Raw genomic sequence first — 72,089 nt, 5'->3', positions numbered from 1 at the left:
CAATATTATCAAATTATTATTGACTAGCAAAATTAAACTATATAAATAAAGCTAGAGAATGAATAAAATAGTAATTTCACACTCTTCTACTGTAATTAGAAACGATGGCACACATAAATCACCATGAGATAGAGCATGCCAATCATAGCAATAAAAAATAACATCGACAATAAACTTAAATAATGATATTAAAATTACTACTGAAAATATAATTTTAAATGAAAATAACATCACGATCCCTTGTGGAAAAAAATAATTTGCTTCTTGATGCATAACTAGAGCTGATTATAACAAAATGATCGACGAGTTGTCACTAAATTATTATTATATGAGTCGTAAAATTATTTATACAGTGACAATTTGATACATTATACATATAATTAATTATTGGCTACGATGATTTTAAAATAAGATTTATCATTATAATAAAAGAATAAAATTATTATCATGACAAAATACAAATCCTTATTGTATAACATATTGATGCAGATATAACCCTTTAAATAAGGAAGGGATCCCATGATGAAAAAACCCCATTCGAGGATAGTTGAAATCACAGGGCTTGAGGAAAGCTATACGAAGTAAACCTTTAGGGGAGAAACCTGCGAGGAAGGTGTAAAAACCTATTACATTGAGCGGACCTTGAACGGTAGAGCTCGAAGGTCATAAAATATACCACATAGACCTTGAAGGGAGAATCATAAAACCTACGAGGAAGAAAGGAGACCATTTGAGTTGAGGGGACCTTGACCTGAAGGCCTACGGGTAGAGTGCGAAGGCAGTTAAGTAAGGTATACCATGAAGGACAAATCATAAAGCCTACAATGAGATCCCAAAACTAACAGTATGAGAAGAGTCCCCAAGATAGATAAGGAAGCCCTTACTTTGCAACTAGGCCTGATAAAAAAAAAAAAAAAAAATTGTATTAAGGATGGCAGGAGGACCTTTCTCAAGATTTTTCATACAATACATATCCCTCGCATGTCCTACAAATAACCCCAAATATGTAAGTTAAAGGAGGACAACAAATATAAGAAAAGAAGAGATATAGCAAACGTGCTTTTTATATTATTCTTCCTTGAGTTATATAAATTATACATCATCAAATTGGCACCGTTTGTTGGAACTCAAACGGAGATTGGTGAAAAGGCGTATTGTATCAGGATCTCAAGATGGAAAAAATGAAGAGCACCTAGGAATTCTCCATGAGTAAAAAGAGAAGAAGATAATCATCAACCGAAGGCGAGCTCTTCCAGAACCCCAACTAATCCATAATATGTCTGGATGGAGTATAAAAATGGGTTGTTAGAGGAAGCAGCAGAAAGCGGGGCACGAGCAACCTATCACTGGATAGAGGAGATAAATTAGGAAGGGACATGCACCACGATCTCCTAAAGACTCCAACTTTCCTCACTACAAAGAGGATTCCATAACAAGTAGCAGAGCCCCATCTCGTAGAAAGGAGGAAGTGCCCCTGATGGACCCACGGATAAAGGCTCTGGAAAGGGAAGTCAAGAGTTTGGGAAAATAGGTCAACCCAAAAGTATTAAGGATGAAAAAAGACAGTCTATTATTGGAAAAAAATCTTAGAATTTTAGCCGAGTCTTTGCCTTCGAATGCTCGGATCCCTCAACTTGCTTGTTATGGGGGTGGGGGAAGGAGACCCCCGAGATCATATAGATCAATTTATGGCAGCTATGAATTTGATAAGTTCAAGTGACACTATGTTATGTCAAATCTTCATAAGCACATAATAGGGCAAGCTCAGACGTGGTTTTTCCAGTCACCCCCGAGATCATACAAGAATTTGTACAGATGGCACGAGAATTGGTACACTCCTTTGCCAAAAATAAATGATAGCCGAAAACCCCAGTCACCTATTTACCATTATTCAGGAAGAAGGGGAGTCATTGAGGGCTTACATGCAAATATTTTCCAATGAGATGCTAGATGTACCGAATGTTATTCCTAAGCTCCTTTCAAGAATCATGGCCCAAGGGTTAAGAAATAGAGGTTTAGCAGAGTTATTGATAGGAGAACCAACCACCAACAGGGATGAATTACTAATAAGTGCAAAAAAATCTGTTCTGATAGAAGAATATAGGAAGGTTAGAAATTTCAATCGCCAAACAAAGGAGAATTTCAAAAAAAGCACAAGGAAAGAATACAAAAAGAATCATGGGGAACGATGGTAAAACTTGAAGCATGCATCCCCCCTCAGCGCCACACGAACACAAGCTGTAATGGAAATTGAAAAAAGTGAGTTTAAGAGGTGGCCCGTCAAGATGAGTGGTAAAAACGATCGTCTAAGATCTTCATTACTACAACTTCCATTGTGACTGAGGACACACAATGGAAGAGTGTTTTCATCTAAAAGAGAGTTCGAAAGGCTGGTTATTGAAAAAGTTGGTTGAAGTTTGGAAGGAAAAGCCCAAAAGACGAAGGAAAAAGGAGAGGATTCCCATCCCATGAAGCTAAACCAACCACAAATTACCAAAGGGGGAAACATTAGCCCCAAATGAAGGTTGTGAGATCATAGACGGAGGGAGTTATGGTGGTACCTCGAAATCAGGGTGTAAGAGGCACATATGAGAAGCATAGAGCCAAATCTGTTCGAAAACAATTATGGAGGGAGGAGGTGGAGAATGCGAGGTTCCCCAGATCACATTCTCTCAAGGACATATTAGGAGTTAAATCCCCATATGAGGATGTTTTTGTAATATCAACTAACATTTCGAACATCAAAGTTAGACAAATCTTGAAAGACAATAAAAACACAGTGGACATATTGTTCTTAAGTATCTTGGCGGAAATGGGAATTGGACATGAGTGGGTGCAACCATAAACAACGGTGCTTATGGGGTTAGAGGGAAGTATCAACCAAACTATAGGAGAATCTTTGGTGATATCTTTAGGAGAAGAGCCACAAAGGCGAACACACAAGCTAAGTTTCTAATAGTCGACTCTGAATCATCTAGCTACAATGTAATATTAGGGAGACATACTCTGAACTCCGTAAGGGCTGTAGTCTCCACCTCATGCTAAAAAAAATGTTCCCAACCATATTCAAAATAGGAGAAGTTTTCGGAGATCAGGCAAGAGCACCAGAATGACGATGTCATACCAGGAAGCAAATAAGCAAGGCTATCCTATCCGATAAGCGTACAAATAAAAGTGTAACCAAGGAACAAATGAGCCTGAGTAATGAAGTGTAACACATCACAACTGGACCGCAGCAAGAGAATGAAGATCATAGAAGTGGGAATAAATTTGCCATCAACAAAATTGGGAGATTTAACCTAGTTCGAAGAAACAAAGAAAATGTGTTTAAATGGAGCGAGAAAGGATCAGCAAGAATAGATCCTAGTGTGGTGGTGCACAAGTTCAAGGTAAAGAAAAAATGCGGCCTATCAAGCAAAAGAAAATTAGTTTTGGTCTTGAAAAAAAAATAAAATCATTCATGAGAAGGTGCAACAATTATTAGTGGAAAAGCGCATAAGCGAAGTAATGTATCTAGAATGGATTGCTAACATTGTGTTGGTACCAAAGCAGGATGGTCGATGGAAGATGTGTGTGGACTTAACCTAAATAAAGCAATGTCCCAAAGATTCTTATTTGTTACCTCAGATTGACCAATTGGTAGATTCCACTTCCCGATGTGAAGGGCTTAGCATGTTGGATGCATATCAAGGGTAGAACCAAACAAAGCTTACACTGTATGATCAAGAAAAGACTAGCTTCATCACCGAACGAGGGTTGTATTACTATGAGGTAATGCCTTTTTAATTGAAAAATCCAAGGGTTGCATATCAAAGAATTATTCCGCCTCACAGATAGAAAAAATATGGAGATTTATGTAGACGATATGCTCGTAAAAAGCGCCTGCAAGGATCAACGTATGTCTGACCGAGAAGAATGCTTCACCTACTTGGGATCAAGTTAAATCCAAAAATGCGTGTGTTTGGAGTAGAAGGTGAAAAATTCTTGGGGTATCTAGTCACCCAACAGAGTATCGAGGCTAACCGCGATAAATCTCTGCAATACAACAGATGAAGGAACCTAGAACTGTCAAGGAAGTACAACAACTGACGGGTAGGATAGTAGCTTTAAATCGATTCATATTCCATGTGGTAAATAGAGGGTTTTCTTTTTTCAAAGTGCTTAGGAACGTAAGAATGTAGAAAAGCCTTTGAGGAGATGAAGGGTTATCTAATTCAGCCTCCCTTGTTGACCAAATCTCAGGAGAGAGTGAAGTTAAGGACATATTTAGCATTATCCCAAGAAGCTACAAGCACAGGTTTTGCTCACAACAAGATTGGTACTCATCTCCCAATTTACTACACTAGCTACATGCTCCAAGAAGAAAAAGACTGGTACTCGCTCTCCCACAAGACGGCTAGAAAGCTATGTCCTTACTTTTTGGCGCATCACGTTGAGGTTTTCACTAAGTTATCCTTTGACTTTATACAGTCAATGGATATAATTTCACTTGAGATCAAAAGTCTTATGGCATCATATCTTCGATATATACGTCTAGATTTACCATTATACCTTCCTAAAGGCGACTGACTATCACAATATATCACAAGTGCAAGCATTTGCTTTGTCCAACAAGGAATATCCTCCCCAGAAATTATGAAGTCAATTAGCTTCTTCTCCAACTTTATTTAAAACTATAAACTTTGATTCCATATTGAAGCGAGCTATACAAATTTATTTTGAGAATGTCCAAAATACTGCATCACTTAAAATTATACAAAGACTTAACTCGGGCCCCCCGAAACAAGGCCTTATTCGCTTTCCACCTAAGCTGGGTAGGAGAGGCCCAAACCCAATCCCAGGGAACAGTCAAGCTTCATAGGGTCTTTCTGTCAAGGTGCAGGTAGTTCACATCTTCACAGACATGTCTGTTTCACCAAGCCTCTCTCAGAGATGGTGTCCAAATCGTTATTCCTTTCGTGCGGGTCTGCAGACATTCTTTTCTTGGCCCGTAACGATAATATTTTGGTTGTTCCATGTAGATCTCTTCATCTAACTTGTCATTTAAGAATGTTATCTTAACGCCAATTTATTTTTATTTTCTCTAAAAATAATTTCTTAGTCTTAATTGGGCTATATACGTTATTTAATGTATCACACAAGTCATTGACGATGTGATTTCTGCAGAGAAAATCCCCACGTTCCCATGAATTTTTTCAACATTCTATTGGGCATTAGTTTTTCTTTTAGAAATAACAGGGGCTCCCGTTACTTAAGAACTTTACTATGTTCAAACGTAGTGAGGTAGAATGACTCTTTTGATGCCATCTTTAATATTGTTATCATAGCATTTCTTCAGCCTCTACTCTTGAATCGTAATTGGTTATACCACGACAACCATAGAAACCAAAGTGGCAACCTTCGATTCAAAAACTTCTTGAATACAATTGCGAATAATATTCTTAAACTTGTTGTGGAAAATATGGATATGCGGGATTTGTGCATTATAAAATCGAGGCACGAGTTAGAATTTTTCTCTCAAAGTTGTCTCCTAAGACACAACAAATTACAATCTCAAAGGTGCAGCACTATAAACTTTGAGAAAAATGAAATAAAAAAAAATATTTTGAAATTCTCTTACTAAAATTGTACTTGCAAAATGCTTTAATTGCTTAACAATGCTATGAAAATGAATTGAATGAATAAAAAGAAATAAGATGACCTATTTATAGAAATTGAAAAGGTATCATTGAATGGACATGTCCGATACAAAAAGATGCCTTTGAAAGGTTATGACCTTTCATCTAAATAGGCACATCATTTCACCGAAAGTACATACCACTTAACTCAAATGGACATATCATTTAATTCAAATTGTTTTACCCAATGGACACATCATTTGAACCAAATGACAACTATTTGGTTGATTAAATATGGTTGGATGATGATTGGACGTTATCAATCATCATCCATGTGTCATGAGCTCACTTTTATGATTTAATTTGATTCAAATAAATTTATTTTTTAATTTATCATTTACCATTTTCAACATGTACATCCTTCTTGGTCGTTCAATTATTGAGGGATGGATCTGGTAGGACCATTCTCTCTCACTCAAAGGCAGAAAAGATTCCTTTTGGTAGAGTCGATCACTTCACTAAATTGGTGGAAGCAGAATCATTGGCTAAAAGCAATAAGGCTAACATCATATAATTTGTATGAAAATAATAGCATGCCGATTCAAGCTACCTCAAAAAATTACTAAGGATAACGAAACACAAGTGTAACATATGAAATTTTGGGATTGGTGCAAAAAATGAACGATTAAGCAAATCTTCACTTTCATTGGAAACCCTAAAGCTAATGGGCAGATAGAGGTAGTTAAAAGGATATTGTTAAAAATTATGAAGACCAAATAGGGAAAAATTAAAGTTGGATGGGTAGAGGAAATACCAAAATTTTTTTGTGGGCTTATAGTACTACTCCTCAAACGGGCTCAAGAGAAACCCCCTTCTCATTGACATATGGTTTAGAAGCCTTGATCCCCATAGAGGTAATCAAACCTATGTGCAAAATGGTCTAGTAAGAGGAAAAGGAAAATATGGAGGCTAGAGCCTACGAACTGGATTTGGTGGATGAAAAAAGAAATTTCAACAAGAGCTCGAATGGAGAATTAGGTGAAGAACGGTGAAACGTTACAACTTGTCCATCAAAGTATAAATCCTACAGGTAGGGGATTTAGCCTTATGAAAGGCAGATGTATAGAGAGCTATCGACAAGTTGGATCCCGGTTGGGATGGGTCTTATCAAGTCAAAACAATACTTAGGATAGGAACCTACAAGTTGTTAACCTTGAAAGGAAAGGAACTTCGACAAACATAGAGAGTTAACAACCTGAAGAAGTTTTATTGCTAAAATAATTGGAGGCCTCCTTGCTAGAAGAAGATAAGGAAATGTTGCAATTATAAGGTGCATAATATGACATATACTCTTCAAACCTCTTTTAAGAAAATAAATAAAGTCTAGAATATGTTGTTAAATAAAGTCGATTGTAACTTTCTTTTGATAAATAAAATTACAATTGAAACGTGTGAAGTTATAATACATTAAAAAGTACAAAGTCTAAACAGCAAAATCGTAAAACCCCATAAGCCAAAAAAGAGATGGTGAAACACTAAGTAAGCAAAAAGTGAGCTCGTACTAGAGCCTAATCAACCCCCAGAAGACTAGTGTCCCCTGTACAATCAAAACTATCTGTCCTAACATATAAAAACTCTAATCAAAATCCGGGGTAAGATTACCCAAATGCTTGAATTGACCATCGATGTAAAAAGAAGACCCATGTCGTAGTACTTGGTTGGCAAGATCTTGGAAATTTTTGTAAAGTGACACTACAGAAGCTTGACCAGTAACGGTTCCCTGTTCACAACCTTTAGTGTAGGCTTGAGCAGCAGTGGTCTTTAAAACCTCATTCTCTAGAGAAAGCATCACAGCTAAGCCTTCCTTTTCCCCGATTTGCAACCTAAGAGACGCAAATCTCCTCCTGAAGCTTGGATTCAACCTCTTTGGAACGAGCATTTCCTCTTCTAAGTGTTTCTGGAGGGTTGCAAGTTGAAGAACGAGCCTCTTTGAACTTATCACTTATTAACTCGAAATGCTAGGTTTGTTTCTCATATTTCTCCACCATAGTTGTCACTACTACAGGGGTTTGATAAAAAAAAAAAAAAAGAAAAATTATAAGATGCGTGTGTATAATATGCATGGAATGATTTGAACCAAGAGACTAAAAGTCTTACTGTGGCCATATGCGGCAGGAAGAGATGACCCAACTACGACATAGAATGGATCGAAATAGTGTCCACATCAACCGTGTTTACCGCTCTGGTCATATCGATAATACTAGCGTGAAGGTCGAGCTTAGGAGTTATGACAGGGGCAGGGAAAGTTATTAATAAAGATGTATATCAGGGGGGGGAGAACTACTTCAGGTGCCGCATCTTCAACCCAAACTCACTTTTAGGTAGTCTGTACGAGCTCAACTGTGGGAGCCAAAAGCGAAGTAGAGGATGCTGGTGAGGAAGAATGGACTTTGAGAGGAGTTTGGAAAGCAGTGTCTCTTGGTTCTGGAGAAGTTTCAACCTCGATGATTGAAGTCCCATGGGGGCACGAAGTAGAATATGAGAGGAGATGAGGAAGCCTTGGCATTAGAGCACTAGAAGATGGAACATCAAAGGGAGTCGGGAAAGGAGATTTCGTTCCAGTTGAGCTTGAAAAGATGGGGGGAATATCTTCAGGAATGCATTTGTGAACGGCATCCCAATCCATCATGATCTTTGCAAAACAAGGAAAAATCATACGATCAAGTAAATAAGGAAAACACAAATGGAAAAATAGGAAACTTGTGAAATCTAGTGAAATAATCCTTAAGGTCATCGAAAGGATGTGACTCTGGGTGTAAACCAGCTATGAAGAAGAGTTCTATCTCCAACAAAGCTTTGGCCTTAAAGCCATGCTCCAAGTAAAAAACGCATTCTCCTGAGGATATTTTGGGAGTAAAAATCCCTAAGAAAATTTCTGTAGATGTTTCAAAGTAATACAGTTGCGAGCATAAAAGAAATCCAACCACTAAACTACAGGAGTTAGGAAGAAGTTAACGGGGGGGGGTAGGGATTCCTAACATGTTTAAAAGTTGCACCAAAAGATTAGGAATGGGGAACCTCAAACCTGAACTAAACTATGGAGCATAAACAGTGAGACATCTAAGGGTGGATTATTAGCATGCTTAGATGGAAGAAGGGTGATGCACACATATCTCGTAAGCAGAGCAATATCATTAATCATCTTCTATGGGAGATGGAAGAAGCTAGGTTGGAGATAGTCGTAAAGGATTCTCTTGAAATTATGAAGGTAGAGGGATTGGGGGGGTGTCTCTAGAAGAAGAAGCCTTGGTCCATTTAGGTATCATTTTTCTGATTTTTTGGGGAAGCTTTCTAGTACAATGAGGGGGAGATAGAAGCTCAGAAGAGGCAGAGGAGTTCCAGTCACTTGTAGACAATTCAACATCCATGAGACAAAATTAACATGCAAAAGTAAAGAAAATTACCTCTTGAAAAAGTAATGAGTAGGAATAGGTTGAAAGAATGAATGGGGAGATGGTTTTATGAAAACGAAGAATTTTACAATTGAGGCAATGGGGAAGAAGATGAAATGTTTAAGTTTTTATACTTCAAAATGGGAAGAATGGGCGGTTAAATGAAACGACGTGGAGGAGTTCCGAAGGTGAAAAGCTCGGGATCAAAAGAAAGAGTTGCACATGGCAGGGCTATGGTGAAAAGTGGGGTGGTAATCAGTACAGGTAATAATAAGGAGAGATAAAATGCTAGCCTCAGAAGGATCATCTTTTGCCACCAAAAATTGAAAAATGGCTAAACAAATTAAAAAAAAGTTTTTGTCCCATCCAATGATTATAAAAGGACATGACATAAATTGGGTAACTTATGATGCAGATATAATCCTTTGAATAAGGAAGGGATCCCACGATGAAAGAGCCCATTCGAGGATAGTTGAAGTCATAGGGCTCGAGGGTAGCTATACGAAGTAAACCTCTAAGAGAGAAGCCTGCGATGAAGATGTAGAAACCCGTTGTGTTGAGTGGACCTCGAAGGGTATATATAGCCTTACGAGGTAGATCTCGGAGAAAAAGATCATGTAGCTTACGAGGACGAGGCTGAAGCTAACTGCGCCTAATAGGACCTCGTAGAACAGAGCTCGGGGGTAGCTACACGGGGAAGACCTCGAACAAAAAATTATAAAATTTAGGACGAAGACATCAAAGGGAGAATCATAAAACGTATGATGAAGAAGGAAGACCATTTGAGTCGAGGGGACCTTGAAGGATTGACCTAAAGCGTACGAGTAGAGAGCAAATGTAACTAAATGTGTTATATCATGAAAGATGAATCATAAAGACTATGAAGAGAGCCAAAAACTAACCGTACGAGGGGAGTTCCCCATATAAATAGGGAAGCCCTTACTCTACAACTAGGCCTAACAGAATATATTGTATTAAGGATATTCAGGAGGATCCTTCTCAAGATTTTTCATATGATACATATCTCATGCATGCCTCATAAATAACCCCAAAATATAAGTTAAAGGAGGACAACAAGCATCAGAAACGAGGAGAGAGAGAGAGAAAGAGACTTATTTATCAATTTTCCATGTTTACATGTTTACTTCAAATTATTTATGAACGTCGAATTACAACATAAATTTTTAGCATTCAATACAAATATTATATATATTATTACAAAAGAATTGATTATTTCTTATGCTATAAATTTTTACTATTTAAAAATTATAGTAAATCACTACTATCTATCATGTTTTGACAAAGTTTCGATCACATATAATCAACAACTATAAGAAAATAGCTCAGTTGCTACAAAAAAGATTGATGCTAAAATCAACATCACGCTTATTAACGAAAAAATTCTTGCTAAATTCATTGCTAATCTATATTATTTAATGCAAGAAGTTTACTTGCTAATAAATTTAGCAACAAATTATTTAAATATTTCGTTGCCAAAAAAAATTCACGAGCAAGTAAATTTCTTGTATTAAATAACATAAATTAGGAACAAATTTAATATGAGCCTTTCTTGCTAATTAGCTTGACGTTGTTGATTTTTTTTTTTTTTTTTTTTGTAGCTATTGAGTATGAACATTTGTCATGATTTTATTTATGACTAAGATATTCACAATTTTTAGCTTTAAAAAATATTTTTATCTCGCTTACAGAAATAACGACTAATAATAGTTGTGATTGTGTTACTAAGTATCCGTAATAATTTTTTACCTTTAACTATGGTAATTAACCACATTAAAAAATCATGACTTTTAGTGTATATATTCATATATATATATATATAAATTATAAAAAGGTGGGGGGAGGGGGGGTGAATGCTATGTTAATGGGTCACAAAATTCAAAGAGAATATATATATATATATATATATATATATATATAAATTTACCCAAAAATTTATTGCCGGTGGAATGAATTGCGTGCAGCAGATTCAAAGGGACAACTTCTGAACATTGCCCTTTTTATCTTAACATTCACATTTGACCATTGACAGTCAAGCTACCCGGACATCAATCTTAATTAATGGCCCACATGATCCCAATTAAATATATGTATTTATTGATTGTGTACCCAAATTAAGTAAATAATAATTGCTTAAAATAATAATTAATATTAGAGATAATTACAATCTTTTTCATAAAATTTTATGTAATTACATATCAAATAATGTATATCTTTTTAATAAAATGTTGAATCGATCGTCAAAAGAAGAATTAGGCTAAAAATTAGGACATATTTTGAGAAAATCAAACTTCTATTGAAGAGAAGCAAATGAAAGGCTTTCATAAAATTTCTTGCAGAATGGAGAATAAAGTTTCTATTTCATACACGTCAGATCATGAATTAGTAACTGCATTCAATTTTCAAAAAAAATAATGCCAATTGTGTCGAACTTTACATTTTTGGAATGGAATAGAATCAAGATCAAACCTTATGAGATCTTTAGGGATGATCCATAGTACAGTTCCATTGAGGAACTTTTAAGACACCCTTGGAGTAATGCGTTAGGTGACGTAGCTAACCGAGAGTAGCTCTAGAAGCATGTGTAAAAGCTCTTAATGAAGGATGCAACCTTGCTACTGAGGGTAATACAATTAATCCATGAGGCTAGCAAATGGAGTTCTGAACTAATTGCCGCTTGTGAGGTATGGAAAGATATCGGTTTTGAGTTCAAAGCATTGGATACTTTGGATAAGTAAGATAACAAGTAATTAATCTCCGTATTTGCTGACAGTAGCAAAAAAATTGAATGCAAATTGATATTACTCTTGATTGACTTATTACCGACTTATTGCAGGTCAAATAATTTATTTTTTAATTAAACTACCCTTTATAATAGTGAAGATATACCTCCTTACATGCATTAGCGTGTGAAGACGTAATAGGGTAATTTGATCATAAAAAAATTTATCTGACATGTAATAAACCCATAATAAGTCCACCAAATGTAAATATAGATCTTTATCCAATTTTTTTGTTAATATCGACACACTTGGTGAATTTTGACTAACATAGGGACCTATTTGTTAGATGGAAGCAAACCTCTAAGGTGCTAGATGTAATTTTTCAAACCACAGGAAATCTACATATAATTACATCAAACTCCAGGAAAAGAGAGTATAATTTATCCTTAAATATTATTAAATAAATTGATTTAAAGAAAAAATATAAATATTTTTGTGTACCAATTTGCCGTTTATTAGTTCAAACTCCACTTAGCGAGTGTTTGCAATAGTAAAAAAAAAAAAGTGGTAATTATCAATATTTGACTGTAAATAAGTTATAAATAATGGCTTTGATTTACAATTTTTGCTTTTGAATACTTAAAGTAAGTTGATTTAAACTTAAAGTTATGAGTAGCTCTTTACCGACTTGAATCGCGAAAGAGTTAAATTTTTCCCAACAGGTGTAACTCTAAGATTTCAAACCCTTACCTGTCGACAAGTATCCACTTTAAAATCTAGGATAAATTACTACAAGCTAACTCTCCTAAAATTTGACATAATTATGAATACCTCCTTATTGTTTGAAATATTAAAGATATATCCCTGATGTTTGCTAAATTATATATCCTTAGATGGAAGTTTAAAATTCTCAACTTTGCCATTGGTGTATCTTTTTCCTTTTTCTAAAAAAAAAATTGTAAAAAATACAAACAAGGTGGATGGAAAACTTTGAAAAAATTATCCACAAAAGAATTTCAAAATTTTTTCAAAAATAAGTAAAATTACAATTCATAATTCACAATGATATTTTGATCAGTTCACCACAAAAAATATATGAAAATTAAATCTAACAAAGACTAACAGATTGCGTTGATTGTTAGACAAACATTAAAATTATAAGATATATATAAATATTTAAATAACAAAAAAATATTTATAATTATATCAAATCTTATAAAAAAAACTCGTTGCAATTTACCTTAAAATTTAAGTTGCTAGCCTAATTTTGAGTGAGGATTAGGTAAAGTAAAGCTTGAGTTTGAGTAGGTAGGTTTGTTAAAATTGAGGCAAAACCAAACATGTGTGAGACCAAATTCCATGGTCAATGTTTAGAATACATATATATATATATATATATATATATATGAACAGTATGTGGACTAAAGAGGAATGGGCTGAATCTGTTGGCTTAGGACAAAGATTTAGAATCCAGCTGGTAATTCAAACATATCCCCCGACATTCATATAATTTTCAGATATGTCTATCTTTTGTTTGTCTGCGGCTGAAACACGACACTTTTATAATGAGGACAACAATCTAATAATCAGCAAATTAAATTTTTGAATAATTCTATTAATATCGATAAATTTAAATTTTTTGAGTTGCGATATAATTGAGAAATAATGCTCTTTTCTTTTCTTTTTTTTGTCAATAATTTATTTTCCTAAGAAAAGAAATTTTATTCAATTTTATGTTTTTGGATTAAATGACAAGTTTATTGCGTAGAATAAAACCAAGAAATCACCTCCAAAGAAGCCTATGATATGATTTGTGTGCATGATGAGAAGAGCGGCGCCGAAATTCCTGAGATCTAAGAATGTATTCCAACAACATTTATTATTCCTCACTTCCGTCTCTACCCAATATAGCAACTTCCCTGAGATAGGATATAAGTATGAAATAATCGTATTGTTTAAAAAAATATAGATATTTATCTAATTTTAATTTTTTTATTTTTTTATTATGATATGATCAAAATACTTTTACAGACTATAAATTTATTTTTTAAGAAATTTTTATTGATTAATCGAATAATTTTTTTATAATTTTTAAATTTTTTTAAATCACCTCGTTCATTTGTTTTTACAATTATTTATTTTTTTCTAAAAAATTCATTACAACCACGATAAAATTGACAATTTCAAGCTTCTATCCAAAGATTGTATAATTTCATCAAATATTAGGGATGTATTAGTAATTTTTCAAATAATGAGGGAATAATTGTAATTGTGCTAAACCTTTAGGTTATTTGTTGTAATTTACCTCATAATATATATATATATATATATATATATATACTCCAAATTATTTCAAAATTTTAATTCTAATTAATAATATCCCCTTTTTATTATACCTAAATAAAAGGGTAATTACAACAATCTCCCATGAGATTTGGTATAATTATAAATATCTCCTCATTGTTTAAAAAATTACAAATACTCCCTTGATATTAATCCTTGGATGAAATTACGTTTGATGAAATTATGTAACCCTTGGATGGAGGTATGAAATTATCAACTTTGCCCTTACAGTATTTCTTTTTAAAAATTAAAAACTTATAAAAAAATCAAACGAGGTGGATGTAAAAATTTTAAAAATTATAACAAAATTATCCACTCAATCCGTAAAAAAAGATCAGGAAAAACTAAAAAATAAATAAAATTATAATTTTAAATCCACAAGGACACTTTAGTCAGTTCACTATAAAAAATCAATGAAAACCTAACGGATTGAACTAATTGTTAGAAGGCCGTTAAAATTAGAAGGGCATTAGTAAATTTTCAAATAATGAGGGGATATTCATTATTACGATAAATTTTAGAAGAGGCGGTTGTAGTTCACCCTAAATAAAATTACCAATTCTTTAGCTATAAAATCATACTTTATTTAATTCAATTTGTTAATGCTACGCGTTTGTATATATATATATATATATATATATATAATAAACTTTTTTATGTGAATCCTTATGGACAATTTATTATATTTGTGTACATGGCGTTTTTTGTTTCTTTCCATACCTCTCAAATAGTAGCAAATGTGTTGAAATGTGTGCTGGATTTTTCTCTCTTGGGTTGGAACTCGAAACAGCACACATTAATTATGAGCTTTTCACTGCACCCCACCCCCACCCCTACCCCCACCCCCACCACCACACCCTCTATTCCATATCACCATATATTAGATTTGCTTGTCCTTTTTCATCACTACATAAATAACTTTTTTGTTTTTACCTTTTCATAGTATTTGGGAAAATTTACATTTTTGTCCCATATAATAAACTTACTAAAAATTCAATGTGAGTACCATACCACTTTTTCGTTAAAAATTGGATGAAAAAGTAATGCGGTTGTTAGTAAATATAGGTGAAGCTGGATTTTGGTGGGGGGGGGTGCAGTTTTATTAGGGAAAAATGAAAGTTAGAGCTCAAACAATAATCTACGTAGAATGGCGTAATTGAGGACCTCGTGGACAAACAATAAAGTAGAAGATTTTATAATTGTGGGGACATTATATGTGGGTGTAAATATTTGTTTGGCAAGATCCAATAATGTATAGAAGATCTAGTGTTGTTGTATTTGTGTTGTGAAGAAAAGTAAAGAGCATGGAAGAAGGAACGGAAAAGCTTTACGGAATTATTACAATGTTGCAATAGAAAGTGAAAATGTTGTTTTATGTATTGTTGATGTCTTGGATAATCTTTTTTTTAGTCATTTGGGTGGAGTGTAATGGAATGGGAATAGCAGATTAGACTACAGTACATCGGGATTAGATCTTCAGGTTTAATTTTGTGTGGGAAGAATTTTCTGATTTTTGGTTTGGAGGGATTTTTGGTAAATTAGGCCAAGGGAAATTAAACTCGTTTATCAAGTCAATCATAGTACATATGTGATGCTCACGTGCAACTTTTTTCCAAAAGATCAGCCTTTTGACAACCATGCTTAATTCACGTGACTTTTCCTTTAAAATTTGGATGGAAAAGTCACCTCGGACTAACATTAAATTTCTTTTATAATATAAGGGACGCAATGTGAGAAATGTATAATATACGGGACTAAATTAAAAATGGACCTATTATACAGGGCCAAAAATGCGATTTTTCTATTATTTGCTATGCCTATTGTAATTATTTTTTTACGTTTACTGATCAAATTCGACTCAAGTTCGGATCAAGGAGTTATATTACATCCACTCAGTCCAACAGGTTCAAAAATCTTATTTAGTTCACGCATAACTGATAGATAGTAAGAGTAACAGGCCCACCAACCCTATTTCGTAGCTCTATTGATAGGCAATACCTAAAATAAGATTTGTGTCAACAGGCCCAATGGCGTACAACAAGATCATTACGTCAATTGTATTCTACACATCTTAGGCAACAATATCCTAAAGGATGTAATAAGAATGCTGCAACCAGCTAAATCTGATTGATTGTATATTATTTTGAATACATTAAATAAAATAAATAAAATTATAAAATATAAATATGTGTCACCAAAATATAACATATATAATATAAAAAAATAATTTTCTATTATATTGTATTAAATATAATACAAAATTATTAATATCTTTATATGCATTTTACCAAATATTACTATATAATAGCATATATATCATATATTGTTGTATCCTATACTTTTAATAAGTATGCTAAAGAATGTAAACAATAAGTCTTTATTGAAAAATTTAAACATATGAAAACATCCAACAATGTATATTATAAATTTATAATTAATTTAATATTTAAAAAATAATAATTTCTTATGTAATAAAACGTAGCTCACTTGCTTTCTTTCTTTCTTTTCATTTTTTTTTTAAATTTCATTGTTTACAAAATATATAAATGAGTAATTTGAAAGGTTTTGGTTCAATTCCTTTTTTCATTTCTTTAGTGTATCAAATATTGGAATGTTATATCAAAATCATTCCATTCCTATTTTTATTTCATTTCTAAGTTTATTCTATTCCCTTCAAATTCATTCTTATATACCAATCACCCCCTAATTTTTTTTTTTTTTGAATTTATAAACTCTTTTTCTAATAATTATACCAAATTCGTAATACTTATAAATCCCTAAACATCTTATAAGGTGTTTTGACGAGCTTATAAGCTCTCTCAAACACCCTTTGAATTGATTTGAATACGAATCCACTTGCAATAGCAGGCTCATGATGTGATTTATATGGACGCATTTGGTCCATTTTACATCTTAACGAGACTAGGCATTTGCCGTGGTAGACTCATGACTTAATTATGAAGAGTGGGTTCGGTCCTTTATGCATCTTTTAGAGTATATTTGAATTGATGGATTTGAAATTACGAATTTCAAAGGAATATATGTTAATCGGATTTATTTCAAATAATTTTAGATTCAAGGATTTAAAGTTATTCAATTCTAAATTTGAACTATGTTTTGTTAAATAGTGATGGATTTCAAAAATTTTCAATATAGAGCTATTTGAAATTCTTTTTCCAAACCTTTTTGTCAAATCTAAATCATCAATCCAAATGTAACCTTACGATGCACTGGTACATCTAGTTCGACGGATTTCAAAATCCCAATAACAATTTTTTGGATTTTTTTTTGATAATTTTAAATTTCAATAATTTCAAATCCTTTAATTCAAATTTTGAATTATGCTTTTTTTTTTTTTTATAAACATTGATGAATTTTTTCGAAGAACCATCAATTCAAATGCAATTTAGAATTATGGATTTCAAATTCTCAAAAAAAAAAAAAAATCTTTGAATGTGTTTAGATAATTTTAAATTTAAAGGTTTTAAAATCCTTCAATTCGATGATAACCCATCAAATATTTTTCCTAAAAACCTAAGAATAAAAAAGTAAGCTCCCATCAAGCAGCCCACAGGTCAGGCACTGTTGGTCCATGAATAAGGTAAGAAGTACATAACTTGCCTTATTCTCACTAACTCAGTAGGCCCAAGAAATAAGCCCAATCTAACAGACTGAGTCAACATACAATATGAATGACACATCATAATAGGTTGCCGACAGCTTAAGACATGTTATATTAAAAGATCCCGATTAACTCCAAGAGACCTAAATGGAATTAATTTTTTAATCAGAAAGTAATTGAATCCCTAAATACTTGGACAGACTCGGCAAGACTCGGTCAAATGGCCATATCTTGGTCTAGATAAGTCAAAATTCTAAAATTCTTTTTCTATTATTGATCTAACGCGTGCAACTATCCAACAGTACCAGACTCACCCCAACTACCTTCCGGATCTTACTCTACGAATGATTATAAATTGAGGCATTGTACAGTCATTTTGGTAACACAAGTTATCACACTCATACTCTCATTCTCTCTCAATTTTTAAGCTATTTTCATCTCACTTTCTGCACCACACGAATTATATCATTCTAATAACATTTTCAACCATTGTTCTCACTTTGACTCAAGTTTTTCAAGTTAGACCCCACTAATCTTAGAATTTTCTTCGAAGCCCTTTTACCATTATAGTGCTTCTAGAATTTGATACGCACCACTAACATTGAAAGTGTATTTTATTAAATATTAATGAATTTTAAATTCTTTTAAATTGAGTCATTTAAAATTAATTTTCTAATTTTTTTACCTCAAATTCAAACATATCAATGCAAATGCAAGTAATAACTATAACTCAAACAAGATATTCTACAACAACAGACTGAAACAAACTTAGAGATGATCATCTTTTCTCTCCTTTTAATCATTAAAAAAAGAAAAAAAAAAAGGGTCAGGAATTTATAGTGTGGGCTTCATCTTAACATGAAAAGTTTAAGGAAATCAAAAGATTCATTGCCAAACAGGGCCTTAACCATCTTAATATTGGGCCCATGGAAAATAACTATCTTAGTTGGGCCTGTCACATGGACTCATATGATCAATATTTTCAACTATATATATATATATAAATAATTTACTTTTAAATATAAAATAAATGATTGATAAATATTTTAAAATTAAAATAATTAATAAATATAAAAATATAAAAGTATGTTGAATATAAAAATGAGTTCACTATTTACTTAGAAAAATGACTGAACTTTTGCATAAAAACAAATAATGGTACATTTTTTTAAATTTAAGTATACAATAAAATATATTTGTTCAAGTGTAATTCAAAATAAAATTCCAAGAAGCTACAGACATATAGTAACTAAGGTAAGCAGGATTATGTGTTTTAAAAAAAACAAAATAAAAATAAAAATAATTAAAGTTTTAGAATAAAATGAGGGATTGATAAATAATTCAAAATTTAATATTATAAATATAAAAATATAAATGTCAAGATATATTTCTAAAAAGATTAATTACTAATCAATTTTTCTAACAAATTTGTGAATCTTTTAGATAGACAAATAATCTTATAGTTTTATCAAAATTTAAATAAAAATAAAGAATATTTTTCTATATAGTGTAATAAAATTCAAAGAAGCTATCTAAATAAATGTATATATGGCGCTTACTTGAGCAGCCTCTATGTTGATATTTTATCTAAATTCTTCTTGATATACGGTATATTTGTAATTGACAAAAATTGTGCATTTAATTGTAAATACATAAATAATTAACGACATATTTATATTGGCATCATAAATATAGTAATATTATTTTTGTTGTTACTATATTAAACACTAAAAAAAATATAATTTTTCGTTATGATTAATTATTATATCAAAAAAAAAAAATCGTAGCAAATAAAAATAACTACGATTTTGCAACGGACATTTACCGCTGTTTCTGCAAGTATAGCGAAAATATTAGCCATAGCAAAAATCGTGATAAATGTTTTGGCTATGGCCAAAATCATGGTGAATATGTGGTAAAAATTTAAATTTTTGCTTTTATTTTACTTAATAATAGTTAATAATACTATTTATCATGATTTTTAAACTATAGTTATTAATAATATAGCGAAAACTGAATTTTTTTTATAGTGATTGTCACTATTGTACATATTTCACTAATTATTTATAATCACAACTTTATATACAATTTTTTGTCATTAATTATTTCTAGTAACAACAGTACTTCAATATTGCCATCATTAAATTATGAAAAATATTATAATGTAAAAAAAAAATAAAAAGCCTTGTCACTAGATACATATAATCAATCACAATTTTAACATGCACGTCACTTAAATTATGTAGTCCTGAATATTTCCGTATCGTAATAACGAACTCCTTTGAAATGTGACATAATTATAAATACATTTAAATAATTTTAAAAAATTATTAATACTTTTTTAATTTTAACGATCTTCCAACAACTAGCTCAATATGTTAGTTTCAGTTAGGTTTCCATCTACTGTTTACGTTAAACTGACCAAAATGCCCATATAAACTGTGGATTATAATTTTACTTATTTTAAAATTCTTTTGATGGATTAAGTGGACAATTTTTTTTAAGAAATTCTCTCGTTTGTTTTTTTTTTAATTTTTTTAAGAAAGAAAAAATATATTAAGGACAAAGTTAATAATTCCATGCTTTCATTCGAAAATTACATAATTTTATTAAATATCAAAAGTATTGATAATTTTTAAATAATAAATGATATTTATAATTATATCAAATTTTAAGAGAGATCGTTATAATTTATTTTTTATTTAAATGTGTTATATATAGGATATATGTTTTTAGAGAATTAAAAACAATAAACTCAAAAATCTGCATTTTTTTGAGTTAGAAGTGGTGGAGAGTAGGCCAACGGTGTTGTTAACTGTCAGCTCTCCGGCCGCGCGAAACCTTATCAGCTCACTGCTTTTGGAGAAGACGAAGTTAGAGAGAGAAATACACATACACAGATATGTCCCTTTCTCTCGCATCACTCGTTTTCTCTCTCTACAGACCCACGACATTCAACCCAGCACACGACTCCAATCTGCTCACTAAACCCAGTAAACGTTTGAAAGTTCGGGCTTCCTCGTCTGCTGCTCCGGGAATCGATCTTACCACTCTGGAATCCGCCTTTGCTAAGGTTCATCATTCCTTCATTTTGTTGCTTCCTGTATCGCATATTATTTGGATATTTGATTCGATGGATGGAGTGAGTTGACAGTTTGCGAACTTGATAGCTGCTTATTGAATTCCAATGGTTACTCGTATAGATTCTTGATACAGCGTTGCCCAGCTTGTGCAATATATCTTGCCCTAATCGCGTACTTTTTGTAGAAAATTTATGTGCGAATTAAAAGTTATCTTTTTTTGGAGTCGGCTGTGGCTTGGCGGGGTTGGAGTTGGGGGTGTAAGTGTCTACCATGGTTCAATGCATTGGCTGATATCCTATAATATTGGTTGATACATGTTGGGATCGACCGAATTATGACCTTTTGTCATTGTTTTCATCATAGTTAAAAGTAAAATATCGCGGAATACCAATTAACTACGGCTATGCAACGGCTACGAACTGTTGTTTCTGCTGGCAAGGTTAAAACATTAATCATAGCTAGAAACTATGACAAATGTTTTACCATAGCTAAAACCATACTGAATATTAACTATCCATAGTCAAAATTTAAGTTGTCGCACTGGTTTTGAATTACCATGGTGGATATTGATGATTGACATTATTGTTAAGCCGTAGACTGTTATAGCGAATAATCTATTCTTTTGTAGTGAGTCAACAAATATTACTCTCCGAATATACATGTACCATAGCTAATATCTAGTAATAGTGGATTGCAGCCATATTATGTCTCACATTCACAAATGCTATATGGAATAACGGAATTTGCACTTCTTGTTTAGAGACTCTTTGTATTATGATCTATTTAATGAATTACTATATTGTAAGTTTTTTTATTATTATTGCTTCTCAAGTTGAATCAGTAAGATAAAAATTTAAAAGATATTAGAAGTGAATTAGTTGAAAGATGCATATTATGTGACGGGTTTTCTTCTTGACCATCGATAAAGAGTTGTTCCGCAGAAATCATGTCGTCTGTTGACTGCCACAACCCACAAGTTTCCCATCACTCTGCGAGACTTCAGTTTACTGTAATAAAGTATGGTAGTGGCAGCCATTTCTACCTGTTGTGCAGACAGATGAACACATATACACCCCTCTCTAGAGACGACAACATCACAAGATGAATAGAATAAATTTTCTTCTGAACATTGGTTTTTATGGATAACTTGTATTGTGTATTTGTATGGTTCATCGCAGAAAGACAGTGATGCTGTCAAAGAGGCACTTGATCAGTTGAGTGAAGTTGGTTGGGCCAAGAAATGGAGTTCTCAACCATATGTCTCACGTCGTACGGTCAGTCAGTGTCTACAACTATTCTATATGAAATTTCAGCGAATAGCCACTCAAACTTTTGTTGCATTTCCCACCTCAAGCATTTATTTGATGAGTATTTTTGGTTAGCATCTTGAGTAGTGCTAAGTTGAATATGGTGGAGGACTTTTATCTACATTGTCTCTGTTACAGACATCTCTTCGGGAGTTGACATCTCTTGGCATAAAGAATGCAGAGAATCTTGCTATTCCTAGCACCCGAAATGATGTAAGTTCTATGAAACCATAGTTAAAAGCATGATGTGGCCTTAATAGAGTTTCTATTGGGCAAGTGTGTAACAACCGTCCTTAGATTTAATGCACTTTTTCAGCAGTTTGAAGTAGAAACTGTGGATGAAATTTTGTGTGTTTATTGAGTTAATTTTGTTCAGTGATGCAGGCAGCTTTTCTCTTTACCGTGGTCGGCACAACAGGATTTCTGGGCGTTCTTGCTGGCCAGCTTCCTGGGGTAGCTTCTGCCACCTTCCTTCGTTAAACTATTTGCTTATTCTCGTTCTCAGGTTACCACTATCTTTGAGTCGTAAATATCTCTAACCAATAGAAGTAGCTTTTTATTTGCATTCACTGGCAGCAACAAGTTTATAGCTTTATATGGCCTTACAGATATTCCTTCCATTCTTACTCAAACATTCTGACATTGGAACTGCAAGTGGAAATACAAGTCTATTAGTTCACACACACACACATTGTATGACTACTTCATCTGAAAGCTAGAGACCTTTAATGCTACACATAATAACAACATTGCAAGTCCAAAGTGTTGACAGTAACAAAAATTTCAGGACATTCTTGATTGGTCATTTCCTTGTTGCGCAGGACTGGGGCTTTTTTGTGCCGTACTTGATTGGAAGCATCTCTTTGATAGTTCTTGCTGTAGGGAGTATTTCGCCAGGGTAAGTAGTTAAACAGCCATCTGGTCCACACTATTATTTGTGTTGAATGGTTACCTATCTAAAAGTTTAAGCTGTTAGAGTGGATGAGATTTGAACCTAGGACCCCTTGTTTGGCAATGACCTACTCATGTAAAAGTTTAAATTAGAGGGCACAATCATTTATTAGTTAGTATCTCTAACAATATGTGACTAAGGCAGATGCTTGTAAGAAAATATTATAATATTCTAGGTTCTATTTTATTATCTATTGTTTCTTTTCATACTTGTGAATATTTTTTAAGAAAGAATTAGGGTAAATGTGCCCTAGTGCTCATGCACATTCCACATAAGACCACATTACATAACGTTATAAGTTAAACCTCTCCAATTTCTGGAATGTAGGCTGCTTCAAGCTGCCATTGGTGGATTTTCTTCGTTCTTCCCTGATTACCAGGAGAGGATTGCCAGACATGAAGCAGCTCATTTCTTAGGTATCATTGATCTCACAGTTTAATGTTGTCAAACATAGTTTAGGCTCATGTAACAATACCGTACTTCCGTTTTAGGTCATCAATTTATCTCATGCAACAATCATTTAGTTATGCTGTTAGTTCATTAAAGGCACAGACATGCAAGCACAGGCGCCACGCACATATGAAAGAAATCCCAATCATGAATATAGTTCTATGTAACTTTCAGATTTTCTTATCACACAAACAGATTTGGACTTCTGACCTGTTTATTATTTTTAGCTTGGCACATCTTCTACTATTACCCCCTTTGGTTACAAGACTTTATTTTGTTGGATGATATTGTCATGTTTTACTAGTAATGTATTTATCTCTTCGAAAGTCTCTCTAAGTGTAAAGTTTGATCGGAGGGTTTTGATATTGTAGTTGCTTACTTACTTGGCCTTCCCATCCTTGGTTATTCCTTGGATATTGGAAAAGAGCATGTCAATCTCATCGATGAACGGCTTGAAAAGCTTATTTATAGTGGGCAGCTCGATGCCAAGGAACTAGACAGGTATCGTTCTCAAAGCTGCAGTTGTCATATTCATGTTTACACTTTGAAACATGATAGTTTTTGCCCTTAAAACCTTCTTTACATGTCAGTTTCATCTATATGGGATTAAATACTGATGTTTGGAAACATGCCAACATCTTAACATCTTGACATCGGAGTTGATTCTGACATTGATAAGAATGTAATTCTTATTTCTCTTGTTTGTGCATGTTTTACTAGAAACAAAGATTTTTTGTCGTGGTTAATTACTACGATTAAAGTTAAAATTCATGGCAAGTACTAATAGATCACGGCTGTGCAACTACTATTAGCCATTGTCTTTGTAAGCGAGGCAAAAATATCTGCCATGGTTCTTAAATGTCGATTAGCCGTGGTCAAAACTTAAGTTTTCGTGATGGTTTTGTTTGATTGTAGTAAATAGTATTGATGTACCATAGTTTTTTAAGCTGTAGTCATAGTGTAGGGAATAAATCATTTTGTTTTATAGTATGTTAAACTATATCTCACTTCTTGTCGACTAAAGTGCATGAGGATGGTACATTAACTTTTACTACCTTAGCTGAGAATACTACTCTTGTAAATAGTTGGTCCTGAATCCTGACAAATTTTCACGTTAGAATTCTTAATCGTAAGGTTAACACATCTCTGATTGAGAATCTGTCTGAAAAGTTGAAACTACTGGGTAATGATCCAAATTTTATTGCACTTCTCAGGTTGGCGGTTGTAGCGATGGCTGGATTGGCTGCAGAAGGTCTACAATACGATAAAGTTGTTGGTCAATCCGCCGATCTTTTCACTCTTCAGGTTTGTTCATCTCACAAAGAAAAACATTAAACATGCTCTAAAAGCAAAATCTCATTCATCGCCCTCCGTTTTCCAGAGATTTATAAACAGGAGTAAACCGCAGCTTAGCAAAGATCAGCAGCAAAACCTTACCAGATGGGCGGTAAGTTTTTCTTAAGATTGTTACATGGATGGTTTCTTCAGATGCACGTAGCTATAGTGTATACGAGTTGAGCTCGACCTGCCTACTCTCCATGAAGCCTCAATTATGAAAACTTAGGTGCTAACTTGCAGGTGCTATTTGCTGCGTCGCTAATAAAAAACAATCGGCTACTCCATGAAGCCCTGATGTCAGCGATGTCAAACAAGGCAACAGTTGTTGAATGCATACAAGCAATCGAGAAGGCTGAATAAATTTAGCCACTCTCTCTCTCTCTCTTATTCTTTTGTGTGTGTATGTAAAGAGAAGAAAATTACTAACGCCACTGATTTATTGTTTGTTTCTTGAACCAACTTTACCAACTTTCTCATATATGCTGAATTGTAGCTGTTCGATTTCTCAACATAATGTCTGATTTTACATTTCATTACAAGCCATTCCCTTTTTTTTGGTACTCTTGGCATGAGCTAAATTCAGTTACCCTCAAAGAAAAAGAAGAAAAAATATATTTTAAAACATCAAATTATTCTAAGATTCAAACGTAAATTTTCAAGTTCGAGAGTAACTCAAATAAACTCAAACAACAATATGTTCAACTCAATTCAATTTGTTTCTGTCCTAATTCGAAAACAACCGCTTTCTCCATTGCGGACTTATTACAAGAGCAAATGCGATTCGCCCCACGTAATTAAGACAACTCAAAAAAGCATCAAACATATGGAGAGAATAAACATAATCTTCCATGTCTCATACTCTTGTGAAATCCAACTGACAATTACATGTCTTTTCTTTGCTTTCAGGGCCATGTATGTACGCATAGTGGAGATGGAATGTGCTAGAATTAATACCTGATCAGTACCTTCTTCAAGTACGTACGGCCGGCATTGCATATATATATATATGGTCTTTTGCAATCTCAAGGGCCATTTTGAATATGTTTGACAGACGGACGATGAAGAAAAAGAAGACAGAATATGTTGTTTGTGTACTTACATTTTCTGTTTGTTTTTCTGCTTTTCAGCAATTCGAATCTTTCGCTGTATGAAAGAAGATGCCCAACAAGATAAACCTTAGCTTCAGCTTTTCTATCGTTCTAGATGGTTCAGAGTATCGGACGATACGCTTCTGTTGTATTCACCTTTGGTATTTAACAGCTGCTCAGGTTAAAACTTTTAGTAGTTGCACTTCTAACTCTATTTGGAAAATTTAATGAATCTATATTATATATAAAAGTATGAATTTTTCTTGTGTTTGTTTCCATTGTGAAATTTTTTTTATGTCCTTAAATGATATTTTAAATAAAAGAAGATTATTTAAGAGTCTAAGTTCTAATGCCTCCAAACTGTTTGGACATTAATGGCAAATATATCCAACCAAAAAAGTAACTACATAAATAATATTTCTACGTGATTAATTTGTTGGGAATTATTTTAAACATTGAAAATATTAATTTATTAGGCACAGTAAAAATAAAATGAATAGCATTAGAATAATATATAAAATACTAATATAAATTTCAAAACCTATATATATATATGAAAGAAAAATATCATGAAATTTTGAAAAAAAAATTATCAATATTATTACATTTGAAATGCTTTTGAAGAATTTATCATGGGTGACTTCTAACTAATTAACTTTAGGAAAAAATACATTTTTGGTCCCATATATTAGGGTCTTTTTCAATTTAGTTCTATTTATTAATTTTCTCATATTATATCCCGTAAGTTGAAAGTTTTCTCAATTTTAGTCCTCACATGCATTTTCGCCAAATAATTAAAGAAGTCGTTAGCATTTTTCGTTAATTATTGGGGTCTTTTTCAATTTAGTCATACTTTTTACGATTTTCTTACACATTGTATCCCATAAGTTGAAAATTTTCTTAATGTAATATTGAGAAAAATTTCAACTTATGAGATGCAATTTTTTCAAAGAATCATAACAAATAGGATTAAATTGAAAAAGGCCCTAACATATGTGACACAATATGCGACTTTCTCGTGATTTTATTTTAATATGAATAAGAATTTTTTTTTTGAGCTTATACTTTGGTTTATGTATTTTTTATTTTATCATAATATACTAGAGGTAAAATAATACTAATAAGTGCAACTTATGATTATATATATAATAGTGGGAACATTCATATCTTACTGGGCATTCCTTTTGATTTTGATACTTTCATTATATATATATGTATATATATTAGTGAACACATAATTGCATCAATATTATGTAATACTAATATTTCACATAATATATATTTGCAATCGTACGATAAAATTTTACTTATTATTATTAAAAATATATTAGTTTTCACATTCTCGTCAAGAAACCAAATAACCCAAAAATAAAAATATAATAGAGTCCGTCAAATTAAAAAAAAAAAAAGCATAAGATGAAGTGATTATATTTTCCTTGGAAGATACATTCCAAGGAATTATCCCTATTACAATGTATCACGAGGAGTTTTGTGTATAGAAAAATTCTAACTTAAATCGAGTTTGGTTATACATGAATCAATTATATGATAAATGTAATACATTTGTTATGTGATTGTGTATAATTTAAGAAGAATAATCAATTATATGTCATGTATACCACATTTATTTTATGATCTGTTGTATTTGTCCAATTTAGGTTAAATAAAATTTTTTAATTATACATATATACAAATCTGAGTTCTTAAATATGAACAAATAATTATTCTATTAATCTTATTTCTCTTGTTTGAAGTGACACTAACGTCAAAAAATGAACTTGAAAAAATTTAAGTGATTCTACATCAAAAATTAAGGGATCAACTGTAATATTTAATTCTGACAAAGAAAAAAATATATATGCTATTTCTAATTCTTTTAAACTACTTCGAAAATGAATGATATATCTAACTAAAAGAGAAATAGACAAATAATATTTTAACATGCTTAATTAGTTAAGAAAGATCTTAACTATTTATAAAAAAATAATTTATTAGGACATAGTAAAATTTAGAAGGAATAGCATATGAGTAACATGTAAATAATAATCCAAACTTCAAAAAATAAATATATAATGCTGAATAAATATCCTTAAATTTTATTAAATTAAAAATGTTGTTTAAAAACTTAAATCAAGTGGCTTTTTGACTAATTGATTTTACTTTTATATTGACATTAAATAATTATTTTTAAATTATAATTTTTTTCATAATATATTGGACGTATCATTTTGATGATACTAAGAAGTGCAACTTATAATTAAATAAAATAGTGAGAATTTCTTGAATTTTTATTCCTATTGTGAGAAAATATTTATACCCTTATTGGAGTATATCTTTAGATTATACCCTTAAAGGGGTATATTACTAATTATTTATTAATAAAATTTCTTGTAAAAACTGTAGGGCGGATAAACCCCTCAGTGGTATTTTACCAAATAGCCTAACAGAACTATTACAATGACAAAGGATGGAGTACACAACTCCTTAAAAAATTACAGGCCAAAATAAATGAATCAAAACGAATATAAACAAATTATATTTTGATAATGAAAGTGGCTCAGAAAGAACCAGATCTACGAGAGATGGCACAAAGCTCGGTCACAAAGACTTGTACGCCCACTGTCACACCCGCGGCTACTCCACCTTAACCCTTTCACTGAAGAACACCGAGAAACAGGATCACAGAGTCTGAGGGTTTAGTTCACCAAGAACTAAGGCTCGGTCACAAAGAACTTTAGAAGGCTTTTGGAGATATGTGGGAAGTGTGTATCGTATCCTTTCGGCCGAAGCGGAAATCCCCATTTATAGAGGTCACCGAGGTCGACATGAAAGGGAAGGCTTAGTGGCTTTCCATAAGCCATCATATTGGCATAGGAAAGCCACCTCCTTCTCCGGTGAGAAGAAGGGAAGGAGGATCTCGGTTATTGGAGAAGGAGATTTGGGGGAGGGAGAGAGAAATCAGCGGCGCAGTGAAGAAGAGGGAAAAAACTGATGAGAGGTAAAAACTTAGGGTTAGGTTATTACTTGAGTGGAGTAGCGGGTCAAGTACCGGGTGTGGACCGGGTCGGACGAGGTGGGTCTTGCCAAGCGGGTTTAGACAGTGGGCTTGTCTCGTGGGCTGCGGTCATTGGGCCATACATATCCCAACATGCTCCACCTTGGACCAATGAACCCAAAGAAGGAAACATTGCCCGGAGCTTGTAGATCTGGAAATTTTTCATCACAGCCCGGGGACCCTCCTGCGTGAACCTGCAAAATGACAAACAGCTAGAAGAGAGCAGGATTAGTCAGGATTGAATCTAAGAATTTTTAAACACAAATTGAACTTATCTACCGGTAGGCTTTTGGTCCCCATATCAGCGGGATTCTCTTCAGTCTTGATCTTTTCTAATTTTATAACATCCTTTCCCACGATGTCACGGATAAAATGAAATCTTACGTCAATATGTTTTGTGCGATCATGAAAAACGGGATTTTTACAAAGTTGTATAGAGGACTGACTGTCCGAAAAGACAACTAATTTTTCTTTCGAAAAACCGATTTCTTTGATAAGACCATCAAGCCAAATGGCTTCTTTGAAGGCTTCGGTTGTAGCAATGTATTCTGCTTCAGTGGTTGATAAGGCAACTATGTGTTGTAGTTGTGATTTCCAACTAATGCATGCACCGCATAAAGTAAACACATAAGAAGTAGTGGACTTACGACTATCACGATCATTTGCATAATTTGAGTCCACAAATCCAACAAGTTGTGTATAATCAGAATTTTTAGAAAAGGTGATGCCAATATCAATGGTGCCACGTAAATATCTAAGCAAATGCTTTAGAGCTTCCCAATGAGGTGTACCAGGGTTTGACATGTATCTACTAAGACAGCTAATTGCATATGCAATATCAGGTCGAGTGCATACCATGAGATACATGATGGAACCAATAACATTTGAATAAGGAATTTTATCCATCTTGGTTTTTTCAGAATCTGTTTTGGGAGATTGTTCTTTAGAAAGCTGAAAATGTGCAGCTAGAGGTACCGAAGCAGGTTTTGCATTTTCCATGGAAAACTTTTTCAAAACAGTTGAGATGTAAGACTTTTGGTTTAAAAGAATGGAAGATTTTTCTCTATTTCTAGAGATGTTCATGCCAAGAATTTGCTTTGCATTTCCGAGGTCTTTCATTTCAAAAACATTACAAAGCTGTTTTTGTAAAACACTAATGAGATGAGAATTTGGGCTAGCAATAAGCATGTCGTCAACATAAAGAACAAGAAAGATGGGTGAATCATGCACATGCTTAAAGTAGAGGCAGTGATCATAATGACTCCTATTGAATTTCAAGGAATGCATAAATGAGTCAAATTTCTTATTCCACTGTTTAGGTGATTGTTTTAAGCCATATAGCGATTTTTTCAGCAAACACACAAAATCAGGTTTGGATTTATCAATAAAACCAGCAGGTTGGCACATGTAAATATTCTCATCCAAATCACCATGTAGGAAAGCAGTTTTAACATCCATTTGCTTGAGTTCCCAATTGTAATGTGCAGTGAGAGCAAGAATAATACGCACAGTTGTATATTTCACGACAGGAGAAAAAATTTCATTATAATCTATGCCCTCTTTTTGCGTAAATCCTTTAGCTACTAACCTAGCCTTGTATTTGATAGGGTTTTCTTGCTTGATTTTATAAATCCACTTACAATCAACTATGGAGGCATTTTTTGGTTTGGGAACTAAAACCCAAGTTTTGTTTTCTTCTAGTGACTTCATTTCTTCATTCATGGCACTAAGCCATTGTTTGGATTTCATAGCCTCATCTATGCTAGTAGATTCAGTCATTTCAATATTTAAGGCGGTTTCGAAATCTCTAAGTCTTGTTGGGGCCCTAATTTGTCTTCTATTTCTATCCCTAGCAAGTTGGTAGTTTTCTAATGGGTTTGGTTCAAGATTTTCTACATTTTCGGTCTCACTATCAGTTTCAATTTCTAATGTGTTCTCTGATTCTCCCTCCTGTTGGTTATCCCCTAGATTGTTCTCCACCTTAATAAAGGTTTGCTCTTTTTCTAAGTTTTGGTTTTTCTCTAAGCAAGGCATTTCGTTTTCATTGAATGTTACGTCTCTACTTATTAGAACCTTAAATCCGGGTTGACTACGTACCCAAAGGCGATACCCCTTAACACCCATAGGATAACCAATAAAAACACATTTTATGGCCCTAGGTTCTAACTTATCAACAGTTTGATGCACAAAAGCAGAACATCCAAAAACACGTAATGCAGATAGGTCAGGAATTTTACCGGTCCAAATATGTTCAGGAGTCTTACCAAGTAATGGCACAGAAGGAGACATATTTATCAAGTGAGCAGCTGTAAGAATAGCTTCACCCCAAAACGTTTTTGGTAAACCAGAACTCACAAGCAAGCATCTAACTTTATCAAGTAAAGTGCGATTCATTCTTTCAGCAATACCATTTTGTTGAGGGGTATAGGGGTTGGTTTTATGCCTTCTTATGCCATGTTTATCACACATTTCAGAAAAGTTTTGATTGCAAAATTCCAAGCCATTATCAGTACGAAGAGATTTCAATCTTTTTCCAGTTTGATTTTCAACTAAAACTCTCCATTTTTCAAACTTTTCAAACACCTCAGATTTGTGCTTCATTAAGAAGACGAAAACTTTTCTAGAAAAATTATCAATGATAGATAAAAAATATCGATTACCACCATGAGTAGGCACATTTGAAGGTCCCCAAACATCAGCATGCACATAATCAAGGATGCAAGTAGACATGGAAGGATTTGGGGAGGGTGAAGCAGGGAAATGCACTTTATGATGTTTACCAAGTATACAATCATCACAGAAGTCCAGTTTTTCAATGTTCGTATTCAAAATACCATCCTTTTTCAAAAAATCAAGACCTTTTTGACTAATATGACCAAGTCTCTTATGCCATAATGTAGTAGAATCATTTTCAGAAACAGATGCAGCAAGATAGTCATAAGAAACAGTGCATATATAAAGATTACGCTTGCGTTTCAGCTTTAAAAACAACTAATGATCCCTTCATGATTTTCATGAGGCCTTTGCCCCATCTACCCTCAAGACCATCTTCCTCTAAAGCGGCACAAGAAATAAGATTATGACTCAAATCAGGAATATATCTCATGTTTTTCAAAGTCATTTTATAGCCATCTTTAAAACACATAGAAATGTCACCAAGACCTTCAATTTCACATTTTTTCTCATTAGCCATAGAAACAAAACCAGCATGCTCATAACACAGATTAGTGAAAATATCTTTGAAGGGACTCATATGAAATGTGCAGCCAGAATCAATTAGCCATTCATGCATGTCAAAAGAATTCACAGAGTTTGCTTAGCATACAATAAAAACTTCGCCATTATTCTCATCAAACACATTATTAACCTTCTCTTTTTCCTCATATCTATCTCGATTATCCTTTTTAGGCTTTCTACAGTCCTTAATGTAGTGTCCTCTTATACCACAGTTATAACAACGCCTTTCTCTAGTTTTGTCATCATTATTAAAGTTCTCTCTGGGTCTAGATTTGTTTCGATATCCGTTTCTACTCTTACTTCTACTTTTGCTTCTATATCTAGAGTTTCTAAACTTAGGTCTTCCCCTAACCGAATTCACTTCATGTTGGTTTTGACTAGGTTTATTAGCCCTAAGGTCCATCTCTTTACTCTTAAGTCCGTTCACAACAGTTTCAAGATTAACAGAATCTCTACCATACTTAATAGCAGATTTAACATCAGAGTACGATTCAGGAATAGCATTCAGCAAAATAATAGGAGAATATTCATCAATGTTTTTATCACCGGTGAGCTTAATGTCTTGTATAAGTTAGTAAAATCATCCAAGTTTTCATCAATGTTTTTTTGACAAGTCAAGTTTATACTTAAAAAATTTTTCCAATAAAAACAGTTTACTCGGTAATGAAGTCTCAGTATAAAGCTCCTCAAGTTTATCCCATAAATCTTTGGAAGAGTTTTGTTTGCCAACCTTTCGTAAAACCGTGTCAGATAAATTCAAAATAATCGAGGAGTAAGCAAATTCATCATTTTCTTGAATCTTTTATTCCGAAACGTTTTCTAAATAGTTTCCATCAATGGCCTTAAAAACTCTTTGTTGTATCAAAATTCCCTTCATTTTTTGTTGCCAAATTGAAAAATCAGTTTTTCCATCAAAAGGTTGTAGGTTATAACCGGCCATTTTATTTAAGAAGAAACGGTTTTTAAGTAAGTTTTTGGAAAAATGTTTTATATAAAAAGATTTGACAGATAAGTCACAGAGACGTCACAACAGACCAAAATATCACGGATGACAAAGAATTTTCACAGATATGCAACGTAGCAAGATATACCAAAAAAAGGATATCAACGGAAAGCAGTGTCTGAGATCACAACAGTTAAAAAAAATGGTAATCCAATAGCAAGTTTTCAACAGGTTAAAGAGGCAATCTTAAGAGATCACACAGATCAATGTTTCAGTAGATCAAGAATATTTCAGAAAAGGATAAAACCACCACAGAGTATATATATCACCAGATATGAGGTCACACACACAGAAAAAAAAAATCACAAAGATTCGAGATATCACAAAGATCAATATAACGCGAAACCGGGGCTCACCAGCCTAAGTCCCGTCCAGATACCCGACGACCTCAAGGGTCCGGCCAGGAGGATATTAGGGGGCTTAAACCGCGGTATAATAACAGTAATAAATATATGAATATTAACAGTAGACAACAGCAGGATATATCAATAGTTATGATCAAAAGGAGAGGGGTTAGAAAGTTACCGCCACCAGGAGCCGAATCTCAGAGGTATGGCTCTGATACCACTGTAGGGCGGATAAACCACTCAGTGGTATTTTACCAAATAGCCTAACAGAACTATTACAATGACAAAGGATGGAGTACACAACTCCTTAAAAAATTACAGGCCAAAATAAATGAATCAAAACGAATATAAACAAATTATATTTTGATAATGAAAGTGGCTCAGAAAGAACCAGATCTACGAGAGATGGCACAAAGCTCGGTCACAAAGACTTGTACGCCCACTGTCACACCCGCGGCTACTCCACCTTAACCCTTTCACCGAAGAACACCGAGAAACAGGATCACAGAGTCTGAGGGTTTGGTTCACCAAGAACTAAGGCTCGGTCACAAAGAACTTTAGAAGGCTTTTGGAGATATGTGGGAAGTGTGTATCGTATCCTTTCGGCCGAAGCGAAAATCCCCATTTATAGAGGTCACCGAGGTCGACATGAAAGGGAAGGCTTGGTGGCTTTCCATAAGCCATCATATTGGCTTAGGAAAGCCACCTCCTTCTCCGGTGAGAAGAAGGGAAGGAGGATCTCGGTTATTTGAGAAGGAGATTTGGGGGAGGGAGAGAGAAATCAGCGGCGCAGTGAAGAAGAGGGAAAAAACTGATGAGAGGTAAAAACTTAGGGTTAGGTTATTACTTGAGTGGAGTAGCGGGTCAAGTACCGGGTGTGGACCGGGTCGGACGAGGTGGGTCTTGCCAAGCGGGTTTAGACAGTGGGCTTGTCTCGTGGGCTGCGGTCATTGGGCCATACATATCCCAACAAAAACTATTCAAAACAAGGGGCCTTTGCAAAAAAAAGGGGGGGGGGGGCTGCCTACATATTTTTATTTTACTAATGAATTTTTTAATATTATGATTTTTATTTTTATATTAATTGATTTAATACAAGATAATGAAATATATTCATTAGTGAATATGGAAAACAAAATTTTAATTCTGGGGAATATTTTTTATTTAATAATACCATTTAAATTTAGAAAGTGATTTACAAATAATAGAAGTAAATAGTTTTTTTTAATCAATTAAAATAATTATTATCAATTTGTTTAGAAAGTAATTTTATAATACTAATGCTTCAATTACAAAAACATTAATATCATGAACTTAATATTTTTACAATTAACTGCAAGTAATATATTTACCTCTAAAAATATTATTTTAAACGTGCATCGTACGTCATACTTCCTAGTTTATTAAAAGCCTAAAACATACTCATTAGGAGAAAAGGATTTTTAGGTAGTTAATTAGTATAGTTGAGATAATTACATTATAATCAGTTTTAATGTAATTTACTTTTCTGTGATATTGTAATTGAGTAAATTACCCCACTATAAAAAAATAATAGCAACTTACCCCATATATTTTTCAAAATGAAGTAATTTACCCCCTTAGATACGGAGATAAATTGCTTCATTTTAAAAAAAAATAGGGGGATAATTCGAAGCAGTTCTAAAAGCACGGTGAGGTAAAACTGCTGTTTTTTTCACAAGGGGATAATTTGTTCATTTACAATATCATAAGGAGGTTGTTTGCATTTTTTTCTATTGTAATCCCTTAAGGTTTGGTGTGTAGTTGTATATAAATTTTTTATGGTTTCAGAAATTGTATCTAGACATTTGTTTCCATCTCCTAAATAAATCCCCCAATAGTCACAATTCATAGGATTGTTGATATTACCAAAAAGTTGAATAAAAATTCATATTTATCCCAATTGACTTGTTACTAACTTATTGTAGGTTAAACAATTCGATTTCATTACTTTTCTAAAGGAATATTTTAAAGAAGACAAAAAAATAATAATATTTAAAATATTTGGACTAAATATGCTAAGCCCAAAAGTTTGGGACTGTATATATGAAGAGGCTAAATTATATTTACTGCCTGGTACATTGGTAGGGGGCATTTTAAGACTCTTGCTACAGGGTTGACAAATTAATTTAACTCATAATTGAATAATTTTTAAAAATTAGAGGACTCTGGTCACCCTCGAGTTTTCTACCTTTTCGAAAGTTACTGATATGGACGAAATTAGAATTTTTAAAACTGAGATTTTGCTGGCTACGCATCCAATCAATTAACCCCCCTAGCCATATAAGCGGTGATGAAAGTGCATTTATGCCCTGTATGTTCGGAAGGAAGTGGCATTTCAAGTACTGTAGTTCCAAAACACTGATAATTTTTTTGTACTTGTTTCTCAATTTGTGAATAATATTTTAGTCTCCTTTTTGTAAACATACAATGTGAAGAACTTTATATTATTTTGTATATTAGCTTTGTTCCAAACATTGTTCTCAAATCACCATATTAATACATCTTGACACTTATTTCGAATGTTTTATACTATGTTATTAGCTTACATTGTAACAACACAATCAAATTGGCATACGTAAAAGTTATTTACCAAGTGAAAACAAGGTACTAATACACATAAGCTGATGAAATAAAAGAAAAAGGAAAAGTCCTAAAATTACGCAAAATTAATGAATTAGCTAAGGGTACGTACCTAATTGTTAGTCTTTTGTAACTGCAGTTGTTAAAATGAGACCTCCTAATATATAGGACATACAAAGCAATGTAGTAATTTCTTAAGTGGTTAGGAGGCTGATTGGATGCTTTGTCAGCAAAAATCACAATTAAAAAAAACCCTAATTTCATCTACTTTCAACATTTTCTGGCAAATTACGAAACTCCGGTGATGGAAGTCTTCTAATTACTAAAAATTATTAAATTATGGATTATAATTTGTCACTCTTGTAGATAAAGTCCTTAATTTGCCACATGTCCTAAAACATAGGACAACATATTCAATTTGGCCATATATGATGATTCTTTTATCAAATGGGACTAAAAATATAATATTACTAATTAAGTTAACGGCCATATTTGACGCATGTGCTAGCTGTCATTAAAAATTAATAAAAATCTAATTCTGGGACTAACTCTGATTCTTTCAAATATATGGTGTGCGAAATAAAATCTCAAAAACCGCAGTACAGTTTTTGCTAACTCCATCTGGACAAAAAGTGAAATTTTGGCCTATCCCTTCTGTAATTCTTTCCTTAACAAAAGTTGCAAGTTTTGTTAAAAGTGCTGCTTCACCTTTGGCATATCTCTTATATACATAGGATAATGCAATTTTGCTAAATGTTATATACGTGGAGTCAGACCATTGGTGATCATAAAACTCGATGAAGAAAGTCATTTATAGGCTTATATAAGACTAGTGAATTACAACCATTATATATATATATATATATATATATATATATAGATCATAAACCAAAAGAGAAGTACATAATATATTGAAGAAGAAACCCTCACATCCATACACTAATATGACTCCTCAAATACCAACTCCAAAAGAGCTACTAAAAAATTTTAACATAATAAGATATATATATATATTAACTATAAGCCATAATTAAAAATACATGGCATATAGCAAAAATGTGAACTTTGCTCCCTTTTCGCCCTTATTTTGTGATTTATATCCATATAGCATTGGCATTGATGAGCAATGGCTTGAGCTTGCCCCTTATATTGAGGCTCATGATCTCATTCGATCCACCGATGAATTGCTTTCCTATGAACACGGCCGGCACACTAGGATTGCACCCTAACGCCATCAATGCCTTCTCGATCTCATGTCCATTTGGAAGCTCATCGAGCTCATGGACCGTAGGGTTCGCCCCAAATCCACGTATAAGTGTACTTATTGCGTGGGATATGCCGCAATTGGTTTTGCTGAATATCACCACCGGCTTCTCCGTCCCTAACTTCGTCACCATGTCCATCGTTGGTCGGCAATATGTGAATTGTCTAAGTGTATTTGAGGCTCGACTTCAGCTTGAGTTAATGAATGGGCTTCCATGACCTCTTTATATAGGGGAATGGATCGAGAAAGATGCCATGTCTAGTCGGAAGATTTCAGAAAATATGCTTCGATTTTTGGCTTTATATCATAAGATGATAATGGGCTGGACGTGTCATCAATTGCAAGTTGCATACATAGGAATTTGTTGTGGAAAATCACAAGGGTATAAGATCACCTTTGTCATATTCTCGAATATTTTTCTTTCTTGGCTTTAAAGGTTTCCACATATTGTCACATGTTTTCTACCAAACTTCATTATCATATAATTGGACAATATTTTGGGATATTATCATGGATAATATTTCAGTTGATTCTTATGTAATATCATGGTATTGATTAATTGATAACATATATATGTCGTAACTCTTTGATTTTTCTTCTAATAATAATAATAAAAAAATTATAATTTTGATTGTGTAATTGTAGGAGGTGGTAATTTTAATTAAGCTGGAATTCAACTCGACTATTAAGTCTTATAATTTTAATTTCCCTAAGAGTACTTTGATCCTGATGTATCAATGTTTTTAAAATTATAAGACTTAATTGCCAAATTAAATTGTAACAAAATTAAAATTGTCACTCCCTATAATTGCCCTAAACAATTTATTAAATGGTTCCATAATCAAAGAGGGTGATAATTTTAATTATGCTGCAATCTAATTTAGCAATTAAGCCCTATAACTTAAAATAACTGTCACAATATTAAGGGAAAAATCAGACAAAATTGCAAATCTGACCGGCATTTGGGGTTCAGGTGAGACGCACATGCCAAATTCTGGCCAAATTTGTAATTTTCAACAAACGTTTTTCTTAAGCTGCCATTTTTTTTAAGCTCTAGGATTTAATCACCAAATTGAATTCCATAAAAAATAAAATTACTATATATATATATATATACTCACAAGACTAAAATTACATTTTTTCTGAATAATTAGTATCATTTATTATATTTTTCAGATTTGCAAACAAAGGCTGATACAGATAGCGTATCTTCGCATATTTCGAGCCAATTGTAAGAATAGAAAACGTGTTGCTAAGGCTTATCTCATTGGGCATCCAAAGATTCGGACACACAAACAACAGATATATAGAAGAAAATGAAAGTGTATGTATGTAATAACATAATATTCAAAACGACTCTTGAGAATGCAAAGAAGCAGAAATGATAGAAACGTCCGTACGTACTTGAAAGAAGGTACTCGACCGGAAACCCTAAAAAAGCTACTTTTCGAGTCAATCTCTGTTGAACTAATTTCAGATGATGTGTATTTGAAGTGGAAGATTATGTTGTCACTTATCTTATCCTCATCATCTTCATTTTCTTGGTACGTCTGATGCTTGTTTCAGTTGTCTTACACCTTTTCCATAATAAGTCAGCTCTGCAGATTGCTCTCGCACAATTATTACCGATCCGGATTGGATTTTTTACTGTAATTCTTGTTGCATCTTCTATTTTATTTCATATATACATGTTATGTGTATAAAGTACGGTAAAATTATACTTTCAGTCCTGTAATTTAAACTGTTAGCACTTTTGATCCTATAATTTACTTCATTTGCACATTTAGTTCTTTTCTTTTATGAATTTAGTAGTGAACGTCTCACATTTGGTCACTTTTTGGCCAAATTTAGTCCTGTATTTAATAATTTTGGTCCTAATGACTTATAGTTACAGAACAAAAAATGAGATCTATTACATGTGAAGGGGACTAAAATTATTAACACAAAACTAAATTTGACAAAAAAGGAACGGATGTGGTATGCTAAGGACTAATTCTTTAAGAAAAGGATTGAATGTGAAATAGAATAATTTACAGGACCAGAAATACTAAAAACCAAAAGTTAGAGAATAAAAATTTAATTTTTTCATACAGTTATGTTGTCAATTTTATCTAGGAGAGCTAAGAGTTAGATGCCAGAGTCCGGACAGAGCTATTGACTTATTGCTTTATCTTCTTTATCTGTCCTATCATGGTCTTCTGAGCTGCCTTATAGATAGCTAAAGTGCCCTAAGCCTCTTCTAGGACTCCATTAGCTCCCGAATCAACATCAGAATCTAGCATCCTCGCTTCGAACAACATCGAATGAGGGCTTCTCTCTGCTCTGATCCACCTCCAGGAAGGCTTGTCTGATAAGGAAGAATCTCAAGACGGGAGCTACTGATGAATAAGTTCTTCCTTCGCCACTTGAAGCGATTCAGGTAAGACCAACATACGAGGATTCAAAACCTACTTTCTTCTTTGATCGGCAGAGTGTCAGAAGCCGCGACAGGATAGTTCGTTCTCGTCAGGTGAAACTCCTTCGCTATCGGTATTTCTTCATTCTTCAGTTTGAACTTCGGCTCTTTCTCTAAGTTCATTCCGTACGTACGTATCCTATTCTATTTCCCAAAAGTAGCTGCGTTCCTACGAGTGAATTTCTTCCATCAGTTGAGGCTCGATGTAATTGAGTTATGGTTCACGAGCCTTTTTTGAATTCTCTTTCTTGTCCTTTCGTGAGTGTGTATTCCGGCAGTGGGACCATTCCATCCATCCTCTCCTTTCAGTCGAGTTACTTCATACCTCTTCTTTTTAGCCTTTTGCTTGAGATTCTTTACCGATTGGCTTTTGTTTTAACACTATTCCCGTAGCGCTTTCTTGAGTTCCTGAGTTGAATAAACCCTTGGGCATGGAGAATGAGTCCTCGGGCATTGAATGAGAACATGACCGCTTTCTAATTCGTTGACCCTCCTTCCCAATGAGATCTGGTTCTCGAAGCGGGTTCAGACTCAGATGAGTCTACCTCGACAGGAACCCTAAAAGGCTGGCTGGGTTTGTTTTGATTCCATCAAGCTTCTCGTTGGCTTTGTTGCATGCTTTCCAGAGCTTCCTATTATATCTATAGCAGGTCAAGCCTTAGAAAGGAATTCAAAACCAATCATATCCAATTCTTTCTATGAGTTCTTGACTTTATAATCGAGGTAATCCCTCTTTCTTCTCTTTTTTAGAGACAAGGAAATGGAAAGACACGCCTACTTTGATGGGCTTACCGGCTTACCCGACCGTTCGTTCTGGTCTAGGAACAGCTGAACTGAAGCCTGTAATATTAGACTTGAAAAAACCCTTTCTTTATATTTAGATCCATGTATCTCGCTGACGTTTGAGATTTCCTAATCGGACAACTAAACAAAGAAAAAAAGGACGATTCCAACAGCATTCCAGAAAACTTTTGACTCAACCATAATGGAGCCAGAAGAAGATCAAGCAGGGCATAAAATGAGTTGGCTGATCAGAGGGCATGGCCATTACTGGCCAACCATCTTGCCCGATTTCATAAAATAGACTTTTGAAATATTTAATCTGTAGAGCCTTTTTGTTAGCTAAGGACTTGCAGTTTGAAGCTATGTCCAGTAGGGGAAGCCAAGCGCAGCAGTCGGGAACGTATTGTAGCTGGTTGTATTAATGCAGCTAAAACGAAGGAAGGAGTGCCTCTCCGGGAGGGGCACGATAGACTGACAGAATCAGTAAATGAGGTAAGGCTATTATGCGCGCGTGAGTAGTCCTATAACGTGAGGTGGAATAGAAAATGCAAGAAGGGAATCCAATTATCACAATGAGAAGGCTTTTTACATGACCTTTCCCGTTAGTTCTTTTACTGTTCGAACTAACTTTGCAACGAAAAAATAATGAATGGGACTATATTTCGATACTCTGATAAGTTTGGGAACAAAAGTGACAATCTTTCCCTATGATCATTATAAAAAATTCATTTTATTGGAATGGCTTTTCTATTAATTTATAACGCCTTTTTTATTTGAAACTACTTTTGTAACGGAAAGGCCAATCGTGGCTAAAAGAGGCCTTACATACTTTTTGTAGCGGCTTTACAGAAGATCATTACAATTGTAACGGTCTTTGTAGCGTAAATTTGGAATTGCTTTTGTAACTTCTCAGTTGAATTTGATTTAATTGTTATTGTAACGGACTTTGTAAAACATTTAGGTATGGTTATGTTTGATATGAAACGGTTTTCGTAATACTCTTTGTAATGGGTTTGAATTATATTGTATCTATTTCTGCAACTTCATTTGTAATTGTACTTTTCACTGCTTTTATAACGATTTTTGGAATGACCTAGTTCGAAATTAGTAACTCTTTTTGGCACATTCTTTGTAACGGGCTTGATGATTTTATCTGTTCTTGGTGTGTTACAAAAGCTGTTACAAATGCAGTTACAAAAATTATTATTTTTTTAATATATTTCAATAGTTATTTATTTAATATATTTTCATATTTATTTCATTTAATTTTATTTAATGTATTTTAAATAAGCTCCAGTTTTTCTTTGGCGTGAAATTAAATTTGTTGGAACTTATTTTGGAACGGTCAAACTATTTCTGTATTTTGATTTTTTCTCCCTTTTTATTTAGGATATTGTAATATATTTAGGAACGATTTATTTTTTTAATGTCTGTTCCACGTTTGAACGGTCTCTGGAATGATTTTCTAATTTTTTTACCGTTCCTAAATAAAAAATATTATGTTTTATTTTAAAAAAAATTAAGTTTGCAAATTATACTTCTAAATTAGCTGGTCAACTATTTTTAAAAATTAATATCGATAATTTTGTAATTTATACTAATTTCTATCCATAAAATACACAAACACTTGATACAAAAATGCTAAATGTCAATCACAGTTATTGTCTTCTTCAGTCTCGTAATTCTCATCAAAGCTATGTTAGACTCGTTATCAGAATCACTGTTCCCCCATTGGGATGTACCTGCTCCTTATTGATTAGCAATAGAAAGATCAACGACTAATTGAATACTATTTGGGTCATGCTGGTCTTAATTATGGTTATCCGTCGCTACTTGTGGAGTAGGTATTGTCTCATCCTCTTGAAACACAACTTTGATTCATCGAGAGTCATCGATGACTCTTCTGGCTCTTGTTTTGTAGAAGCCATCTAGTCCACTTTATACATAAGAAAATTTGAAACGGTCTTTGGAATGGGTACAGGAACACATATTTAGCTGTTAGTTTAGATTTAGATGGTCAGTGAAACGACTTTAGGAATGATTTTTTTTACCGTTAAAAATAGCCATTGTATTTCATTTAGAATGATCTTAGTAATACTAAAGAAATAATACAAAGAAACCGTTCTAATGTGTACCGGATTTTGGAGCGGTTTTACAAACATATGACTTCTTAAATAAAACTAATAATTTGGAACAATTTTTCGCATAGTTGATTAAGGGTGTTCCAAAGTCGTTCCAAATTGTACCTAATTTTGAAATACATTTTCTAACTGTCATTTTTTGGAAATACATTGCCACACATATAGAAACGGTTGACTCAAGATTGTCCCTAATTCTAACAATATCTTCCGAACAGAATTCCAAATATTTACCATTACTATTTTGGACCGGTGTTTGGAAAAGATTTAGTAACTCTTTGTTTGGAACTCGTTTTGGAACGGTTCAGCCGTTTCAAAATTATAAAAAAAAAAAAAGAAATTGAACATGACGTCATCTTTCATTGTCAGTTCCCTATGTGTTCAAAGCCTGTTCCAAGATGGAATGAGTTCTGAAACGGTTGCCCTGACCGTACCAAATCTCCTTTTTTTTTTTTTAGTGAAAGCCATCTATATTATTCATAAATTTGTTTATCATTATATCTATTTTGGTCAATATTTTTTGTTCTTCATAAAGAACATCTTGGGATGTAGGCTTAAAGTAGTAAAATTTTGTTTGCTTTGGATTTCTAGCAAACTTCTCTAATTTATTTATTTCTTCTTAGCACTTTTCTTTGTAGTTTTCAGTATTTATGTCATTATTTAAAGTACTTAATTTTAGTTTTTTAAATTTTTGGTCAAGTAATTTCTCTAGTTCTCCTCATGATTTTAAATTAAATCCTATAATGTTTGGAGGTGGTTGAACTGAGGATCTAGCTATATATAGTTTCTTTATTTGTGCCATCAATTGATATTTTATTTGAGGTAATTTCTTTTTGACAATCAATAACTTTATTAATTTTATTACTCAATTCTATAATCTGTTCTCCTATAATATTTAGATATAGATTGGTATAATTTTGTTTTTTTCAATAATTTATTTATTTGCGTCATTGTGACCATTAAACTAAATTAATTTGAAAAATACTTTAAATTAATTACTATTTGTTTGAGTTCATTTTAAAGGGTTGTTGAGGGGGAAGTACATTATTTAATGACTTTCCCATTCTCTAGAAAGTAATTTCTCCAAAATATTTGAGTATTGTTTTTAATATTTACTTATAAAGCAAGGAACAAAAGCAACTTTCTTATTCCATATAGCAAAATTTTCAAAAAAAAAAAAAAAAAAAACCACTTTCTAAATGGTCCCATCTTTTTTTGAAAAATTCTTTTTGAATTTCTTTCCTCACTAGATATCCAGGTTTAAAATTTATTAGATTTGAATAATCTACATCGAGCCGCCTATTCGAGAGGGAGGTTGAGAGACGTGAGTGCATGAGACCGAGCCACGCTCGCCAAAATGGGATTTCTGTTTTGAAATCAATTAAATCTAGAATATTCATTTATAAACAATAATCTATTTTCGAAGTTAATTCTTAATTTAGTTTGGGGTTTTTATAAACTCCTTTAACAATATTATTAGACTTTATTTTAATTTCTTCAACCTTATTATATTTGAACTGTTTAGACTATTTTCTTCCATAATCTGAGATGTGGATGCTCTAGATGGGGATATTACTTCCATATTATAGAATATTTTAAAGAATTACTCCTTAAATACTTTAGTTGATTAAAAATATTATTCGCGTAATTGATTTCAGTATTACTTAAATTGGGGACTTCTTTTTCGATCATTCAATTTTTTCTGGAAACTTTATGCACTCTATTTTATTTGTCTTCTAATATTAATTCTGTAGTTATGTAGATTTGTCTAAAAAAATATTATTTATTCCAAAGATTTGTTATCTTTTATTTTGCAATTAGGATTAAGAGTATGCTTACTTTTAATCTTCTGGCAGATTTTCGAATAGTTTTACCCCTATGAGTGCATATAGACTAAAACTGACTTTCAAAAGTTGCATAGGGCTAAAATTGTCCGAAAATCTACCAGAGGACTAAAAGTAAGCAATTTCTTAAGTTACTGGACCTAAACAAAAATGGGCATAGTTATCGGACTAAAATTAGAACTAGGCATACTTAGCGGACTAAAATAATACTTTTCCCTATCTTATATCCATAGCATCTAAAAGTTTTATTACTTTTTCTTCATTGTCCAGGGCTATAGATTTTTCAGTAGTTCTTACTATTTGTTTAATTTTTCAAAAGTTAAATAATCCAAAATTATAAATAAATCTAGGACTGAATTTAGGAATTGTCCATATATTTAGTTGATTTAAAATTTTTAGGAATTTCGTTTTCTTAGCATTCTTAATAGAATTGATGCTAGTATTAAATAAATATTGCATATTAAGCAAAAAGATAAATACTATTGAAGTATCCTATACAACCTCAATAACATGGCTCCTATATCAATTATTTTAAATCAAGGATTATTTGATTATTTAGTAAACTTATATTGACTAATTGCAATTAATATAGTTTAAAATTATTTAATTATTCTAATATCATTTTAATTGCTTTGCTTTTTAATTTTTGTGCTTTGTTCTTTTGTAAATAGTATTTGTCAATTACTTATTTAACCGAATTAAGCATTTATCAAGTAAATATAATAGTTATCACTTGTTGAAGGTGTAAATTATATAAATACTAATTATCAATTAATTAAGTTTATTAATTTCGATTGGATTATTATGCTCATACTTTTAAGGATATTGGTATAAGTGGGCTTTCAGATGAATGATTAATTTTATTTTTCAAGATCAATTTTGCTATAGATCACATCTTATCACGCGGGCTTATGGTGAGTGCGACTAAAATTAGATTAATATTTGTAAAATTGGAGAAATATTTGTATAACTTGCATGTGTATATATACATACAAAAGATGCTATTTTCTTTTTGAATAAAACGTTTTACTAAATTGTTCATTGACTTGTACCAAAATGAGTATGATATTCGGTCATTTATTTCGACGAAATGGGTTTTCGAAACTCTATAGTGTCAAGTGCTGCAACATGAATATTCTCCTAGTCTTTGAGGAATTCTAGTATTCATTCTGAAATAACGTTCGGAGCGACTTATAGAGTACATATTCGTATCCAATAGGTCCTATTTATTTTGATATTGTTCACTTCGTCGTAGGGTAAATTATATCTTTGATTTCATAAGTAGACATGTTTCCAATTTTGATCACATAAGTGGATCTGATTTCAATTTTGGTCCCATAAGTGGACCTACTTTCAATTTTGGTCCCAATAAGTGGACCTGCTTTCAATTTTGGTCCCATAAGTAGACCTGTTTTCAATTTTGGCCCCACACGTAAATTTGCGAATTGGCCTGAGTGTGGGACCAAAATTAGAAATAGATTCACTCATGGGACTACAAATGTAATTTACCCTTATTTTGATTGTATTGACTAACGGAGAGAGCAACTGCCGTTATCAATTGGACGGAAATCCCTCAATGGTCATCAAGTTGAAGAAAAAACCACATATGGGACTCAATGTGCGAATTGACCTGAGTGTGGGACGAAAATTGGAAACAATCCACTTATGGGAGTAAAAATATATTTTACCCGCTTTTTGACGGGTCCATCTGCCCTAAAATTCGAAAATTGCTTGAGTTGATTGTTAGATGTTTACCGTATCTCATTTTGTTGCTGCCAATAGGTCATGGTACGACTGTGATTATTCACTCAGATGTATGCCTTTCATCTGTAAGTAATTATGCACTCCATTAAAATTTGAACTTCTAAAAAATTCCAACTTTATCACACGCAAGTCATTCATATGTGGGCGGATAAGTTCATCCAGATCTCGCTCTTTTTTCTTTTTTTTCCAGTGTTGATTTAAACTTGATTAATTAATTTAATTACTTATATTAACTATTCCATTAATTCGTTACTGAAAATATTATTTTGGTATATAATCTTTTAGTTAGTAAGAAAAGTGGCTAATGATATTAATTATTTCTATAATTTATTTATTTAATTTGTTTTGAGTAGTTCAATTAAGAAATACTCAATAACATAAAAATCTTATCATTAAATTTGTATAATTAGTGACAATATTAAAATTATCCTGTAATGCGATTTTGCGGCATTTTAATTATTCTTTCGATAGAAATCAACATAAAATCCGGAGGGAAGAAAGGTGTTTTTGCAAATTAAATGTCAATTTGGGAAATGACAGCTTATCGTGACAGGCTAAATTGCATTTACTGCCCCGTATATTAGAGGGTAGCAAATCAGGGACTGTAGTTAAGCAAATAACATCCCAAAATTAATTTTTTTTGGCTATTTAAGGACTCCGGCAACCGGAGTTTTCAAATGCGCCTGAAACTGCTTATCTGGACACAATTTAGGGGTCCAATTTGGGGATTTTGCTGACGTGGCTGTGGGGTTGTAAATAATTGCCAACTAAGCTAAAAAAACACAAAAGAAAAAAAAAATAAAACCCAAAATAAAAGAAGAAATCTCTTCCATCTGAAATCGACCGAAGCATTCTCTCAGACAAAAATCCTTAACCCCCAACACTCCCCATCCATGAAGCTGAAGAAGACGATTGACCCCAACCCGCCACCATTTTCCCCTGCTCCGAGCCCGATTGTGCGAAGATTGCATGATGTCTTCCATGCCCAGTTGGACACATTGTTATTGTGGTAAGCTAGCTTACATTCGCACATCTTGGACTGACCAAAATCCAGGTAGATGATTCCGTTCATGCCATGACTACAAGGTATGTAGAGAGCAGTTCGTTTTTTCCTTTCTTTTTTTCCATTTTTCGTACTCTCTAATTTTTATTTTTTTTTGGTGAAAAATGTAGAATAATGGGTGTAGATTTTTCCAGTGGGAAGATCCTCCAATGTGCTCAAGAGCAAGGTCTGTAATTCTTAGGTTGGTGAGGAAGATGAATCAACTAGAAATGGAGAAGACAAAGATGAAAAAGAAGATGAAATTTTACTTCAAGTTGCTTGCCTTTTCATGGTTTTTTTTTATTATTTTTATTCGGAAGCTAGGAAGTTGTGCATAAATGGATTAATTTGTGTAAGGAAGTGGATTTCTCTGTTTATGTAATTGATGGTGTTTTGCTATGTAAAAGTTAGATTAGTAAGGATTATGAATTTTATTTTTATGGATTAGTAATGCATTTGTTTGTTCCTTAATGTTTATATTGTCTTAAGTTAAAACCTGCGAATATAATAAGCTATAAACATTAAGTAATAGATTAAATTAAAAACAATAAAGACATAAAAAAAGGTAGTAATAGATGATTATATTAACATGATCACCTCAAAACATGTTTGAATAAGTTTGCCAAACAATGGCAATCAAAAGGGCTCACAAAAACTACAAAACCCTGCCAATCATAAGGTATCAAACCATTGCCAAAAACTACATGTCTACCTTACAAATAAGCCAAAATCCCAGACAAGTGAAAAGTACAAATCAAGTCTATTTTTCTACAGAGTTGTTGCTACTGCTTCCTGGAGGACCTTTTGAGCTTAATCTCTGCAAGTTTGATAGTGTGATGAATTTCCTTCCCCCTTGCATGATAATTGGAAAGTGTTCTTGGACTGAATGTTGTGTGACACTGTATTGACTACCAAGCATAGGAGGTGGGGCTCTAATATTTACCCTTGATATTGCACTGGGATGTCCAACAGTCTGTAGTTGAGTGTACATTGAAGGTCCCTTAGTGTACTGGGGAGAGTTGGAAACTGGGTTGGTCACTTGGAGTGTAGTAAAGATCTCATTTTCTGCAGATTGTGAGGTGACAAGGCTCTGCATGAATAGGGACAAATGTCAAATAAATTGTGAAAGAAAGCTGCAAAAAGATGTAAAGGAATACTTACAGTAATTGGGGGTAGACATGTAGAAAGCTGCAAAAAGATGTAAAGCTTCTTGAGCTCCAAAGACATCTACAACTGTTTCTTCAATGGTCAAGTCTGTAATTTCTTCATTTGTTTGTGTTTGATCTTTATTTGGGCATGTCCTTGCATTATACTTTTCCTAGCCACACTTAGAGCATTTAACTGTTGTCTGTTGTCTTTTCAGCTTCACTCCGTTACCTCTTTTCCCTTTTTTCTTCTTCATCATAAGCTCATGTGGATCTCTTCTTCTTGCACTGGAAGGTCTACCTCCCCTTCTGCCAAACCTTGGTGGCAATGGAGGTATGAAACATGTCTCATTCCACTAATTCTCACCACCTATTGGCATTATTGCACTTGCATATATCCTCTTATAAGCAATTACAGAATAACAATCATCAATGTAATCTTCAGGATCATCTTTCTGATTGAAAATTGCTGAGATGGCATGCTTACAGGGAATCCCACTAAGTTCCCACTTCCTACAACTGCATGTTTTCCTTGACAAGTCCACTGCATATTGACCACAATCAAAGCATGATATCTGATAATAAAAATTATTAGCTTTGATGGGAATACAGTCACCAACTTTTTCTATATATTTGTCAAGGATTTTTATTATTCTTGGGTAGATTCTTCCTTTCCACTTTTCTTCAGCCATGTCCCTATTTTCCTGCAATCTCTTCATAAAAAATTCCCTTATCCACTCTAGCATAGTCAATATTGGCTTCTCCCAAGCATTCAGTATCATCATATTGAAGGTCTCACAACAATTGTTCAGCAACGTGTTACACTTTACATTAGCACTAAAGTGTGACCTACTCCATTGTTCAAGAGGTTTATCAAAAAAACCAATCAAAAGCAGTTTGATCAAGAACTTGGATATCTCTCATTCTATCCTTAAACTCCCCTTTGGTACATGCCTTTGCAACTCTACATAAGGCATGCTTGAATGCCAATCCTCTCAAACCTGCAGTTCTGAAGTTACTGTGCATATGCCTTACATAGAACCTATGAGCTGCAGTATGTAACACTTCTTGAAAAGTTTGAATTAATCCTTTCTATTTGTCAGACATAAAGACATATTCATTCTGATTTTCAATACTGAAATCAGTTTTCAACAATATAAAAAATCACTCCCAAGTTTCCCTTGATTCTGTGTTTACAACAGCATATGCAATTGGGTAAAGATTGTTGTTTTGGTCCACCCCTACTGCAGTTAAAAGATTTCCCCATGAGGCCCCTTTAAGTGGCACCCATCTAGACCAATTATCTTCCTACACCCTTCCCTAAAATCAGTTTTCATTGCTGCAAAACATACATAAAACTTACTGAATTTGTTTTCCCCTCCCACATCTTCAGTCCCCATAATGACAGTGCTACCTGGATTGGTTCTTCTATCTCATCTGCATAATCCCAAAGTCTTGTGTATTGGTACTCAGGACTTCCCTCAAGCTTTTTCAATGCTTTTCTTTTGGCCCTATAAGCTTGATCTTTAGAGATATGACATCTAATCTCATTTATAGCATCCATTCTAAAACCCTTCACAGACCTCTTGAGATCTGATTTGAATTTGTCAAGATATTTATCACAGAGCCACCTAGACTTTACATTTTTAAGATTGAAAGTCCTAGCACACTTGTATTTAAGGTTGTAATCCCTAATTTGAAAAGTGCATTCATCTTTTACTTTACGAGCATGTAACCTCCAATACAATCTGTATCACTACATTTAGCATAGTATCTGTTTAGGTCAGTTTTTGTGTAAATTATATATTTTCTTGTCTTAATTGCATGAGACTGAATAGCTTTTCTAATCTCACCATTTATGCTAAACATCATCCCCGATACAAATGTTGGATCAAATTTTTCAGTAGGATTAAAAATAGGGTAGCTACATTCACTTTGCTCATCATCACTGACTTTATTTTTATTTAGATCAATTTCATCACCCATAATATTTGTTTCACCATCATCACTAGACCCACTTAGACAATCAATTAGGTTTTTATCATCAATCGGTTAATCTGAAGTTGTTTTATCATCCACATAATCAACAAATAATATGTCATCATCATCTACCACTGTTGATAAATCATAGTCAGAATCAAACAAATCTGCATTCTCATCTACATCAAGAACATCATCTCCTCTAGGGGTAGAAGTCGGGTTGGGTTTTTCGGGTTCGAGTAATTCGGGTCGGGTTGGAAAAAAAATGAACCCGAACCCAACTGAGTCGGATACCCAACTAATCGGGTACCCGTCGGGTTCGGGTTTGAGTTTTGTCAGCTTCAAAAAATGAATTTTTCAAAATAAACTTCATTCACTAAAGTAAATCCATGTAAGTCTAAAATGTAACTTATTGACACAAATACTTAAAGCTTTACATAAATACCCAAAAAAAAGAGTTCAATCACATCCATAATTATCAGATATTTTTTAAAATCATTTCAGTAACAACAATAAAGCTAAGGCATCCTAAATCGTAATCCCTACAGACTGAAAAAGCAATAAGCTCAAATCACATTTTCATTCTCGAGTCCTCGACCTATCAAGCATTAAACATATAAAGTGGAAGAACTATTAGAGAAAGTCAAACAAATTAAAAATGTTACATTATACAATGAGGTTCTACCGTTCTATTACCTTGTCAAAAATTAAAGTTTTGACTTTTGAGATATATGCTAAAATTATGCTAAAACTTAACTAGTTGCTTCTCTCATAACTAGTTAATATGCTAGAAATATGCTAAAATCAGAGTTTTGAGAAATATTAGCAATGAAGGAGAGCTAAAATCAGAGTTCTCAGAATCCACTACGAATTATGTCCATAGAAGCAATAATATTCAACTATTCATAGCAGCTAAACTAGATGCAAAATCAACAAAAGCTTACATTAATTTCTATACCATATTATCGATTAACAATAATTTGCAAACAAGACACTATAAAATTCAGCTACTACTATAATAATAGTGAAAAATAAGGTGTAAAAAGAACAAAACAATTGGTTCTCAAGCTAGTTAAATTTGAATTGCATCCAAATCATGCTGAACAAATCACAAGATTCTACATCAACAGAGAGTTCTAAGGTAAAACTGAAGACTCAAATAATAGAAAAACACAAGTTAATGCAGTAGACGGTAACAGACAGTGATCAGGCTGAAGAACAATGAAGAAAAGCCCACATCTTTAAAACTATGACCAAAATCAACCAAACCCCAAAATCTTGATTACTTCAATGATCGACTGTAGAACCCCAAAATTCAGAGCCAAACACAACTGAAACTAAAACCCACATGAAACCCACTACATAATCAAGAAAATCAACCATTCAATCAAGAAACCAAAAATGGATCATAAACAGAAAGAGCCCAAAGAAAATAAGTAAATAGCGTGGAATTTTGAGCAAAGATTGAGTTTTTATTGATTGCCAATCTCACCTTAGAGCTCAAATACAGCAGCAACGGCAGCAACAACGACAGTAGCAGCTAGCAAGGAAGTAGAAACGGGTAGTAGTAGCTAGAACTAGAAGGGTTTTCTAAGATTCTTTGGCAGCAACAACGGTAGTAGCAGCTAGCAAGGAAGTAGAAACGGGTAGCAGCGGCTAGAACTAGAAGGGTTTTCTAAGATTCTTTTGCTTGAAATATCCAATCTCTCAATCGTACCCCTTTTTTCCCTTCTCTCAATCGGGTACCCGATTGGGTTTTTTGGGTGGTGATTTAATATTCGAACCCGAACCGATTGGGAATAGTCCCCAGAAACCCGATCCGTTTAGCCTTTACCCGATCGGGTCGGGTCAGGATCCGAAAAACCCGATCCGTTCGCCCACCCCTAATCTCCTCTACCCCTCTCCTCATCTACATCAACAGCCTCCTTCCTTCTACCCCTGTCACTATCCTCATCTACATCAACACCAACCTCCAAGTCACCAAACATCTCAACATATACAGGAACATCCCTAGCATCCTGTACTCCCTCCCCAACTCTAAACATTGTGAATCTATAGTTAGGAGCTGAAAATCAATTTTTACTTTCTTGTAATATCTCTTATCACCAACCAACCCTAATTTATCACAGAACAAATTAAGTCTTGCAAAACATAGATGAGTTGACTCTACATAGTCAAACTTAGCTATCTCACCACCAGTATAATAAGGTACAATACAATTAGTTGGGCTAAATTTCCCCCCATAATAATATGTGACAGTAGTTGAACTATTGTTAGGATCTGTAAATAAAAAATCAAAAAAAAAAAATCCTAAATCAGAAATATCACCAACAGACTAAGCAAAAAAAAAAAAAAAAAACTATTGATGCGAATATTCTCCCAACTACACATACTAAAAATAGAAAAAACAAATAAAAATTAATTTCTTAATGCCCCACATACTGATACAGAAATATAATATATGCATACACATGCTTTCCCACATGTTTTCCCTCAAACCATTAAAATGCACAAGCAGTAGGGGACCAAGAGGGGCTGCAAAATTCGTATAATATTTAGGAGGAGGAAAGGGGCAATGGGGGGCCACAGACAAGAATCGCCAAACTTACTGTATAAAGGAGGTGGGAGGTTTAGGTGTCGTTTACTCCTTATAGCCACCATCTTCTCGCCTTTGGTACTCTCTATTCGCCGTTTAATTGCTTAATCGTCTTCTTCAGGTATTGTGATCAAAGATTAGGGTTCGGGATTTTTAGGGATTAGGATTCTTTTCTGTCAATTTGGGAGAGAAAGTGATAGTGTACGCGTTTCAATCTTTGCCTTTTTGTTTTATTTTCATTTTTTTTCTTTTTGTTTTATTTTCATTTCCACGTTAACGAGTAACTTGGCAAATATTTTCCTACACCACAGCCATGTCAGCAGCTTAGTTGGCAATTATTTACAACCCCACAACCATATCAGCAAAACCCCCAAATTGGAACCCTAAATTGTGTCCAGGTAGCAGTTTCGAGTGCATTTGAAAACTCCGATTGCTGGAGTCCTTAAATAGCCAAAAAAAATTTAATTTTGGGATGTTATTTGCTACACCCTTAACTATAATTCCTGATTTGCTACCCCTAATATACGGATAGTAAAGGCAATTTAGCCTATCATGACATTAGATTTAGACATTTTGGAAGAAAATTAACACCCCAATAGAATGAACAATAATTCGGTGATTAGATGCAAAATGTCCAAATTTTTCCTCCAAAATATATAGATCAAATGCCACATCCAAAATTCTCATCCACATGGCAAAAGAACACTCCAATAATTGTTCTGGCTGATCTTTAATCGATTTCTATTTGACAGACAAAAATTGCTACAAAATTATGAATTATAGGATTAAAATCATCAGTACATTATTATAGGACAACAATCACCATCCCTTAAAATACAGGACTGAAATTACAATTTTACTGAAAAAACATTTCAAGGCTCGTTCACACGATCATGTTTGACTAATACCCTTTTCTATATATAGTGCACGATCGAGTCCCAGCATCCGTTGCAAGCGTCTTTGGACAGCAAATTGAAAATGCAGAAATAAATAACGAACCGGGGGGGGGGGGGGGGGGGAGGAGATGCCCACATTGAAAATAACTTAGTGCGATTCTCCTATCTACCTACGAGTGTACAATAAGACATTCACCCCAATGTGAAGACAAGGGAAAATAGAGAATTCATGCATGACACAATATACTCATTCTCCAGTCTGGACATGTGGGGTAATCTTATTATTCTCTGTATGTCAATGTTCAAATGACTGTTTCAGTCGAATTTGAATAAACTAAACACGATCAAGCTTGAATAATAATATTTGTTTTCGACTCGACTTGTGTCTTGTTATGTGAAGTATTATTTATTTTAATTTTGTAATAGTTAATAATTATGGTGATAAAAATTAATAAACGATAATTACATTCCCCTCCTATGCGGTTTAGTATAATTATATCTAGATCCCTATAATTTGAAAAATTATATTTAATGCCTTTAAAATTTGCTTACATCTAACAAATAAGTTCCATCATTAGTCGAAGATAAACGAATTTGCTTATATTAACAAAAAAATAAAAAAAAAATCTAGATTTATCTCCAATTGACTTATTACTGATTTATCGTAAATCAAATAAGTGTTTTAATGACCAAATTACCCTCATACAATATCATAAACCATTGCTTCTACAAGTAAAATATCAAAATATTAGCTAGATTTTGTTCAATGGGGTGAGTAAACTGAATCTATCATTGCATTTTTTATTAAGTTCAATAGACAATAGCAATGAAGTGCCCGAATTGGCAAATTTGGTTAATTATATATATGTATACTGTCATATTACTGCAACCTGGTGATCATGGAAACTCTTGCAAGAAAGAGAATTACTACTTCTTGCATATGTCATAAACCGAAAGAGAAATAATTACAGAATATGAAGCAGAAGCCCTCTTACTAATATGGACTACCGTAGGCCATAAAAAAACTATGGCATATAGCACATTAAGAACTTAACCTTTTCACCGTTAATTCCTCTATATCCATATAGCATTAGCATTGATGAGCAATGGCTTGAGCTTGCCCCTTATATAGAGGCTCATGATCTCATTCGATCCACCGATGAATTGCTTCCCTATGAACACGGCCGGCACGCTAGGGTTGCACCCTAACGCCATCAATGCCATCTCTATTTCATGTCCATTTGGGAGCTGATCGAGCTCATAGATCACAAGTTTCGCCCCGAATCCACGGATAAGTGTAGTTACGGTATGGGATATGCCGCAACTGGTTTTGCTGAATATCACCACTGGATGCTCAGTCCCTAACTTCATCACCGTGTCCATCGTTAGTCGGAAAAAACGTGAATTGTTTGAGTGATATATGTAGTAAGGACAGCCAATATATGTGTGATGGTGTGATGTGAGGCTCGACTCACTATCTTGAGTTAACAGATGGGCTCCCACGACGACCTCTTTATATAGGGGGAACGGATCAAAGAAGATATCAGAAAATATGCTTGGATTGTGGCTTTGATCGTTAGATGATAAAGGGTTTGAGGTGTCCTGAATTGCAAGTTGCATGCAAAGGAATTGTTTCTGGAGAGTTGCAAGAGTATAAAGGTAATAACCTTTATGATATTCTGCTGGAATATTTTTTTTTTCTTTTCTGGGCTAACGACGTCGACAAAATATTGCTATATATGACAAATTTTCTACTGTGTACGTGTCCCGATTAATCTTTTATCCTGTTTTGAATTTTGGTTTAGATATGCGATCTGAGAATACCACACACCGTCCAAATTTTCAAGATTTGGAAAGGCCGCTGAGAACAGGAAAAGGTGTTTGCTAAGGTTTATCAGCTTGTTGGACATCTTTTTCATCCAGCTAAAGATTCTTATTGCTGCTGATCACAACAAAGGAACACAACGTGAAGGTCTGTAGAACATATTCCTAACGACTCTTGAGATTGCTAAGATCTAGACATAAGATATAATGTCCGTACGTACTGGAAGAAGGTACTGGATGACCACATTCTCCAGTACAGTATAGAGCACTAAAAAGCAAAAAGAACAACTTTTTCTGAGTCAATCTCTGTTGCATGCATTCAAGATATGGAGGATTATTATGTGCTGTAATGGTTCTTATCCTCATCTTGATTCTCTAGCTACATTTTCATGAAGGTTGTGCCTGTTTCATCTTTTCCTTGGGCTGCTTAGGCCATCAGTTTAGGTCATTTGAATTTTAGGGATACCATGCAAGACTAACTGTATAAAGATTATATATTGAAAAAATTAAATAATTTTATTTTTAAATATATTAGCTAAATATCAAAATCTTTAAAAAGTTAGTATAAAGATTAAATACTAAAAACAATTAATTTCATCAAATATCTATAAAATAGGCTTAAATGTATTTTTGGTATGATAACTATAGCATTTTTGCGTTTTCGTGCTTTATCTTTATAAGGTAATAAATAGGATCTGTAACTTTTAATTTTTCATGATTTGGTCCTTTCAGTGCCAGAATTTACAAATGATGCGTAAGATTTCAGCACGGATCCAATAAGCTTGAATTTGAGTGATGAACTTGTACTAGTCGAATAAAAGAATTTGAAAAATAAGACCTGCAAAACAACACGTTAGCATTTGAAGCTGAAGTTAATCTCGAATCTAGGAATAAATAATTGAAAAAAATAAATCGTAATGAGAAATTGAGCTATGAATCTTCGATATACTTTTGCAAGCTAAAGCCACTAAAGTAGATATTGACTTGATAATTAGCAATATCCCTTTCATTTGGTTGAATCCTTGTGAAACAATCAAAACAACTGCCAAACTTGGAATTGTAGCCATTTTGAAAATCAAACTACTGTAAATCTGACATGTCAAAATCAACTTTGAACAAATTCAAGGCAGTTTGCCTGAAAATAGCAGAACATATCAGCTTCATGAAGTGGTTTCAACCGTTCTCTTCCTCTGGTTTATTTATTTAAAGTCCATTTTGGTCCGTCCTATTGTCACAAGAAAATGTAAATCACTTCTCAGAAATGCCGAAAAAAGATTAAGAATTGTTTCAATGTGCAGAAACAACAGACGTTGAACTCCATTTGCGATCACTTCATCTTTTAAGGAATTTATTAGAAGAGAAGTAGAGAACTATATGATCTAATCTACAGCAGCAGAAGTTCCAAACCAGCTATCTTACTCATTGAGAAACAAGTTATACATCAACAAGTAGAGCTGTGAGGATTTTGCAGCCAAAGCAACAATCATAGCAATATCCCTCAACATGAACCCTCTAAAATTTTTCTAATTAACTAAGTGGAGGCTTACTGTCAAAAGAGGCCCAAGGATTGGGAAGTGGATTTGAAAGGGATATTGCTAATCCCTATCATAGCAATATCCCTCAACATTAGATGAATCCTAGTTAACAAGTGACTCAAGATACTTAGCTTCAATTTTAGTGCCTCCTCATCCACAGAAATGAGAAATACACAGTAACACAGAGATGGAAAAGAAAATCAAGAAAACAGAATACAAGAATAGAGAAACGAACAGCTCTAGGTGTAAGAATGCCTCAAGATTCATAACTTCTTGGGCATTTTATTAAGTCTAACAACAGAAACTTACAATTAGATGAAGATTCAAGGAAGCCCAACTCAAAAAAATCAAATCTTGGACACCTCTATCAAGCGTGCGACGGTGATAGGCGGCGAGTGGTGGCTGCAGCAAAAATTCTATCAAGCCTTACCTGTGGAAATTTTGCTTAGATCAAATCATACGAAGGTGTGTACCCAAAATTGAAATTTTCTCTATTTTTGAATTTTGTCATTCATATGCATGTGGAGGTCATTTTGGACCAAAAAGGACGGCTCAAAAAGTGTTAGAGTGTGGCTTGTTTTGGCCAAATATGTTCAAAATGCATATTTATTCTGTAAATCGTGTGACAATTGTCAAAAATTGGAAAACCTTGATCCTCACAATTAAATGCCCCTTACCTGATACTTGTGTGTGAGGTGTTTGACGTATGGAGAATTGACTTTATGGGCCCATTTCCCCCTTCTTTTGCCAAACATTACATTATTTTAGGAGTGGATTATGTGTCTAAATGAGTGGAGGCAAAAGCTACCCGGGCTGACAATGCTAAAACTATTGTGGAATTTGTTAAGGCTAACATTTTCTCTAGGTATGGTATGCCAACAGCAATAATAAGCGACCGAGGAACCCATTTTTGCAACAAGGTAGTCGATGCACTATTCAAGAAGTACAATATCACTCGTCGGATTTCAACCGCCTACCATCCTCAAATGAATGTTCAAGACTCTCAATCGAGAGATCAAATCCGTACTTGAAAAATCGGTGAAACCTAACTGAAAAGACTAGAGTACATACTCGGATGACGCACTCTGTGCTTACCGTACGGCGTACAAGACCCCCATAGGTATGTCTCCATATCATTTGGTTTATGGTAAATCTTGCCACCTTCTTGTTGAGCTTCAGCATAGGTCATATTAGGCGATCAAGTAATTCAACTTGGCAATCGATGAAGCGAGAAGACAAAGAAAGTTGCAACTGCAAGAGCCTGAGGATATACGGATTGATGCCTATGAAAATTAAAAAATTTATAAAGAAAGGGCCAAACATTCCATGATCGTGCCATCTCTCAGAAGTTTTTTGGGCAAAAGTTCTACTCTTCCACTCAAAACTCAAGTTTTCAAGTAAGTTGCATTCTCGATGGGTTGAACCTTTCATTGTTACAAATATTTTCCTTCATGGTGCAGTGAAAATCAAAAGTCCAACAACACACAAGGTGCTCAAGGTGAATGGACATCGGCTCAAGCCATTCTACGAGGATTTTTCAGCACCAACCATTTAAAAAATTCAACTCATGGAGTCCACCATCACCTAAGTACACCACTCTCAGTCTAGCTAAAGACGTTAAAGAAAAATGCTATATGGGAAGCAACCCATGAATTTTCTATCCCTTCTCCTCTTTTTCGTTTCATTTCATTTCAGTGTTAGTGTTTATATTAAGTTTTTCGAAGCGTGCCCATGTTTAAAGCAGCATCAAAATATGTCTGGAACCCCAACCGAACAGATTTGTTGATTTCTTTAAGTGTGCCCACGACTAAAGGATCATCCTAATCTATCCAGCTCACCGCACAAGGACAGATTTGTTGATTCCTTTAAGCGTGCCACGCTTAGTGAGATGAGGTAGTCTGTCAAGAACACCTCCACACACCCATTTATATCTATTATTTTTATTTTATTTTAAATAATAATAAAAAAAAGTGAAAAATTCGAAAAGTAAAAAATAAACAGAGAAAGTAGGCAAATTCTTTCTAACCTAATTTCACACATTCAAGAGACCCACTTTGACCAAGTCTTCCAAAAGCTCAAGGTCTCCCTCTCCACCACTTCACCGCCGGCAACCAAGCAGCCACCGACGACGACCAGCAACCCGTCATCCCAGGCGCGACGGCGTTGCATCGCCGTATCTGCCCTGCTGTTAGTCGCTCCGCTGTCGACCATTGTTGCTCCGCCTAGAAACCCGCCGCTGCTCTCCGTCTACCCATCCGCCTACGCCACCCTAGTGCAAGATTTTTTTTCCCCTTTTTCTCTCTAAACCCTCTTCTCATTTTTTTTTGAATTTTACTACATTTGAGAAAGTTTAAGGATGAGTAGCCAAAAAAGAAGCTGAGAGGAAGGTTCTTCCTCAAGATTGGGACCCCGCTCTCGTAGTACTCATTGCCTAAGTGTTTTCCACCATCCACCGAAGCCCTCCGCGAAAACCTCCACTTTAAGACATGCGCTGCCAAAGACAGTGCCTCATCCACCCAACAATCATCTCACAACGAGAAATCTGAAGAGGATGAAAACACGAAAGAAGAAGAGGATGATAGCAATGACCAAAGCGATGAAGAAAGTGAAGCAAGCAAGGAAGGAGAAAGCAAAGAAGGAGAAGAAGGACACGAGGGGAATGAAGCAAATATGGAGGACGGTAACCCAACAAACACACAACAACAAACCACCTTGGATGACATTGCTCCATGCATTGCAAGAATGAAAACAAACTTGATCGACATGTGCGAACACATCGGGCTAACGCCAAGGCGTCCACCAATGCCTTGACCACTTGATGGCATGCATTCATGGACGTTACTTAACTCTCTCAATTTTAATTTCCATCCTTAAGTTGCATGCCACTGTCCTCATTGAACACAATGTAGATTTTAAGTTTGGGGCTGCGGTTGTTGAGCTTATACTTGATAAATTTTTAGTAGATGTGCTTAGTGAAATTTTTCCGTAGCTGTGCTTGGTGAATTTTTTTCGTCGACTTGAGCTTGATGAGCTTTTTGGTAAATCTCTTGATGATTGGTTTTTGAAAAGTGTGGAAAATTTTTTGGCATGATGAATCTTTTCTCATTTTTAGACCATTCTTGGCTTGATGGCATTTTGTGCGAAAAGTATACATATTTCATGATTGAAGATAATTCATGGCTAAGAACTTTCTTTTTGCTGCAATGACTTGAATCGAAATCTTTTTGTGTGGAATTAGTGGACTAGACATACCTTGTGAGAGTTTGAGCCAAAAACATTGATGGAATACTAAATTCTTTCTTGAGAGAAAAATACTTTTATGATTTTGCCTTTCTATAACTTGCTTTGAACCACGTCAAAGCCACATAAATGTGTATGTATTTGGATATGATAAAGGCAGTAGGATTGAAATCACTTTAGGCCTAAATTGACCACCACATACATTTTGACTTTAGTGAAGCCACTTGAGTCTTTTAGACTTTTTTTGTTGATGTAAGCTATCATGTACAAATCCATTCCACCATTGTTTAACCCCTTGATTTTGACCATTTCAAAAAATATTAGAGCACCAAGGGAAGTGAGTTTATATTCAAAAGAATGGTTCTCAAAACAAGGTGAGGGTTTGAACATTGTTGTTTTTGTGCTCTAAAGGATATATCTCAAAATGAGTGTGGGGTTTCAATATTGTGGTTCTACACTATATGAGAGTTAATATTGTTACCTTGTTCTATGCCTATTGCAAAAAAAGGGAGAGAAAGAAAAAAAAAGGAAAATTTCCAAAAAAACAAAGCAATATTCTTGCCACCAAAAAAAGGAGAAAGATGAAGAAAAAAGGAAAGAAAAGAGTAAAATCTCTTCAAAAGAAATAGCAAAGCATAGTCCAATAAGTTGTCAAAAGAATTTGGGAAATGGAACAGCGAAATGAGTAACTTTTGAGAGTTCTGATTCATTGTTCACTCGATTCCTTGGTGCTCTGATTAATCTTCTTGGAACATAACCTCATTATCCTTAAAATCCTACCCCAAACCAAAGCTCCATTATAACTAAAATCAAAAGACCTTTTGATCCATGTAGGTGCATATTTCAAACTGGTGGAGATGTGGTGTATAAGCAAGTCAATGGTGAAGCATTGTTGTAGTAAGTATTGAGGGAAACACTCAAGCCATATACACTTGAGAGAATGGAAAGCGGTGAGAAAGAGTCCACTAGTTTTGTATACTTGATTTCTATGATACTCATTGTCTAAAAATTTGTTGAGAGCATGTTAAATTATCTTTTCCATGAAGTGAGTCACTTGCTTTGCACACGGTTACAACTTGCCTTGAGTATGTTCAATTATGGAAAGGGTTTTTGTGACGCCCCAAAGATTATAATACATGATTGGGGGGATTAATTAGTAATTTTTTATAAAACTTGGTTAATTAGTAAATAAATTATATTCTATAATTGGAATATAATAAAGCTTGAACGAGTTAAATTGGAGCTTGTTATAATATTTGAAAGCAAATTATATTAATTAAGAAAATTAGGAAGGACGTAATGGGTATTTTGAGAAAAGTTTAAATTAAATTTAAAAAAAAAAGAGAAAAGAAAAGAAAAAAAAAGGAAGGAAAGAGGGATTAGGGAGGTGGGCCATCACCACCGCCAACCTCCATATGTATATATATATATATATTGAATGAAAAACTCACTTTCAATTGCAATTCTTCTGTTCGAGTTTTAGCAGTCTGCGACAAAGTAAGATTTTAATTTTAATTTTTATTAATTTATATAATTATATTATTTAATTACTCTATTTATTAAATGTAGTTTATATTGAGCGATATATTATTTAATCGGAGTATTTTATGATTTTGACCATTTAAATTAGTATCGTATTAAATATCACATTTGATATAAAAATGATATAGTTGGTTAACTAAATTATTAGATTTATCAGATTTAATTATTACTATAGCTAATTTACACAATTCCATCGGACTGATTAACCAAATATGTAATTCTATGTATTATTGCTTAATTAAATTGTATAACAATGATAAATTGATAGAAAATTCATAGAAATATTCTAAGAATTATATTTAATAAATGATATGTTAATAAAGAGGAAAAACGAAGATTTGTACTTCGATAGAAGTGGAATATTAAAGAATTATTAGAAATTGTACGAATAAGATTTAATATTATATTTAAAAGAAATTATGATATTCTCGATATATTAATTGTATGTGGTATAACTCATTATAGGATACGGGGATGAGGTGAAAGGACTGACAATTAGCGATTAAGTAGAAAGAAACGTTGTGAGGTTGGGGTAAGTAAATAATTAGTATTATCTATATATATTCCATTTATTTGTGATATTACTGCTATATAAATTTGTGTTTAATGCTGACGTTGGTTTATCTGAAAATATATGAGTGGTGAATGATTTAATTTGATTGACGATATTGTGTACGTGTAATGCGAAGACACGTTGAAATATCATGTTTGTTGTATGTTGTGTTGTGGGTGTCTGAAAATGAGAATGTATTGATATATGGTTTTACGTTACTAGTTGCTTACAAAAATGGTGATATGTGGAAATGAGGGAGTGGTGGAAATTGAATATAATTGTGGTGTGAATACCCTTGATGTATTGAAAAGCCTATAAGGCGAAATGATATGAAAAGAGCGATGCTGCGATATGAAAAAGATGTGAAATGAAAAGAGCGATGCTGCGATATGAAAAAAATATGATATGAAAAGAGCGATGCTGCGATATGAAAAAGATGTGAAATGAAAAGAGCTATGTGCGAAATGAAAGAGCTATGATGCAAAACGAGATTGATGAGCCGGCTATCAAGGGGATTCACTTGAATTTATATAACGGTGAGATTGAGTTGATGGGAAAAACACGATATCACCTTTTGGTAAGCAAACTAGAGGAAAAAGAATTTAACTGGTTGTTTTATTGCGAATTAGCTATGTGGTGCGATGAAGTCGATTATGTTGGAATTAAATTGACTGTATTCTATGCATGTTGCTTACTTATCTTATCTTGGCTATGTTTGGTATATATATAGATAAGGCTGGTTATTTGTTTATTGAGTGGCAGGCTCATCCCTCTGTTGATATTTTCTTTCAGGAGTAGACTTTGAGGTGTCTGACTTTGATATTAGCTCTACGCGCTATACTCAGGCAGGTTGGGCCAGTATGCTGTTTTCTTCTCGTTGTTAGTTAGAATACAAATCATATTTTGTTGTATAGAGGGAACGTAAGCATGGAGATTACTTGTGGTGTTTGATATGTATATATATAATGTCGTGGGTTGATAATACCTATTATGACGTGTTGGGATTACGTATGCAAATTGATTAGATGATTATGTGTAAATGTATATATATGAACACAGGGATTACTATAAGTATGACGTTTAGGGTAGATATAGCTCTTGTAGTGAAGGGGGTGCTACAGTTTTGAATGCGTAATTGATTTTGATTTTGCTCGAGGACTAGCAAAAGGTTAAGTGTAGGGGGTATTTGATAAGTGCATAATTTATCATATTTTGATGATGGTTATACCTCCTTTTGAGCTAAAATACTCCTAATCACATTGATTTATTGAATTTTCAGCTCAAAAGATTTGATGAAGAGTAAAAATGACAAATTTGAGCTAAAAACAACAATTGAAAGCATTTAAGGAAGGAAGAAGTAAATTGTAATAGATTTGTTGATCCGACTAGAAGTGTTCACACTTAGTGTTGCAGTCAACTCTGGAAAAAAAGGAAAGATACAATTTATGCTGAAGAAAAAGGGATGATTGCTCTATGATTTTAGAAAGAATCCTTTGGGATATTTGGCGGATGTAAAGGAATATTTGGTTAACATTTTTAGAACCAATTATGTACCTAACCATCTTCTATGTCTAGATTCATAGGATAATTATGGTATAAATAGGAGGACGTCTCACATCCATTAGGCTATTCATCATTCTATCTTTTGAATTCTCTTTAATACATTACCTAATTGTTAATGGAATTCCACTTCTTTTTAGTGCGTTCTTCTGTTAACATGTTTGGCTAATTTTCTTATTTTCTGGTTAAGGTTAAGGTAATTGCTTCATTCCAACCAACTAAAAAAATTGCATTGTCCAGCTCTACAATTGCAGAATAATTTTCCTTCACTTTCTTTTGTTGGACCAACAACTCTAATAGCGGCATTTCTTTGATAAAAGCACTTTGGATTTTTATATCTCAAATCCATAATTTCTTCTCTTTTTGAAGTAGATTTTCTAGAATAGCTCATTCTACAAAAATGAAATAAAAAAATAATTTAATATAATTAAATTACCAAAATTAAAGTGGACAAATGAAATAAAAGAGGAAAAACAAACAGTTTCATACCTTTTTTTGGGGGAGAAATGGCAAAAGGAAGATACAAAACAAGCAAAAAACCCTTTGCATGTTATATAGACCCATAGAGGGGTATTTTGGTCCAAAAAGTCATTAAATATCAACCTAAATCACAGAAAAACACTATCAAACGCAGCAAACGAGCGTTTTCTCCACCTCCCGTTAGTTTCTAACAGAATGGGGGTTTTTTGCTGACTAAAACAAAACAGGAGGGGGGTTTTAGCCTATTCTGAAAACAGGGGGTGCTTTTTGCATACTTTTTAAAACACAGGGGAGTTTTATGCATTTTGTCCTTTATTTTGTGGATGGCAATCCTTGGCAAACTATCCATAAAGGATAAACCTTGGCTTTCCCATCTTGGTGACTATGCTATGTGACGAGGGATCGACGGAGACACACACTCACTTATTCTTCCATTGTCGTTTTAGCAGTAGATGCCTTACGGAGGTACGAAGACTGGTTCGATTTATTTGGCCCAACCGGGATTGGTGAACAGACATTGAGTGGGCTTCACGAAAATGGAAGGTAAGCATATCATCAACATAGCGTTTCGAGCTTTACTTGCCTCATGCGTTTAGCACATTTGGAGAGAAAGGAACATCAGACGATTTGAGCATGTATAGAGGACGTCTGTCACACTAGCAATCTTGATCGTGGATGATGTCAGACAGAGGACTCTCAGCATTAATCTAGCCAGTTCTGTTAGTACATATGCTTTATATAAATTGTGGTGTATCCCTTGGCCTGTCGAGGGAAAAACAACTGACGAACAACTTGTTGTACTAGCATTTTTACTTAATGAAAATTTACCCAAAAAAAAAAAAACATAGCATGATTAATTATGTTATGGGGAATGCATGATCAAATTTAAATGAATTCTCGTAAGAATTTGTTAGTTAGAATCAGGTTTTTCTAATTCTTAATACTCTTGATGGATGAGTAGGGATTTAGCCAACGGTCATATCTTGGCTGACGAAAAGGAAAGGTTATTATGTCGTATCAATGACCATAACTGGTTTATTTATTTAATCAAGTGTTATATTTTATCAATGATCAACCAATGGAATCAAGCATGAACCCGATCTTAACTGAAAATGTCTTCTCTTATATTTATCTCTTTTACTTTCATTATCTCTCTAGTTTAATTTAGTTTTTATTCTCTTCACAATCAAACTCCCCCTCCCCCCCTCCCACCCCCCAACACTATTTTTTATTTTTGAAGGAACTGATTAAGCTAATCCCTGAGAAATCGACTCTACTCCTTTTACAAAAGTGTTCATAAAAATATTTTTAATGTGGTCTTGACACCCGTCAGATTTACTTAAAACTCTTATAAGTGATACGTATAAACAAGCAAAAAAATTATGTGATATTTGCTCCACCAATTTTCCTTCCTCCATTTTAGTAATTAGAAATACTTATGTATAAGTTTTATATTAATTTTCCATTCGGTATAATTTTTTTCATAATATATATATATAGTTATCGTCACTATCTATTTATTTCGTAATTTTTAAGTTCTCTTAATTATACTTTCTATACTTTTTTTCTTGATTTTTCTCTTCAACGTGATAAGCTTTTTTATTTTTTCTTTTTTATGGATAATTGCACTTAAAAGCAGAATTGATTCATTTATCCTCATTTAATTATTTTGTGCTTAGAGTTGTTAACTTGTATTTTACTTGTATATCTTACTATTAGTTAAGTTTACCCTTTTTTTTATTCTTTCTAAATGCTTTAATATAGACTAAAATTTATGAGTTGATTATTTATTTTTATTCGGACTTCAAAACTAAATAGAATCGGAAAGAAGATAGAATAAAACTATAAGTAACTAATGCTTTCAATAAGAAGAAAAGAGGATGAGTATTTATTAAAAAGTTATTTATTAAAAAAAACTTGATTGTTTTACAACATTTATGATAATTAATTATGATAATTTTTTATTATATATATTGCTTTTATTCTGTTCATAGCATTATGAATTTTTTATTGTATATAGATTTACAAATATATATATTTAAATCTTCGCTTTTTTATTAGTTTCAAAGATTGTTAAATTTATTTTCTGTAATGAAATCAAAAAGTGTTATTAATGGTTTTTTTTTTCTTTTTTTTTTCTATAATACTTGGTATACAAAAGGTATAGTACATTACAGATTGTATTGTTTAAGAGAAATCCATTTACATTGATATATTCAAATAAAAATATTTGTTATTTTATTAAAAAAGTATTAATTGAGTAATATATATATATATATAGTATTTGAAACTTATAAAATAACTTTTTCAATGTGTGAAAAAATGATAATATTCTATGATTATTTTCAAAATGTTCAATAAATAAACTTAGTCAACATTCAATATTTAGTTTTGTATACATAACTTTAATATTGTTATATGATGTGTACCAGAAATTTGAAAACACTATAAGGGTTGAAGGATTGCTAAATTTTTTTTAAAATTATCAAAGAACTAGTCCTGCAAAACATAGGTTAGCACTCCAATTATTAAGTCAGTAACAGTTTATGAAAAAATAGAAAGTAGAAGTTGAGATAAAGTGAGAATAATGGTCAGATATAATTAAGAATGATGAATATTCGTGTGGAGTGCAAATTATAAGCTTAGAATAACCTAACAACCAAGTGAGAAGAAGGAGAAAAAGTGGGAGTTGTAGAGTGAAAAATGATGTTACCAAATGACTGCACAAGGCTTCTATTTATAAGAATATACAGAGCTTAAACGAGGTTAATTGCTGAGTTCCGTACATTATTAGAAAGCTTTTTAAGTTGGTTATCATTCAAAATAAATTATTTATAATTTGGGTAAATAGTGACTGAAATATACCAGATGGACGAAATCCTGGCAAATCTGTCTAAAAATCCGGGGGTTGGTCATTCGAAGATTTTTCAGCTCATCAGCCATAAATTTACCCGAAACCACCTGGAGATATTTTAGGGTGATGCATATAAATGTGTTGGCACGCTATACAGCGTGTCCTCCCAACTGTATGACATGTTCAGCTAAAATTGGCTCATTTCTTGGGTCTGCCAAATCAGTAAACTAACAGGTGAATTTGTGAGCTTCTTCCCATCTGATGGGCTTTACCTGTCCCGCTGGTGGATTTTCATCCATTCTACTTGGGAGCGAGCTGGGTTCTTTGGCATGTTGCGCTAGTATGCATAGCTTGTCGGCTGGGCCCTATAATTTTACAGGACATCATCATTATATATAGTGAGATGATTATTAAAATATGATATATTTTTATATAATTCAAAATTAATAAAAATATTATAAATTTTCTTACAGCACGAGTTTCTTTCGACCAACATTATTAAGGCTTGGATTTTTTTCCTTTTTGTTTTTTAAATTTAAGACAATTGTGAGGTAACTGATGGCTGCCACTTTTAAAAGACATATAGGGGATTAATGGTACGCTGCCCGCTTACGTCCATTTGATCATTTTATTATTGTTTTCTTATAGAATTTACAATTTAGTTCCCTACTTTATAATTATATATAATTTAATCATAAAAATTTTATTACTTTTTAATTAGTCTCTAAAATTTTTGATATATTTGAAATCCTATCATTTATTTTTTAGCTAATTTTTTACTTTCTATATGTTAAAAATTAAGCAATCGACTTTCATTTAAATTTCTTTTTTATCCCAAATTAACTCAAATAAACTCTTTATAATTAACCCTTAGAACAAAACAATGTGAAGAAAAAATTAGATCTTATAGGTAATAATGAATTAAAAATTTATCAATATACAATATTTAATATAATAGATATGGAGGGTCACAATTTCACTATTCTCTAAATTGATGAAATATTTAAGTTTATATATGATGTGCATAAAAATAGGCTAGCCCAAAGAGTTCCAAGAGATTTAAAAAGAAGAAAGAAATGAGACGTCCATAAAGAGGCCCTAGAGGACCTGGCAGACAGCCTTGACGGGTGCTTCCAAAAAACAGATTGGGAAAGGGAGGAAGCTTAAGGCATTCCTTACTCAAACCATGATCACTGCCCAACAAAATGTTCGCCCACACACAAGGCATCTCGTCAACCCCAAGGTCAATAGCCACATTATACCACATCAACCCTAGCAAGGAGGACACCACCTGACAGCTAGGACTCCTGTAGACGAGGGAGGACCCCAAAGCCCTGGGTTCCTTGGCAACTTTGATTCTCTAGCGGTTAGGAGTTCTTGCTGATGAAGGGTCCCCCAACTTGGAGATAAGTATTCAACAACATTATTAACAGAAGATAAAAATAAATTATGGCCTATCCAAATGTCCTTCATCCACTTTTCCTACAAATGAAGGAAACGTGCATAGCCCTATAGGAAGAGGGCACCCCTTTTAAATATAGGTTTACACTTTCATACTGAATGCACTTTTCGAGACCTTCTTGACACCTTTTTTACTCTCCGGACGTCCCCTAACATCCCTCACACTTCTCTTACTCTCTAAATCATCTCTCTCACTCTTTAAACACTTTTTAAATACTTTCTAAACATTATCTAAGCACTCCACAAGCACATTATCAAGTGTCTTACACTTTTCACCGACTTTATCCACCATATGTCGATTTTAATTATATTTATTTAGTTTTAGGATTTATTCAACTCAAATCTAATACTAACTTGGGCGTTAAAATGCTAAAACCTTTTTTTTTGCAGGTCCCCCCTTCAGAATTTCCATTCTCTTCGGACCCATCTATTTTTTGAACGCATCGCTAACTCTGTTTGTGGGAACACAGAGTGGAAGACGTAAGTAACAATGGAGATTCCTAGCAACTCTGGAAATAAGCAAAAAGTTGTGGAGGTACCTGGCAATGCCAGGGCTTTGCAAGTTATAGTAACATCCTCGGCGCCCGCCAGTGGGGCAATGGTCCTAGGATCCCCTAGATATGCTGACCCGCTGACTGAGCCTCCGCACTACACTCTCTCCTCAAACACCTCTTCGGGGGGCTCCCTTCAGGACTCCTTTGGACCATACAACAGATGATCACGACGGCCATACGAGAGCAAATGGCGACACTAGTCCCAGCCTAAAGAAGAAGGTACAAGGGTACCCCCTGCCCCTGCACCATGGTCGTAGGAGGTCAGGGAACCCCCCAAAAAATCTAGCAGGACGTCCCTCCTTAGTGGCTAGCACGTCTGGAATACATGCAAAAAGGCCTCCAAGATGTCTAGTACCAAATCGAGGGAACGCCCTCGGAGGAGTAGCATGGTATCCCCTTTAGTGAAGAAATCATGATAGACGAACTCCTCAACTGGAAAGAGCCCAACCTGCCGGAGTACGACGGAACCACAGATCCGCAAGAGCACCTCTCCTACTTTGAGAATGTTGTCCTTATCCACCGTTACACTACTGGGGTTAAATGTCGTGTGTTTGTAACCACCTTCACACGGTCGATCAAATAGTGATTCAATCAATTGCCTTCGAGGTCCATCCGATCGTTCGAAGAATTTGGTTCTCTCTTTCTCCATCAATCTGCCAGTAGTAAACAATGTCAAAAGACAATCATGAGCCTTTTTCTGTTTACAACAAAGAGAAGGGAAATCACTGAGGGAGTATCTTGAAAGCTTTAATTTAGTGGCCGTAGAGGTCCCTACTGCTATATATAATACAGTAATATGAGCTTTTATGCAGGGATTACAAGATGGAAATTACCTCAAGGCCTTAACTAAGAAGCCCCTTCTCAACTTTTATAATCTCCTAGCACTAACTGAACAACACATTAACTTGAAGGAGGCTAGGGAGTACAAGAATGTTGTCCTTGGTTAAAAATGCAAGGAACGAGAGGATGGGGACCTACTCCACCCAGACGCCTTCTCAGAATAAGTCCTGCCTCGAGCCAGGCATCCTCCTAAAAGATTTCCTGCACAAAGACGGGCATCCTCCTGAGAAAATAGGCTCTGCCCGCCAAGAGGGCATCCCCCTCAGAAAATAAGCCCTGTCCCCAAGCAGGCATCCTTCACGGAATAAGCCTTGTCTCTAAGCAGGCATCCTCCTTAGCGAATAAATGTTTACATACAAGCTTCCCTCAAGGAGTATTTTTAATATTTTAATTCAATAATTTTGGAGGTTTATTTTACCACCTTCGATGTGTTAACATATGTTTGCTTGTAAAGGTTTCACGAGGAAGACATCCTTCTCATAAAAAGTCATGTCTTCCACACAGGTACAGAGGCCTTCCACCGTGGGGAGCCCTCCTTCGGGCAGGCACTTAGGTTCTTCTCTGGGGGACTCATAAGCTCTATCTCATGCAGGCACCTAAGCCCTCCTCCGCGGAATTATCTATGCCCTGCATCTGGTAGACACCTTATTCTTCCTCCAGCGAGGCTCCTAATTCTTGCTCCAAGGAGGCCTCCTCACATAAGCCCTCCGAGGAGGAGGCACAATAATTGTACTTTGCAAGATTTATTAGTAATATACACATTTTTCTAGTATTTATCATTCTCTTGCAGAGAAATAAAGCCCTATACTAGAGTAGGCACAAAAGGCACCCGTTAAGCCCTCCTCCGTGGAGGCACCTTCATTAAAAGCTTTGCTCTATACAGGCACGAAGTAAGTTTTCTAATCATTTTTATGCTACTGGCATTCTTTGCAGGAATTCGAAAAAAAAAAAAAAAAGTTCCTTCTTTGGACCTCAACTCTAAAGACACCTACTCTAGTAAATGTCAAAATCTTCACTTATTGAAGTGGGGGGCTATTTATGTGCATAAAAATAGGCTGACCTAAAAAGGCCCAAGCAATCAAAAAAGAAAAAAGAAACTAGAGGCCCAAGGGGACCTGGCAGGCAACCTTTGTGCCACCCAGAAAACATATTGCAAAGGGAGGAGGCTGAAAGCATCCCCCTCCACGTACCATGATCAAAACCCAACGAAATATTCACTCTAAAAAGCCCACACACATGGCAACCATTCTCAACGTGGCATCTCATCAGCCCCGAGGTCAATAGCCACATTAGTCCTAGAAAGGAGGACACTCCGTGGTGGCTAAGACTACTTGAAGACGAGGGAGATCCCCCCAAAGCCCTAGATTTCTTGGCAGTTTGGACTCCCTAGCGATTAAGAGTCCTTAGTGATGAAAGGTCCCTCCGAAAATAAGCATTCAATAACAATATTAACAGAAGATAAAAACAAATTATGACCTGTCTAAACTACCATCATCCACTTT

The 72,089-nt window shown here is 33.8% G+C and overlaps 3 protein-coding genes across 4 annotated transcripts; 1 reads left to right on the top strand and 2 right to left on the bottom strand.

The window, feature by feature from the left end:
- The first annotated feature begins 20,528 nt into the window (after positions 1-20,528).
- On the top strand, positions 20,529-25,445 carry LOC105171265 (uncharacterized). 2 transcript variants are annotated; one of them, XM_011092325.3, is made up of 10 exons: positions 20,529-20,849; positions 22,038-22,133; positions 22,305-22,379; positions 22,551-22,619; positions 22,988-23,064; positions 23,446-23,534; positions 23,940-24,069; positions 24,783-24,873; positions 24,950-25,015; positions 25,133-25,445. In XM_011092325.3, exons 1-10 carry the CDS (start codon positions 20,679-20,681, stop codon positions 25,166-25,168), a joined length of 900 nt encoding a protein of 299 aa, XP_011090627.1. In that variant the 5' UTR covers positions 20,529-20,678; the 3' UTR covers positions 25,169-25,445. The 2 variants fall into 2 exon arrangements, with proteins under 2 accessions (XP_011090627.1, XP_011090626.1); XM_011092324.3 differs by having other exon boundaries at positions 20,532-20,849; positions 25,147-25,445.
- An 11,657-nt stretch (positions 25,446-37,102) lies between these two features.
- Positions 37,103-37,712, bottom strand: LOC105171264 (monothiol glutaredoxin-S1). Its single transcript, XM_011092323.3, has one exon. The coding sequence runs from the start codon at positions 37,638-37,640 to the stop codon at positions 37,332-37,334; it is 309 nt and encodes a 102-aa protein (XP_011090625.1). The 5' UTR covers positions 37,641-37,712; the 3' UTR covers positions 37,103-37,331.
- Positions 37,713-55,058: 17,346 nt separating this feature from the next.
- On the bottom strand, positions 55,059-55,672 carry LOC105171263 (monothiol glutaredoxin-S6). The gene has a single exon (XM_011092321.3). It carries the CDS (start codon positions 55,525-55,527, stop codon positions 55,219-55,221), a length of 309 nt encoding a protein of 102 aa, XP_011090623.1. The 5' UTR covers positions 55,528-55,672; the 3' UTR covers positions 55,059-55,218.
- Positions 55,673-72,089: the final 16,417 nt, after the last annotated feature.

Source organism: Sesamum indicum, linkage group LG9 (assembly GCF_026168435.1).
Source record: "Sesamum indicum cultivar Baizhima isolate 11 linkage group LG9, ASM2616843v1, whole genome shotgun sequence".
In the NCBI taxonomy this organism is placed as follows: domain Eukaryota; kingdom Viridiplantae; phylum Streptophyta; class Magnoliopsida; order Lamiales; family Pedaliaceae; genus Sesamum; species Sesamum indicum.
The sequence above is the reverse complement of the archived record's forward strand: the minus strand, read 5'-3'. Positions and strand labels throughout refer to the sequence as shown.

Coding starts and splice junctions, on each gene's coding strand:
- LOC105171265 (XM_011092324.3), top strand. CDS start 20,679: ATGTCCCTTTCTCTCGCATCACTCGTTTTCTCTCTCTACAGACCCACG. Junction 22,134..22,304: donor CATATGTCTCACGTCGTACG/GTCAGTCAGTGT, acceptor TCTCTGTTACAG/ACATCTCTTCGGGAGTTGAC. Junction 25,016..25,146: donor AAAACCTTACCAGATGGGCG/GTAAGTTTTTCT, acceptor GCTAACTTGCAG/GTGCTATTTGCTGCGTCGCT.
- LOC105171264 (XM_011092323.3), bottom strand. CDS start 37,640: ATGGACATGGTGACGAAGTTAGGGACGGAGAAGCCGGTGGTGATATTC.
- LOC105171263 (XM_011092321.3), bottom strand. CDS start 55,527: ATGGACACGGTGATGAAGTTAGGGACTGAGCATCCAGTGGTGATATTC.